A 60,000-nucleotide genomic window follows, 5' to 3' on the forward strand; every position below is an offset into this window, starting at 1 on the left:
CCTTTCGGTCTTCTTTTCCTTCCTTCTATCTATCCTTCCTTCCTTCCTTTCCTTCCTTCCTTCTTTTCTTTCCTTCCTTCCTTCCTTCATTCCTTCTTTTCTTTCTTTCCTTCCTTCCTTCCATCTGTCCTTTCTCTCTTCCTTCTTCCTTCCTTCCTTCCCTTCCTTCCTTCCTTCCTTCCTTCCTTCCCTTCCTTCCTTCCCTTTTTCCTTCCTTCTGTCCTTCCTATCTTCCTTCTGTCCTTCCTTCCTTCCTTCCTTCCTTTTGTCCTTCCTTCCTTCTTTTCTTTCCTTCCTTCCTTCTTTTCTTTCCTTCCTTCCTTCCTTCCTTCCCTCTTTCCTTCCTTCTGTCCTTCCTATCTTCCTTCTGTCCTTCCTTCATTTCTTTCTTTCCTTCCTTCCTTCCTTCCATCTGTCCTTCCTCCCTTTCTTCCTTCCTACCTCCCTTTCTTCCATCTTTCCTTCCTTCCTTCCTTTTGACCTTCCTCTCTTTTCTTCTCATATTTCCTTCCTTCCTTCTGTCTTTCTTTCCTTCCTTCCTTCATTTCTTTCTTTCCTTCCTTCCATCTGTCCTTCCTCCCTTTCTTCCTTCCTACCTCCCTTTCTTCCATCTTTCCTTCCTTCCTTCCTTTTGACCTTCCTCTCTTCTTCCTTCTTCCTTCCTTCTTTTCTTTCCTTCCTTCCTTCCTTCCTTCCATCTTTTTAATGATCCGGCCCACATCAGTTCAAATTAGGCTGTATGTGGCCCTTGAATGAAGATGAGTTTGACCCCTCTGCCATATTGGTTTCATTAATGGTTAGTTGCTTCTAAAAAGTTGAGATAGCTTAAAGTTAGTCAGCAAATTTCTTTACATAAATTAATAATGTATAAATAAGAAATATGCTTTTTCACGTTCTTGCAGGGAGTTTTATGATAAGCTTGAATGCTGAATAAATATGGAGCTAGAGCCAGGAGCCTGTTAGCTTAGCGTACCATGCAGACTGGAGCCTGGAGGTTGAGAGGAGGAGGTGGAGGAGGAGGAGGAGGAGGAGGAGGAGGAGGAGGAGGAGGAAGAGGAGGAGGAGTCACTGCACCTGGGGAAAGAAAAACTTCCTCATTTTTACATTTTCAGTTTGTGTACATTAACCTCAAGCTCATGCAGGGTTTCCCCTCACCTCAAATACATGCATATTATAGCAGGAATTAGCAGGATTCGAGGGCAAGTTTGCTTTTATTTTCACTTGAGAGAAAAATTAAACAAACTGATGACTCAACAAACATTATATAACATGCTAACTAGTAATATTTAAAGCTTTATTTAGGCTCTTCATGCTAGGATTTATGCTAAGCTAAGCTAACCGTGCCCTAGCTCAAGTAAAACTGACAAAATGCAAGACGCTGTTAATTATTGGGTTTAAAACATGAACTGTAGAGCATCGTATAATTATATGATTGCATTATATTGCATTCATTTTATATAGATTTTTAGCAAAAGCTTACAAAAAATACCTAACCAATATATGTTATGAAGGCTACAAAATGCTGCCTTTGTGTGTGTGTGTAAGAGTATTAAGAGGAAGAGAGAGCCAACAACAGAATCTGTGAATCAATACGTGTTTTTGTGTGTGTATATTTTCTTCCCGTTCAATAATGGCTCTTATGTTACTTTCATGAATGCATGGCAGTATCTTTGTCTCTCTCCTCCTTCTACTCAGACATACTTGTTATTTGTGTTCGGCCGTCATGATCTTCGCCCAAATTTAGCTTGTGAAAAGAATGCAATATAATGATGTGAATGTATGGTATGATGTATGCGAGGAGGAGGAGGAGGAAGAGGAAGAGGAGGGGGGATGGTGACCTGAGTATAAATTAGTAAGACTTCCCCAGCAGCAGAGTGGTCACTACCTCTGCTCCGAGTTTCTTATTGGCTAAAAAACTGATACAAGCACTTTCCTGGACTGACTTTTTACCTTATACACAATACAAGAGACACATTAATTTAATTAGAGAGAAAAAGGGAGGTAGGGAGCAGCATTGAAAGGTGTAACCTGTGCTCCATGAATTATTGTATCTTTTCATCTTATCTTGAATATATTCGCATGGAAGTCATCGCACTGATTCACGTTTTATTTCGATTTATTTCAAAAATTCTGTCGTGCAATTTGTGCAGCAATTTAACTATTTGTAGGGTCACACCAAGAAAGTGTGATTTAAAAGAATAATTTATTTGCTTTTCCTACCTCTTTGAGTTCATGACAACATAACCCTTTTCTACAGACCTCATTTGTTCAAAACTGTACAAGATGAAAAAATTAAATTCAACTTCATAAAATGTCTCCAGCAGGAATCTCTTATGTCAGCAGTGATTTGTGTTATTCTTAATCGACAACCTGTATCTATAGCAACCATAACACAACCTGTATCTATAGCAACCATAACACAATCTGTATATATAGCAACCATAACACAATCTGTATCTATAGCAACCATAACACAACCTGTATCTATAGCAACCATAGAACAACCTGTATCTATAACAACCATAGAACAACCTGTATCTATAGCAACCATAGAACAACCTGTATCTATAGCAACCATAGAACAACCTGTATCTATAGCAACCATAACACAACCTGTATCTATAACAACCATAGAACAACCTGTATCTATAGCAACCATAGAACAAACCTCGTATATATAACAACCATAGAACAACCTGTATCTATAACAAACCATAGAACAACCTGTATCTATAGCAACCATAGAACAACCTGTATCTATAACAACCATAGAACAACCTGTATCTATAGCAACCATAGAACAACCTGTATCTATAGCAACCATAACACAACCTGTATCTATAACAACCATAGAACAACCTGTATCTATAGCAACCATAGAACAACCTGTATCTATAACAACCATAGAACAACCTGTATCTATAGCAACCATAACCCAATCTGATGGTCTCTCTGTGCATTACATACCTCATACAAGTGGTAAAGATTGACCCAAAAAAAGTTAAATGGGTTCAATAGATTTAGTTTTTAACCAGATATCATGACACAAAGTGACCTACAAAGGATTAAAATTGACACAACATCTTATCTGCTGCTTTTTGTCTTTGGTTTCTTTCCTTAAATCTTTGACAAAGTCGTCTCAGCTCAAAGTCCACTTACAAGATTTTGGACTTTAAAACGTATTGCACAAACTTTTTAGTATTCTGAGCACAACTCACTAGGATTTCTCGCCCATATTGTGACTCGTTGTTCTCATGAGTTCTCTTTAGTGCGTCTCTATTTATGGGTCTTTAGGTGCATGAAGTGGTGTCTGGCTTGTTTTCCATTTCCCTCCTTTATTTTTGGGGTGGATTTGAACAAGGGAGCAATATGTGTAGTGAATGCGGGAGGGGAAGGAAGTTAGGAGGGGGGGGTGTAATTCCTGCAACTGTCGACCATCTCTTGTTTTTCAACTTGACCCTTGCCCGACCTTTTTTTTTTTCGAAGTCGGCCATCTGTCTCCTAAAAAACATCCTTGCTTCAACCTCCCGCCTCCCTACACCATCCCCCCATCTGTCTCCCTGTCTCTGCTTATGCTAATAAAGCCAAGTGAGCCTTTTTTTCTTCTGCCAAAGCTCTCACAGAAATCTTTCAGAATTCAAAATGTACATAAAAATAACAACGTTCCTACATGTAATACAGTAATTACAAAAAAGAAAAATCTAAATCAATCACCAGAGCTAAATCAATTAAAGCCTTGCAGGGATTACATGAGATTTTTTTTCACAGCCATATTGTCTGACTGGTCAATAATTATGTTAGCCACTCGAAGCTTGCAAATCATGACACAAATAAGACAAAATTTGCAGCTCGACTTAATTGTTTTTCTCTTCTCACTCAATATAATTTTCATCTTTTATTCATCTGTAAGGGGTTGAAAGCGCTCTTGTGTCTCACTGTTATTACCCTCTGCTTGTTTGTGAAATGCCAGAGGAGCTTCAGTGGGCGGGAACCATTGATTCATTGATCTGAAACCATGCAAACTGCCAGCAGAGAGAGAGAGAGAGAGAGAGAGAGAGAGAGAGAGAGAGAGAGGAGAGAGAGAGATGAGAGAGAGAGAGAGAGAGAGAGAGAGAGAGAGAGAGAGAGAGAGAGAGAGAGAGAGAGAGAGAAGAGGGGGTTAAAATAAGAGAGGGGAGAGCCCTTAAAAACATGTTCTCATATCTATGTTTGTTTCTTTGTCTTTTACCATTGATGCACACACACACACACACACACACACACACACACACACACACACACACACACACACACACACACACACACACACACACACACACACACTCACACACACACACACTCAAATATCCTGTGTAGTGCTGCAAAGACAATGGTTATTATTACAATCATTACAACTTACAACTACCACATGTGGTGTTAAAGGGGGAACTATGCCGATATTCAACCGGCATTGTCTCAACACAATGTGGGTAGTATATGCAAATGAACAATGTTTAACTTCCTGCTCACTGGCCCGGCTAAAGTCGTGACAGAAAAACACGTAATCCAGCGTACTTCAGAGATCTGCCTTACAATATAAACTACTTTTACTTATTTCCTGTAGTGGTGCCTTCAAGAACTGTCTCTAAAAATAAGGAAAAACAGACACTAAAATATCATATCACTAAATATCTGCATATTTGAAAGCATAGTTCAAGCTTCAATTCTACAAATCCAGTTCTATCATTTCAAGGCACATACAATTGAACAACCACCTTAACCAATCATGCTCCTAACAGGGTGTTAAAGAGTCTGTATCTCCTGGTGCACGTTGCCTGTTTAACCCTCCTGTTGTCTTCCTATCAACCAATGCAACTTTTGGCATATATCGTCACCCAATTCTGTGTTTGACCTCATTCAAATGAGATCATACCTCATTTTTTAGTTTAAAAAAAAAGCAGAAATTATGAATTATTTTAACTACATTTAAGATCAGAGGAAAATATGTAGATGGATTATCACAAACTGGTATATGTCACGAAATTTAGTCAGGATACAGTTTTGAAACTGAAATTTTTATATGATATTATTATATTATTCACACGTGTTGTATTCCTGGGTCAAAATTGACCCATTGTCTGGTTTGACTGTTTTTATAAAGCAGTAATGTAGTAATGGAAAGAATGCAGTATAGAAGCATCATTGTGACTTTCAGGCAATTAATTGAAATAAATCCATATTTTTTATATACATTTTTTTTTTTTTAAACGTTTCAAACTTGACCCAAAGACAACAGGATGTTTAAGGGTTAATCAGGTTTATCTGTAGACTTGGAGAATATTTTTTTTAACTTTCCGGCCAAAGGAAATGCTTCATATTTTTCTATTGGCTCACAGAACTGAGCAGGAGAACCGTGATGGACGAGTACAGCTGGACACGGCTAAGCAATCACAATGTAAAATGACAAGTGGAGCTCATCTTTGATATGGCGGTTGTTTGAGGGGGGGATATTTTTCCTGACAGAAGGGGCTTTTTACTTATTCATTTCTTTCTGTTTGTGTAGGAGCACAGTGTCGAGAACGGTGGAGGCAGCCAGGTGCTGTCGGAGTGTGAAGACTTCAAACAGGAGCAGTCTCGGATCAGCCGGCTGGAGAGACAGGCCCAAGACTTCCTCAATGCTGTGTTCCACAGAAAAGGTAAGACCCCCCCCCCCCCCCCCCCGCCTCCCAAGACACACACACACACACACACACACACACACGACACACTCCTCGTCCGTCGTTTCATTACTCATTACCACATTCCCTCTGGTCATGAAAATTTGGAATTATTTCCAGAGACGCATTTCAGACAGGTTGAGACAGAAAATGTGGTTTATTCCCAGAGGAAATCAGTGGATATAAGGGAATTTCATAGAATTGTACCTGTTGGGGAATATAATACCAGAGTGTACTATACTATATGCATTTCAGGATTTTATAGCCCAACTTGAAGTGAAACTAGACTATTAAGCATTTCTTACAGATTTGTGTCCTTTTTGCTTAAAAAGCTCTTTTGTAAGGAAAGTAATGGATAAATCATGTAACTCTCCACAATAAAACCCTTCCATTTGTTGCATTTCGTTGCAATACTCAATATAAATCTTTTAAGACTGCTAGAATTGCTGATTGCCTAAAATGATCCAAAAAAATGTAGTTCAATATCAAGATGCAAGATCAAAGAAATCAGCTGTCCGAAGTTGTACTTCATCCAGTCAAAGTAGAGAAAATGTTCTCATCTGAAGAGTAAATCTCTTTTTTATATTTCATTCATATCATAATGTGAGCCTATATTAACTGAGAATCTCATAGCACTTACTAGCACATTGTAACCCTGGTTTTGAAAGTCTGTCAGACAGTGAAGTGTACAGCTGTGTGTCGTCTGCATAGTGTGATCATTTGTGCAGTTTGCGAATGGATAAAAAAGGGGGCCAAGAATCGATCCCTGAGGGGACGCCACATTGAACTTTTTCATAGTTTTTACAACTGGGACAAAGACATTTCTGCCCTCCAGGTAGACCCTAAACCGGTTAAGATCTGGGCCAGAGAGGCCGACCCACTTTTCCGACCCAATGAGAGGCCATGTGGGAAACTTTGTAGAGGGGTTATTTTATTTGATAGTGTAAAGGCGGAAGATGAAACTACATACATTAACCTTCCTGTCGTCCTCCCGGGTCAAATTGACCCCGTCTGTTTTGACTGTTCCTTCTTTCCTTTCCTCCTTCTTTCTTTCCTTTCCTTCCTCCCTTCCTTCTTTCCTCTGTCCTTCTTTCCTTCCTTCCTCTTTTCCTTTCTCCCTCCCTCCCTCCTTTCTTCTTTCCTTATTTTCTCTGCCCTTCCTTCCTTCCTTTCCTGCCTCCCTTCCTTATTTCCTTTCCTTCTTCCCTCCTTTCCTCCCTTCCTTCCTCCCTCCTTTCCTTCCTTCTTCCTTCCTCCCTTCCTTCCTTGACTTGAGGACAACAGGAGGGTTAATATCAGACTGTTTCATAGTTATAATGCAGATCTGACCAGGACTGAGCCTTTTTTCATGTCCTAGTATGAATAAGGTGTCCAGTTCACTTTAGAGCACCTGTTTAATTTGTCACATGAGAACTGAAGCCTCTGCGTTTAGAGCCAAATATAAAACATCAGCTTGGTTGAACTTAAAACAACTTTGAGCAACTTTGAGGCTGAATTCTTTCCAGGCAATGCATGCAACATTTCCATAAACCATTACATTGTTTATTTTGGAGTGGAGGAGTTTTTGCATATTGCTTTTCACTGGGTAGCATCTTTTCATTGGCCTCCTCCGTCCTCGAGGGATTTGTTTTTGTGCTCCAGCTACACTGGCACTTAAACCAGAATATATTATCTCTATCTTTCTTTGTTGAACTGTCTGCGACTGTTGACTTTTCCTGAAAATGTTAAAGAGTCGGTTTCACGACCCTGAGTATATTCAATAAATATTAAATCTTTTATTACATCAATGTCAAAAATTTGAGCAATAACACTTGATACTGCAGTGCAAACGAACATAGCTGAATGCTTAGAGTATTGCATGAAAGCTGGCTTCTGCTTTTCTATTATCTGGCAGGTGTTAAGGTCGGAGTCAGTGTAGTGTAGGAGTCATAGTTCAGACTTTTGTGCCGCACACAAAGAATTATTGCTTGTAAGGAGCATGTTTTGCACAGCTCACTCTTTCTTCCATGCAGAGTATAGCTAGATTTCCATACACCCTTTTTCTGCTATTTTAATTTGCACATACAATATGAGTGGAAATAAAAAATAATAAAGGTGAAATATCACATACAAAGTCTTTACCCTTGGATAAGATGGAAAAAGCAAAATGAGACAAAGTGAAATGGAAACAGATTATTGCGAATATATAAAGACATTCAGGAAAACGTGAATTTGACTTAAATATTATTTGTGTAGCAGGATTCAATACATGTATGTATAACTGACACAAGGCCGTTATAAAAAAAACACTTCCATAAGCAAGAAGCTGTGATGTTAGCTGTCCTCTCCGTTGCCACTGTCCATTTCACTCTCCATCACCAGGAGTTGTTTCAGTTTTCATCACCTTAGGTTTGATTGTTGCTCTATTAATTACATCATTGCATTGCATTTTGACATGTCCCAGTAAATATTACATGGACAGTAATACAGCAATATGACCCAATATTAGACACAGTGTCAAAAATATAATAAATAGATTGATTCATGTCTTCTTCAGAGAGCTAACTTTCAGCCAAATCGGAAAATTCCCTTTTTTTTGTGTAGCTTGGCCAGCACTAATATCTCTGCACATATATTTTACTGTGTGTTGCGTTAAGCGGCAGATAAAAGGCTGCTGCTTGGAGAGAAAATTAATTAAGCTGAATGGACAAGAAATGTCCAATAAATGCAGCATGTTAAAAAAAAAAATCATTTAAATAATCGTGATTTCAATTTTGACCCAAATAATCGTGATTATGATTTTTTCCATAATCGAGCAGCCCTACCTCAAGTTTGATTGTTGCTCTATTGATTATATCATTGCATTGCATTTTGACATGTCCCAGTAAATATTACATGGACAATAATACAGCAATATGACATGTTGGTTTAATGTCAACCCAAAAGTAGACACAGTGTCAAAAATATAATAGAAATACTGAAGCTGTCTCCTTAATGCATTGGTTCATGTCTTCTTCAGAGAGCTACCTTTCAGCCGAATCGGAAAATCCCCTTTTTTTTGTGTGTAAAATTATGCATCCCTGAATGTATTTACATGCATATTATTATCATGGTTTTGAGTCTTTTCCCAAGTTTGATGTTCAGCATATGATATTTGCATTGAAAATGAAAAAACCTGGTTATTCATGTCTCTGTTTACATGATCAACATATCGAGGGTTTTCTCGATTGTGTGAAAGACAGGTGCTGTAAGCCTGCAGGTGCGTCTTCATCTCTGAACATTTCACTCACTTTATTTCTGTACAGCTTCACATACCGAAACAATTGAGAGTTAACACGATTTGTTTTTCCTGGCTGTTTGAACTGCATTTATTATTCTGCTAGATTTCACTTCTCCTTTTGATCACCGGTAATGAAACAGAAGAACACATTTCCGTATCTGCATAACTAAAGTCAGAGTCTTTCTCTCTTTGAGTTTGTTGATAATAACAATATAAATCGCCATCATATTGTGTTCATTAATAACACCCATCCGAAAATGACAAAGAATGATCGGAAACCTGAATAAACCAGTATCAAGGTTTCCATCAGATCACTCCAAGTGTGTCAGAACCAGGATTATCCAAGTTTTCCAAAACCAAGATATGGTGTTGACATTTGAAACACCTAAACAGGATACTCCTAAAACCTAATGCAAGTGTATGTGCGTTCAGTGTTTACAAAATAAGCTCTGTATAGTCTTTTAGTTCTTTTTCCACAACAGGAAGCTAATGAACCGTAACCTGAACCTGGACTTGTAAGATCACTATAAGGTCTAGGTTAAAGGTTCAGCTTTGTGTTTCAGATTTATAATCATTGGAAAGGAGACACACTCACTGCTTGGTAGGCAAGTGTAGATCAGTTTAACAATATTACATGTTGTGACTTTTATATTAATAGAATAACCCCAGCTGCAGCAAAAGGTCGACAGTACCTGGAGCCCAGATTTAGTACCACCTCCTTAACTGTGCCAAGGTTTAGGTTCATAAACTAACCAATGAAAAGGAGACATTGTATGGCGTCACTAAGACAAAACATTGTCATTTTGGCTGCGTTCACACTGCAAGCCAATCTAGATCGGAACCAGATGGCTCTTATGAAGTCTGAACGGTCATAAATCACATGAAATCTGATTTTTGCAAACCAGATGGAAACCACCTTTTGGAGGTAGTTTCAAATCGCATTTGGACAGATGTGTCTGAGTCTGAACAGCTCCAAACACTCAAATCGGATTTGACTGTCCGTGACGTCTCTCTACGTCTCTACGCTACGCCACTCTATGCGACACCAGACCTGCGCTTATTCCAGTTGTTGTTGCTAGCTGATATCAATGGAAGCAATGCAGGACGTCGAAAACATCAGTCCTTGGACAGAGGACGAAACCAAATTCTTAATCTTTGGGGAGATGGCTCCGTTCAAGCAAAGCTCGAGGGTTTGTTGTTGCTGTCGAAATTATATGACATCACACAATATACGCTAGATGACGCCTCCGCTCCGACGACGTTGCCACAGCAACCTGTCCGATTGGTCATTAATGTGGCCCAGTCTGAACAGAGCCAAATCCGATTTGAACACTTGCTAAAAACAGTGTGGACAGTCAGGCCTAAAAATCGGATTTGAGAAGGAATCAGATTTGCCTGCAGTCTGAACGCAGCCTTACTAGCTGCTTGGGGCGGCTGTGGCTCAGGAAGTAGAGCGGTCTTCCACCAATTGGAAAATTGGCAGTTCGATTCCCGGCTCCTCCAGTCCTCGGGGGCCAAATTGCTCCCGTTGCTGCGCCAACGGTGTGTAAATGTGAATGAACGGTTAGTTTTATCCTGTTGGCACCCTGCCTTGTGTCTTCTGCCATCAGTGTATGAATGTGTGTGAATGGGTGAATGAGACATGTAGTGTAAAAGCTCTTTGAGTGCTCGTAACGACTAGTGAAGCGCTCTATAAGTACAGTCCATTTACCATTTGGTAGGCAAGTTCAGTTTAACAATATTACATGTTGTGAGGGGGAGTAAAGTGGAAACCAAAGCAGAATCTGTGACAGTAAGCTGCACTTTTAAGTTAAAGGTCAAGTTCCCACAGAGTAAAAAGATCAATTTGAAAACCAGTTTGCTTTAACTGTTTAAATTACGTGAAAACTCAAATAGGTTCTCCAGTATTATCAGCCCTTCATTGATGAATGCTGTCATGCAGAAAGATGCCGTAGTTAATGTGATATATAGATGTGATGGTTGTTTTGATCAAAGATAGACTAATGTTGTATTACCCATGAAATACATCCTTATTTTAAACCGTTATTTGGACTTTAAACCTATTAGATAAGAGAAATTGGGGCTCTGCATTTCCTATTCACCCTTGATGGATGACTGCATTTGTTCTCTGTCACTCTAGTCCTTGTATTTACATGAACTCACAGTTTTTTGTTGCAGGTATCAGCATCTTTTCAATGTCTGCCAAAATTTGCTGAGTTTTAATAACCCTCCAAAAAATCAGTGTGTATCATGTTCTGCCCCCCCCCCCGGGCTGGCAGGTATTTTGTGACAGACGAGAGCCGAGCCTGGAATACAGTCGCTGTTGAGTTGCATGTTTTTTTTCCTGGAGGGAGGGAGCGAGGGAGGAAGCAGATGTCTGTCCAATCAATGCTCGTCCCTAAGCAATCTGGCTTCACTCACACAGGCAGGGCTGCCTGTAGAGCGGCTATATATAGACAGATAAACAGTCACACAGGCATGGGCATGATGGGACACACAAACAAACACTCACCCAGACGTTCATACATTAACAAACAGGTCAGCACACAGTCAGACACACATACTCTCGAAAACAAGTGCACATTCACCTACAGGCAGGAATAAGGCCGAAGAACACGTTGTTATGTTGCAACACTGCTCCGTTATATTTGCCAGTAGCTAATACTTTACTGCACTGTGCTTGTGGTTTGTTTTTATGATGACACAGTATGTTTTGGCCTGTAGCCAGGTTACTAATACAAGCTTGTATCGTCTGTTTGATCTGCAGTTTTACTGGCATTTAGCTTTAGTCCATGAGGATAAAAAACATAGAAAACAGTTGGTCAGTTTGAATCGATGAACTGGAAAGTGAAATCTGTTTTATGTCACAGTCACAGCGATGAAAAACGAACCTATTGTCTGACTTTAGGGGTTTGGATTTTGCATCGCTTTAGACAAACATTGCATAGCCTTTGAAACTTCTTCCTAATTGTTTGTCTCCTGTTATTATATATATACTATTTTTTTTCCTTGCTTTTAATATTCCACAATACAATATCAGTTGTCAAACATCGCCAGTCCGTCATGTTACCTCCTCTTTTATCAATTATTCATATATTCAACCCCTTACACACTGTTCATATACTGACTCATAATTAGTCTCTGCACCAATTCACATTCATTAATTCCCCCATGAGTCATTAATAAATGTTTGATTAATCTTGTGGGAGGGAAAAAGACATTCACAATCACTATTTTATAGTCCAGGTGAACGTTTTAAAGATAAATACATGTCTGAATGCTGGTTTTTGTCATAAATACAGGCCAAACTTGTACATTTGCATATAGACAAATGTATATCAGCTGCACAAAAATTTAAAAAAAAAGATGCATTTTATGTCAATTTTTGTATATTGTGGGTCACATTAGGAAAAGTCCAGCTAAAAGAAATATGTATAGGGTGTTTTTACAGCTCTCAAATACACAAAATACCACATGCACCATGTAGTACGGTATGTAAGCAAATACCAGTAGCATAATGCGATGGCGCCTTAGCCTCAGACACATTCACAAATCCATTGTGACGTTACATTGATTGGCAAGCCCTGTATAGGACACGGATGTATAACATGTACTATATGTCCGAACACACTGGAGCATGCAAGCATACAAGCGTCATGCAATCATGAACAAACTCAGGAAGTCTCCTCTCTCAGGGTGGACGGCAGAATTCCTCAACCACTCAAGGAAATGTTTCTCCCCCAAAAAAAAAAAAAACACACAAAAAAAAAAGCGAGCCTGCCAAATCACCCTGGCTTTGTTCTAGCGAGGCGAGACCACTCCTGTTACCTTAGCGCCGGCCGGCCTGTAGTGTTACGCAACAGCCGTTTCCCTGCAAACACAGCACGCACACACACACACACACGGTTGCTGCATGCTGGAGTTTCCCTCAGGAGATTTTCCAAGGTGGAAGTACAAAACCAGCACCTGTTAAAATGGACTTGTTTAATTAGGGCACAAGCTGTAGAGTTTTGCAATAGGAGGGGGGGAAGAAAAGCTGCAAAATGTGAGTCTGCTATCTAAACTACTTCAACTTATCGTCAGGACAGAACAGGTCCTCCCAAACTACAGTTTAAGCTCTTTTATTGCCATGTCAACAAGATCTTTTCAGTGGCAGGGATTACACAGTGTCCTGTTAAGGTGGAGCCACTTGAACAGAAATCACATAACATTAACAAAGGATTAAACAAATCTACATACATACAGGTCTGCAGCTCTACAGCAGCTTGTAATAGTCAGAAAGTCACAAAAACATGATACAGATATTAATGTAACTATTTAAATATTGGTTTTATTGCATTGAGTTCAAGGTGTTTTGGCGTTTTCAGCTGAAATGTGAAGTTTTGGGAGAGAAGATTTGCTTTTTATGATGAAATAGCAAATCTGAAAGGCAGAAATCTTCATTATTGTACTTAAAAAGTGGCACAGACAAATGAATTCCACTTGATTTTGTTGATCAGTAAAGTAGAGTTAGGTTTAAACACTACATCACTGCTGCAAGTTTGACAAAAGACTTGTTTCATCTTCCAAAAAGTACAATGCTCTGTTACTACAATACAGCTGTGACATGAGATTTAATTGTTTTGAAACATGCTTTGTGTCATGTTTTTTCTCATATTGATAAAAAGGAATTCATAGTTTGATGTGGAAGGAAAAATGTGGGCTTATTAATGTCTCATTTAAAAACACTTTATATAACAACACTGTACCAGACAGGCTTTGACACCATTTCGAGTTGTTTTTCGAGTTGTTTTTTATTCATATCTGACATTTCCATTGTTCATCTGCATAGCGGTTTGTGATCATCTCTGTAAAAGACTTTATTTTCACACTATTTAATATGATGATCAGATCAGAGATGCAAAATCTGAGCAATTCTGCAACGCATTCAATAGCAGCTTCAAGTACAATACCCATTGTTTCAAACTTTGCTGTGAGTCTCAATAAAAAGTGTTACTAAAATATCAAACTGCCAGAAAAGTCTGGTGTAAATCTGCCTCTGCAGGCTCGAGCTCTCATCAAGAAGTCAGCTTTAGTCATCCAGACTTGGAAGAGCCTCGGGCTGCTGCTGGCTCGAGAGAAATCAAAAGTTCAGATGGAGAAGTACGATAGATCAGTGGTTTTACAGTATTTTTCACACATTTACTTTGTTGCCCTTATTGCTGCTTATCTGGAGTACACAAGCGATGAGACGGCTATGGGTATGATAAGACGTGAAACCTCCAGAAGTGGTACGAATTGGTTTAGAAAACAAGTTATTTAACAAAAAAAGTAAAGAAAACTGAAGAAATAGAGAGTTAAAGACAGAGGAGGACGGAGGCAGTGCTGTAAAATAGTGATATTGTGGTGCTTTGTTCAATAGACAGGATTAGATGCTGTATATATACAGTACAGTACAGAATATATGTGATTTTTTTTGGATTATTTCATCATAGCTTCAGGATTAGATTTTTGGGCTAATGTATTGTTTGGAGGATTTAAGGGTTCCTACTCGGTACTCACGATGTACGCAAGTATCCCAATAATACAGCTGCTGGCTTTAAAGAGATAAGTACATTGACTTATCTGGGACGATGCCAGATTAATGCATTAATAATAACACACGAGTGTTTGTCATTGTTTTGTTCAATGAGATCAATGTCCGATGTTTGATGTGGGTTTGTTTTGTCGCAGCAGGGGACAAGGAATAGTTTGGGTTTGTGACATTTGTGCTCAAATATTCAAGTCCTGGTGCTCAGTGCACATTTCTATCCTTATATTCTGTATTTCACAGTAGTAGTTTAGAAATGGGACAGGAGCAAAATCCTGATTAATGATTATATCAGAAATCTGACGTGATACAATGTGATACAATATGAGTCAATACAATAAAATCTCTTCTAATACAATATGATTTCATACCAATTTAATCTGTAATAAAATAAATCAATCATAGTATTGATTCTTTACTCATTTTTAGAGGAGCTGTATAATATTATGTGTTGTTATGAAGCCTGTGCTGCCTGTCACCATGTGTGTTTGTCTGTGTCGACACATTTTGGTGAACACAGTGATTCAAGAATAATGCACGGGTGGATTTTTATACATATATTGCTCTAAAAATACAAGATATTTCTAGAAGTAAGGAAGCCTCTTTGGACATTTAAAGGAAACAGTGTAGAAACAGCAGCCGATGAATGGCAGGCAATAATCTGCAGCACACACACTGATATCATGGTGCTTTCATGGGGGGTCAATAGGCAGGATTAAGTGTGCTTCTGGGTGATTTTTGGATTATTTCAGCAAAGCATCAGGATTACATTGCCAGCATGAAATGGGATAAATAAACTGTTGAACGTAGCTTTGGCTGAGCAGATTCCTGGAGGACGGGGACGCTGACTGGACGCTGACATGTTTGCTCCTCTGTTTTGTTTCTCCTCAGACCTCCCAAGTTTCTCAGACCCTCACATTCCTCTAGTGGCTCGTGAGATCATGCAGCGAATGATCCGCCAGTTCGCTGCGGAATATACCTCAAAAACTACTCAGGACGACCCGCCCCTGCCCAACGGCACCATGAAGGACCAAAGCCTGCCGAGAGCGGCGTCTCTGGCCCCGGCCCCTTGCTCCCCACCCGGGCCCCCGCCAAGCTCCCCTCCATCATCTGCCTCCTCCTCCCCATCCCCGAGCTCGGGACCGGGCCTCAGCCCCACCTCTGCTGCCTCGGCCGCTGCTGCTGCCTCAGCACACGCCTGCACCCAAAGCAGCAACGGTACGGGATCCAGTAACGGTGGAGGAGGAACGACCGCTGCCTCTACACAGAATCCCGTCCTCAGCAAGCTTCTCATGGCCGACCAGGATGGACCGCTGGACCTCACCGTTAAAAAGGAACAGGCTGACCCAGAGCCGACCCAGCAGGGTAAGAGCTACAACACACACTGACACTCTTTCTCTTTTTGCATGATGTGTCAAACATTGTAAAAATCAATTAATACCACATGCACAAAAGGTTTCTTGTGCACCTGCTCTAGTATCCTGCTCTGTTGTGACTCCAGGTGGATAGCTTCATTTTGCTACTTTGCAATGAATTTAAAGGTACAACCAACAAGAGACACAGATTAAAAGAGTGTGTGGACTCTGCTTTGTTCAGTCTGTGTCTTCCTGTTAAGGTAGATATCTGTCTGTTAAGGTAGATATCTGTCTGTTAAGGTCAGGCGGGGAGGTCCGTACCTCTGAAATGAGGCCAACGCGGAAGTAACTTAAAACTGCATTCTATCAAAAGGCCACCGGGGGGCGACCGTTTTGGTGTCAAAAGGACTTCCGTCTCTATACAAGTCAATGGAGAATTCACCAATTTCTCACTTGATTTCTAACCTCAGTAAACGTTTTCAAAATGTGTTTATGGTCTCAATCGCTAGTTTAACGCCTTCTTCAATGCAGTATGATGTTCATTTGGGACATTTTGGCCTCCCTGATTTTATATTTGACGATAAAGCAGGGTATGCATTAGGGCGTGGCTACGTCGTGATTGACAGGTTGATTGGTTCACAGGTTTAGGAGGGCGCCTCATGCTCCTCCTGATGCCCATATAAGTAGAATCCGTGTTTTTATTTTTCCCGGCATGCACCTGCCGGTGCATGTTCAAGATGGCGCTGCTGAGATCCGATACTATTGGCCTCCGAGCAGCAGTCCACAAACCAATGGGTGACGTCACGGATGTTACGTCCATTTCTTATATACAGTCTATGGTTAAGGTAGATATCTGTCTGTTAAGGTAGATACATGTCTAATATCAAACAGCAGAAGCAGATGAATTATCATGAAAACATTCCTGCTCTGTCTGCACTGAAACTGATTATTTTAGTGGACGTCTGGGCTCGACTTAGTGGAGACATCTGGCATTGACAGTCCGTCGCTGTATGTTATTACCAGCATGATTTAAAAAATGAATAATGATAACAGCCTTGGAGGTAGTGCAGGTTGGTTTGTTAAATTATTATATTCATGTTTTGAACATGAGGTCATGAACAAATATAATGTTTTAATCATGTTTAGTCTTCCTGCATTTTGCAGAGAAAAAAAATCAATTAAAATTATGAAATGCTTGAAAAACATTTTTTTAATTATTTGGCCATATAGCCCACACAGTGCTATTAACACACATGTACACATTAATCAAGAGAATACAGGAACATTTCATCAATTTCAGCTCATGTAATTAAAGTAGCTGTATGTTTGGTAGCATATGTTTGCTTAATATCATTATTTCTCTATTCTTGATTCATGTTTTTAACATTTTTTTTTTCTATTGACACAGTAAAACAGCAGATGATTAAACACAGTGCTGATTGTCATGTTGACAAAATGTTTCATTACCTTGACGTTGTTATCACAGAGACAAAACACACACACATGCAGATTCATATATAAAAAAAACACTGATAACGCTCATGAACAGATCGCTGAAAAGCCGTCGTCTTTTTTTGTCCTGAGCCTGCAGCAGGATACTGAACTCTGAAACTCTGAAACGCAGCTCAGAGCCTCAATCTCCGTTTAATCAAACCAAACCAGCGGGAGGTCTTCGTTTCGATCACCGAACAGGCTGCAGGGGTTAAAGCGACAGATCACTGTTTCACCCTTGGACAGCAGTGTGACTGTTCACCCACTTTAATACCAGCTTTTTGGAATCTGCTTACTGTAAGCCTCCTTAATTTTTTTACAAAAAAAGATTTAGGCATTTACAGTACATCCACCTCATGCCTGCACGTTATCTCTTTCTCACACACGCACGAGGAGGCGAAACACCTTTTAGACAAATTCTGACAGATTATCCTTAAAGCTGGATCATTTATACACAAGCATGCGCTCATTTAAATTTGACACAGTAAGTGTAATACCTGGAAATAATTACATTCTTAATGCTCCACTATTGAATGTAACAAGAATACATTAACTGCATGTAATGTGAGAGGGTGCACCGCCACGCTTTTTGGCCTTTTTTAGCTCATAGGTTTGGTTTGTCATATCAATCCTATTCCCAGCAGAGGGTAGTTGTTCTGAGTAAATAACATAGACTGTATATAAAATGGACGTAAAATCCGTGACGTCACCCATTGGTTTGTGGACTGCTGCTCGGAAGCCAATAGTTTCGGATCTGGGCAGCGCCATCTTGAAAATTTCCGGTGCATGCCGGGTAAAAAAACAAACACGGATTCTACTTATATGGGCGTCTGGCGGGGCATGAGGCGCCCTCCTGAACCAATCAACAAAAATGTCCCAAATGAACATCATACTGCATTGAAGAAGGCTTTAAACTAGCGATTGAGACCATAAACACATTTTGAAAATGTTTACTGAGGTTAGAAATCAAGTGAGAAGTTGGTGAATTCTCCATTGACTTGTATAGAGACGGAAGTCCTTTTGACACCAAAACGGTCGCCCCCTGGTGGCCTTTTGATAGAATGCAGTTTTAAGTTACTTCCGCGTTGGCCTCATTTCAGAGGACCAGAACTCCCCGCTTGGTACATAAGCTCTGATTAACCAACACTACCTGCTCAGCACTGAACAGTAGGCAGATAAAGTTAGAAGCTAGCTGCTGAAGAAAGTGGAACATTTAGCATCTTTAGACCATATTAAACCTGCATTCATCAGGTTGGACACAAACAGGACTCCAAATTAATGATAATGTCGCTTATGTGTCGTCCAAATGTGTGATTTGGCATCTAAAGAAGAGGATAATATAGGGAAGCGTGTCCATGTTTCCATAGTTTAATAATAAAATAAAGAATTTAAATTGTCTTTCAAGCATTTTCATAGATGAAACATGGTATGTGCATTAGGGAATAATATATGGGAACATAAGGAATGATCAGAGTTTGTACTGTAACATATTATATCTATGAGAAATAAAGGAATGCCAAAGCTCTCTAACTCTTTAATACTGTAATATAAAGGCATTTTATTATTACTGCCATGGTGTTATGTGAAAATAATCAGGCTAATGTAGATGTGGATGCTAAATAACATGTTCATTAGCAGAGAGAAGGACCTCATTAGTGTGACTTGTTATGGGTTTTATGATTCAGGTTCATTTTGGAGCCGCTGACTGTGAACACACCCGGTGCCATAGTTATAAACTCTTCTCTGTGTGTGTGTGTGTGTGTGTGCTTTATATTAACCCTCCTGTTGTAGGAAGGTCAAGGAAGGAAGGGAGGAAGGGATGAGGAAGGGAGGGAGGAAGGAAGGGAGGAAGGAAAGGAGGAAAGAAGAAAGGAAGGACAGGAGGAAGGGATGAGGAAGGGAGGAAGGAAGGAAGGAAGGAAGGAAAGGAGTAAGGAAGGAAGGAAGGAAGGAGGGAGGAAGAAGGAAGGAAAGAAAGGAGGAAGGAAGGGAAGAATAAGGAAGTAAAGGAAGGAAGGGAGGAAGAAGGAAGGGAGGGAGGGAGGGAGGAAGGAAGGAAGGAAGGAAGGAAGGAATGAGGGAGGAAGGGAGGAAGTAAGGAAAGGAGTAAGGAGCGAGGAAAAGAGGAAGGAAGTAAGGAGAGAAGGAAGGAAGGAATGAGGGAGGAAGGGAGGAAAGGAGTAAGGAGGGAGGAAAGGAGGAAGGAGGGAGGGAGGAAAGAAAGAAGGAAGCAAGGAAGGATGGAAGGAAGTGAGGAAAGAAGTATGGAAGGAGGAGGGAGCAAAGAAAGAGGGAAGGAGGGGAAAAACGAAGGACAAATTAAAGAAAGAAGGAGGGAGGAAGGAAAGAAGGAACAGTCAAAAGAGACGGGGTCAATTTGACCTGGGAGGCTGACAGGAGGGTTAAACACACAGTCTGTTTACAGTGACTCTGTTTTTCTTTTTTTTTTTTATATCACCTCATGTTTTCTATTCTGTCCGATTAAATGACAAAAAGCCCCTCTGAAGATTAGCGACACAGTAACGCGTCCAGCGCCTATATAAGGGATGTGAGGGTTAGAAGGGGTCGAAAGGTCAGCTGCACTTTAGGGATTACACCAGCAAAACACGCAGAGAGACAGAGAGAGGGAGGAAGGGAGGGTGTTTATGGATATATCTGTGTACATTTGCATTCATGTGGGAACTGTAGGGATTTAAATTTTTAAAGTTTTTGCAATTTAACCCTCCTGTTGTCCTCGAGTCAAGGAAGGAAGGAAGGAAAGGAGGGAGGAAGGAAGGAAGAGGAAGAAGAAAGGAAAGGAGGGAGGAAGGAAGGAAGGGGAGGAAGAAGGAAGGAAAGGAGGGAGGAAGGAAGGAATGGGAGGAAGGAAGGGGAGGAAGAAGGAAGGAAAGGAGGGAGGAAGGAAGGATTGGGAGGAAGAAGGAAGGAAAGGAGGGAGGAAGGAAGGTATGGAAAGATGGAAGGAAAGGAGAGAGGAAGGAAGGAAGGGAAGAAGAAGGAAGGAAAGGAGGGAGGGAGAGAGGAAGGAAGGAAAGGAGAGAGGGAGGGAGGAAGGAAGGAAGGAAAGGAGGGAGGGAGGAAGGAGGGAAGAAAGGAAGGAAGGAAGGGAGGAAGAAGGAAGGAAAGGAGGGAAGAAGGAAAAGAAGGAAGGGCGGAAGGAAAGGAAGGAAGGACGGAGGAAAGAAGGACAGAGGAAAGAAGGAAGGTGGGGGGAGGAAGGACAGACGGAAGGAAGGAAGGGAGGAAAGAAGGAACAGTCAATTTTACCCGGGAGGACGACACAAAGGTTAAAAACTTAATTTTGTAATTTTTTTGGTAAACAGAAGCATCGTCTGTTTATCATCTTTCTTGTGTCCTAAAAAGCTGAAAATAACTTCTTAATAAAACTAAAATGCCCTTTTTAAAAAAAAAATATCAACACAAGCTTCATTTAATACCTGGATTTTGCATTAGCTCAAGCATAATGATATACTGTCTCTCCTCTCTGTGTGAGTGGCGACCTGACTTTAATGAAACATATTCACAGATTTCACACGCAGCATGGAGCCGGATTCCTCAGACTTTAATACCAAGGTGTTGCAGAGTGCACCTGTTCTGAATCCTGCAGAATATCTCGTCTTTTTTTTGGGTCATCTAACCAAATAGAAATGTGCAGAAACAGAAGACGTTTTCATATGCTTACAGCGGTTACAGGAACTATTCATTTATATATTAGATGCTGATTGATTTTATTAATAAAATGCATTAATAGATTGACAGCAGTGGTTTCTGGCTGGAGGTACATTTTTTTGTAAGAGTGTTATGCATTTAAAACACAGCGTCCATTTGCAAGTCTGAGTGAGAAGAGAGTTCGCAGCCTCATATATAACCCACACAAACATGCATTATTCTCTGTTATATGCGTCTGTTTTGATTTTTCCAGCTTATTCCTTTTCCCTCTCCGCTAATGAGGAGATGTTGTTGTTTTAAAATATATTTTAAAAAAGCAGCGGCGACTCCGAGGAAAATCGATTAACATACAGTATACAATGTTGTACAATGTTGACAAAAACTGAGCGATTTCTCCGATTCACGCGGGCATGTGCAATAGGTTGCCACGGTAACGCCGTTCCTGCACAGGTTAATCAAATCGTGATTTGCAATCCAAAACATTAGCATTGTTGTATAGTGAGGCATTAAACACACAACTGGTGGAGCGATAGGAGACCAGATGGACTGAGGAGAAGAAAATTGTTGTTTAATGAATATGTTTGTTTGTTAGATGAATATGCTGAAAAGGAAAAATAAATAATATCGGAAAATATTGACATAAGACATAATGGACAGATATTATCCGTTGGTCTCCAAACATCGACTTTTGATGCTGTTCATCATTGAAAGCATCTTAAGTGTTTTGTTTATGCAGCTGAAAATTGACTGTAATCATTCAAACGTCAAAATGCTGACAGAAAAGTGACTTTTTCTAAAGATGCTATATGATGCCGTTCTACCGAAATGGTGCAAAATCAGGGTTGGAAAAATCTTGGGGGAAAAATATTTGTATGTATGCAATATATATAATATCTAAGGTATACATTGCTAGTTATTGTACAGTTAATTATCATATTGTATTTTCAGAAAGTTTTGGAATATTTTTTCTCACTACTGAAACACAATATATAGTATATAATAAAAAGGGTTATATTGACTTGTTACATTTTTTTGTTTATATTTTTCTTATAAATGTCATTTTTTGCAATTTTAATTTTAAAGTTTTCAGATTTAAAACAACATCAATTTAAATTTTTAAGAATATTTTGAGTGTAACTTTTTGAAAATTTGAATCCGATTTTTCTTTGTAAAGACTATAAACTTGATCATACTGATTTCAAACTTCAGGATCCATTAGTTTTAAGACAAATTAAACCAAACACTACCATAAAATCTCAATTAATAACTCGATATCCTTTATTTTTGACAAAACATCCCATTTTCAGTAGTGACATCACTGCTGAAAATGTTATTTTATTAGAAATGATGAATAGTAACTAATCAATGTTGCAGATATACAGCCTGCATGTAAAGCAGACAAACTTACTGCTATCTCAAATATTATTTTGGGTTGCGATTCACAATCATTACCTTTCTCCAGCGTTATTGGTCGTTTTGCGTTGGACAACAGCAGCTTGATCAGAATTAGCTCGTGCAGAGTTTTTTCGGAATTGTTGCACCCAAAGGAATATAAAGTTGGCTATCATAGAGAGAGGGGGGGGGGTGTGATAGAAATAAATACGGGGATAGCTCTGTGTATTTTCAGACAGTCTCTCCTGGAAGATATTCATAATGTTTTGCTTTCATTTGTAGTTAGAGTGAGTTCAGGGTGAGAATGGCTGATCATAGGTTACGGAAACTTTAAGATATGATCAAGACACATTCCTCCTTTATCCAGCATCTGAAAGGCTATTCGACCATCTAACTAACAGCTCTGATGGACTACGCTGAAAGTTTGAGGCCAGATAACCAAATGAGGCGATCTTAAGATTTAATCTTTAAAAAAAAAAAGGGTGCTCACCTTCTTCTCACAAGAAGGAAGGAAAGGAGGGAGGGAGGAATAAGGAAGGAAAGGGAGGAAGGGAGGAAGAAGGAAGGAAAGGAGGGAGGAAGGAAGGAAGGAAGGGAGGAAGAAGGAAGGAAGGAAAGGAGGAAGGAAGGAAGGGAGGAAGAAGGAAGGAAAGGGAGGAAGAAGGAAGGAAAGGAGGAAGGAAGGAAGGAAGGAAAGGAGGAAGGGAGGAAGGAAGGAAGGAAAGGAGTAAGGAGGGAGGGAGGGGGAAGGAAAGGAGGAAAGAAGGAAGGAAGGATGGAAGGAGGAGGGAGCAAAGAAAGAGGGAAGGAGGAGAAGAACGAAGAAAAAATAAAGAATGAGAGAGGAAGGAAGGAAAGAAGGAACAGTCAAAAGAGACGGGGTCAATTTGACCCGGGAGGACACTATTCATAGTGTTTTGCTTTCATTTGTAGTTAGAGTGAGTTCAAACCGTTTCTCACCTCCACACAGCTGATCAATCATAGGTTTCGGAAACTTTAAGATATGATAAAGACACATCCCCCTTTATCCAGCATCTGAAAGGCTATTCAACCATCTAACTAACAGCTCTGATGGACTACTCTGAAAGTTTGAGGCCAGATAACCAAATGAGGCGATCTTAAGATTTAATCTTTAAAAAAAGAAAAAAGGGTGCTCACCTTCTTTTCTCACATGCTGTGAAAACCCAACTGGTCAAGGCAGATGGCCGCCCACCTAACGCCTGCTTCTGTCTGTCTGAGGCTTCTTCCCGTTAGAGGGGAGCGTTTCCTCGCTGCTGTCGCTACGAGCTGCTCACACAGTCTAGACCTGCTGTGTGTGGAAAACGCCCCGAGATAATATCTGTTGTGATTCGGTGCTATATAAATAAAATGGAATTGAACAGTATAGAGTGCCGTATACTATACTATACTATACTATACTATACTATACTATACTATACTATACACAGTGCTGAACAGGCGTATAGTATGATGATGAAACTTCAGTACAATATAGATGGGTCAGTGACAAATAAGGGTTGGCAAGATGAGCAATTCAAAAATATGTTAAAAATAGTTTTAAAGCAGCATCAGGTTTTTTAAAATGTATATTTTTTAAATTTGTGTTGGTTTTATATCATTTGAAATGACATTTACACCATTTTTAACCAAAAGTAAGACTGAATGCTCCTTAAAATGTCAAATGGTGTAACCACAAAATAATGATAAATATTCAGTATTTTATCCTACAGTGTATTTAAGTGGACTTATTTAATAATTACTTCATTTAAAAACATCAAATGAAAAGAAACAGTTTTGGAGTATTTCTATATTTAAATTTTAAAGCATTTTATCAATATTGAGAAAACATTATGTAAAAACACATGCTAAAAGTAGATTTTCCTGAAAATGTCAAATGGTGTAACCACAAAAAATGTAATATGTAGAACAATTGTATTCCATTACCTTTATTTAATATAAAAGTTATAATGTAAGATCATGCCAAACTAGTTGATATGGTGTTTTATTGACAATTGACTGTTTTTAAGCAAGTTGAATTATTTGGTACAAAGTTTTTATGGTTACACCACTTAGACATTTTTGCCATAATCCTCTAATATATTCTCTCAAAATGGATTAAAAGCAGAAATTTGATGCTGGGTCCACAAAAAAAGGATGTGTGCAAGTTATTCATACGTTTATTTTCACATTTTAACCCTTTTAAATTTGACTAAACCACATGGACACATAAACCTCACTGACCCTTATGCATCAGAAGTATCTCGGTATGTGATTAATGTGTTTCGATGTGTTTTTTCTGACTCTGAAACACCCAGTAAAGCTATTTGAAGCTCAACCGGTTTCCTGAATGTTTTTTATCCTCAGATGGCGTCCTGGACCTCTCTACCAAGAAGAACCACAGCGCAGGCAGCCTCAAAGCCTTCCCCGGCCTCTCCTCTACGCCCGGGGTCAAAGGGTAAGACAACAGGATTAGTCACACTGGCCTCCGCTAGCAGGGGCCGACGCGGTCATGTGCCTAAAACAACATCGGAGAGGTTAAAGCGTTCACTGCTGTCGTGTTCCTGCTCTGTACTTCATGTCAGTCCGGCGATGGAGTCTGTATTTTGGAGACTTGAGGGTGATGATGTCATAGATTGAGATTCAGATCGGTAATCCAGACGCCGAGTTGGTTTTAGCCAACAAACATTGATTTTCGCAGGCTGAGACGATAACTGTCACGTGCAGATTTAATCAGCTGTTGTTAATTAATTCTGTAAAATTGGCTAAAAATAAAACTCTAAACTAACAATGGTCCAACCCCCCCCGCCCCCCCCCCCGCCCCCGAGGGTTCACTAGATGAATCTGAGAGGTTGTACGATAATTAACAAGATATAAAAACACATTTCTGCAAGATTAATTATGTTTATATATTTCATGAAATGTTCTAATCTTTGTTCTTTGCTTTTTTGAGTTTTACCTCTCTAGGAAATACTCACAAATGATCTCCAGCTGATACTGCTTCACTTTAAAGTGTCTCAGGCCAAAAAAGCTCACTTAAACAATCTTTACAGTACACAAAGGCAGTAAAGATTAACCATTGTGCATTGGAAAACTGATGCACAAATATGATACAGCTTCCAAAAAACCAACTAAGTTTTAAATCAGATTTTTTTAAATAATTTAAACAAGTAAAAAAAAAACCACTAAATCCAATTAGTGGCTGAAATGAATGGTATCAAATTAGCTTCGGACTGCGGCGCATAATTACAAATTTATCTGTTTAATTTTTTTGTAATGGATTGTGGACTCTAGATAAGTTTTTAATTATCTGAAAAAGAGAAACACACACACACACACATTTACCACATAGTATTTCCCTCTTCTAGGAGAACAATCACACTGCTATCGATGCAGAGAAGCGATAGATCACATCAGAACATTTTCAGGTGTAGCTACAGTGAGATAGTGTCGTTTGCAAAGTGTTACGTAAGACTGAATATTACCAATAACTGGTGGATGGTTGACAGTCATTGAAAAGTATCGATCATCATGCTGTAGCTGTTAATATGAACTATTTTAGCTTATTAAATGAGTAATTTTACTTTAAAACAGGGGGGTGAAACTCATTTTAGTTATATACCTCAATTTGATCTAAAGTGGGCCAGACCAGTAAAACCATTGCATAATACATAATACCATTGCTTCAAAATGAGCAATTTCAACGATATTACGTCACAGTTTCTTTCCGATTATTTTTGCACATTTGACAAAATTTTGCACAATGTTAAATAATATGACAATAATAATGTATTCTTAGTTTCTTCAGATAATTGTATTCATGGTCAGGATGATTAAAAACGTCTGAATCAGTAGAAAAAAATACTTTTATGCAATTTTCATACCTTGCAAAGTTATCCAGCAGGCCAGATTGAACCCCTTGAAAGTAGGGTGACCACCCGTCCCGCGTAGCGCGTGCACGCACAGCGTTTGAAGCCCAATTCATGCGTCCCGCAAATTGAGACCGTGTCACGCATAATCATTAATCAATGCTTTCTAAAAAAAAAAAAAAAAGGTAGTCGCTCTATATCCTCGAGCCCCAGGCAGCCAAACGAACATTGACAGTTCAGCACGCTACTGTTGTCACAGTTGAACTGCTGACTAGATTCTAGTTCTAGGTTGTTGTCAACTTTTTCGTTGTCATGACAGCGCACGCACCTGTATATTGGAAAGGAACTTTTAGACGCGCGCTTTCCTAATTCGAAAAATGGAGTCTGAGGTACCGCCATCAACTAAAAAGAGAAGGTGTGGGTACAATAAAGACTGGCAAAATGAATATTTGTGGCTGAAAGGTGTTGAGGGGGATACCGAGAGGGCTTTCTGTGACCTTTGCAAGACGTCCTTCTCAATCGGACATGGAGGGGAAAATGATGTGAAACGACACAGACAGACGGAGACTCACAAAAAACGGGTCCAGCAGAAAGAGACATCCAAATATGGATGCTTTCCTCCGACCTAAAACCGATTACAGTGGACAACAATATTTTTGTATAGCCTACTTATATATATTATATTGTATACTTGTTCTTCTTTTATATATATATATATAGTATATTTAGACATGATATGGTGATATAATTCCTGTTAATCCTATAATTTCATATTAGAATATATTTAAAGTGAATAAGTTGCAATGGAAAATAAATAAAATTACATAGCTAAAGTAAATTATAAGTGGAAGTGCATCTGTCAATTCATTGAATGTTCAAAATATTAGGAATCTTTATTTAGAAGAAAATACACATTGGTTGGCCTATTCATGAGCATACATCAGCAATTACACATGTTTAGGGGAATAGGGCATTATTAATATACCGTGTAAGGTTGTTTGTGCTAGAAATGGGTACACCACTATCAGTGAGTCTGCTTGTGGGGTGGGGCCACCGCCGCGACAGGCAGTGTCCCACATTGTCCCTCAGAAAAATACCCCTTGTCCATCCTTGGGCTTATTAGCAGGTGGTCACCCTACTTGAAAGGCCCAGTTCTGGTCCGCAGGCCGTACGGTTGGCACCCCTGCTTTAATATACTACATGACGCTGTTGGAAGTTGCCCCATCAGTCTGTAATTAGTGTTTAATTATCTACTTATTGAGCGTTGCATGTTGTTAATATCGTCACAATTCGACTATCCTGACTTAGATCTGCAGTCATTAGTTCTCACTCATCTAAGTACGACATATGTAGCTGTCAGCTGCACAGAATTCATCCCAGATACAAAACAACCACGGAGCAGCTTGCAAGATATTCCCGAATCTAATGTGGTAAATGGGAGGAAAAAGCATGTAAAAACACCAGCGAGATCCTTGTACATTTTAGTCATTAAAGATGCATGAAGTGAAGACGAGTTGAACCTCCGAACAGACGGACAATGCAGTACGTTTGTAAGCATTCGGCTCACCTCTGCTCGTGCCTCACTGCCAAACGCAATATGTTCCTCCAAACACGGTGAAGTGTCATTTGTATCCTTTAAAAAAAAAACACACACAATATGTGAAGCAGATATTTACGTTTGCACAGCACGCAGCTTATTCCCAGTAGATAATGCTTCTTTTTCTTTCTGTGGACTTTATGCTAATTAAGTTTGACTCTCTGTGAGTGTTTATTCCAAACCACTAAAAGTATGTTGAACCCATCACCATTAAGCTTTTATAAACTTTGCACAGGTTTAATTACAACTGTGTTTTATCAGTTCCAGACGATATTAAGATGTTCAGGGTCTAAATCCTTTTCTTTGTCTCTTCAATGTGCTTCACCTTGTTCGTGTTTTCTCCCGTAACATTTCTATTAATCTAATAATATACTGTTTACATATATTAAGATGCAGAAGCAGCAGCAAGGTTAGAAAAACAACCTGTTGGTAAATACCAGGTTGATTTAGAAAAAAAAAAAATCGAACTTTGTGGGAACAAGCAAAGCGAAGGTCTGCAGGTCTTTGAAAGTGCTGCGACCTCGCTGGGTTTCTCAACGTTTCGCTGTTTCAAACTTTCGATTTACGCAAAACTGTCCTGCAGCGAGCCCTGCCAACGTACTCCCACCTTTCATCTCTTACTTATCGGTTTCGCTAAGATGATCGATACCTGAGCATCTATTCCATCGCTGCAGCTGTTGATATTTGTGCACAGGTATTTATAATTCAGACTCCGCCCTCGTCTAACCTCCATAACCCTCCACCCAAGAGTAAGAGTTCAACGGCAGTGTGTGTCGAACACATGACGGAGGCTTTCACTGCTTCTCTATGTTTGTCTTCGTGTCAGTACCTTTTATTGATGAAGCTCAGTGTTGCAGCCCGATCATTTATTGATGAACGTATACTTTGCCTTGAAGTCATGTTTGAATCACTAGTTATCATACTTGCTTCTTGCATCAAGAGGGAATAAACAATCAACGCTAATTGCAGCTGCCATTTCCAGGAATACTTTTGATCTGTAGGTCAAAGATGGATTAGGAGAGGTTCGATACTCTACTCCGAGCAGCCCCCGAACGCTCAGTGTGGTGGAGGATGTGGGCGCAGAAAAAAAACCTGCAGCCACCATGTGGACCAAGCTTCTCTTTAATCTAGCAGTGAATACACCTCCAACCGCCTGCTGAACTGAGATTTGAGAAGTGTTGCATTGACATTTCAGTTAACAAGAGTCTCATGTGAACTCGGCATGAGTGGTTTGTCCTCGTTGAAAGCCAATTCTGCCTTGGTACAAAGCTTTGCTGCTTTAGTTTGGGGTTAAAAAAACCTTTTCTACTGATACATAACATTTCTTTTTTTTAATTCTAATGTAACATATTGCCTATTCTAACACACTCCACAAGAAAAAGTCCAGCAGGTAAACACATATTCCAAAATTGGAAACCTTAAGCCCCTCAGGACAGATCTCCTGCCTTCAGGCCATAAGGCCCCCAAACCTCACTGGGGACCCTCTAATGATCGGATCATGTAATATTAACTATAGAAGGAGGTGGAGCCTGTAGTTCAACCCCCACTGACACTCATTCATCTTTTACAGACATTCCCCAAAGCACACAGCAGGTTCATGTGTGTATCACAGGTTACCATCCAGGCCAAAAGAGAACCAAATAGAAATGTGCATTTTTAGATCTTCAATTAAATGCATTACTATAATTCACTATTTTGTATTTTATAAATTAGTATAGTAGGCATGCAGAAGCTACAAACCCTATTAGAATAAAATGTGTTTGTTTTAAATGTCCCATGATGGTTTCAGTTGTTTGTTTTGAAGGGTTTTTCCCAACTAAAAAGAATACAAGAATTCCCTAAATGCTCCTTGTAGTTTTACATAAAAAAAAAAATCATCATTCAAAGAAATAAGCGTTGGCTGCGGAATAAAACCTTTCTTTAAAAAAACCCCACGTCAGCCTCAAAAGACACCTGCTGTTGTTTAAGGGAAACAGATCATTCATCCAGTTGCTGAAACACTCTTTCAATTGGTCTCATTGGGGATCTCTGTGTTATGCATATTTCTTTCTTCCCTTTTTTTTTTTCTTTCACCAATGAATGCTTCACAGCGAATCCTCAGATCGACCATTACTGTCTGGCGCTGCCTCCTTGATGACTGCGTGTTTACTGTAACAGAACTCTCTATTAGAACGTAGACTCTCCCGAAGCCTCTCGTTAACCTTGTATTGTTTCCAACGAGACCGAGACCGCCCACTGTGATAATCTGTCTTAAAGCTCCTGCTGAGGACTCCCCGCATCGCACAGTCGGTCGCACCGCGGCTCACCAGAATGTCTCCAGTGGAGAGATGCTGTATTTCCATTAAGTTTAGTCTCCCACATGCCATCCGCTGACTTGATAAGCTGTTTCCTGTTATTATGAACCTGAAGGCCTAATTTATGCAAGGCTGCTCAATGCTTTTGATAAGATATATTATGTTAGGGTTAGGGTTCGTAGACACTGTCATATTTTGTCATGCATGTAATTGGCTTTAGTTTAGTTTATGGAGTTTCCACTATACAGTTCTAGCACTACTCGGCTCGACTCGACTTGACTCAGTTCCAGGAACGACATTTTCCAAAATAGTACCTACTCAATGTGGGCGGGGTTGTCCTGGCACGGCTGTGCGAAACTGCTGTGACTTTGTTTTAAATGCGACACAAACACATAAACAATGGAGGAAATGGAGGTGAAGGTGTACTTGCTGCTGTATGAGGCTTTCTGTCTCACACAAAGCAAGAAAATTGAGCCGTGTGGCTGTAACGCTGTTGCCGGTATTTAAAAATGCCGGGTTTGATTCTTGTGTGGGACGGCTCATGACTCTTCCAGCGACGACTCTTCTGACCAATCAGTGGCCGGCAGTCTGTTGACGTCACGTTTAGTATCGGCTTGGCTCGCTTGGAACCTCACCAGAGCAGATACTAAAAAAGTACCAGGTACCCGGTACTTTCCCTAGTGGAAACGCAATAAAAACCGGAGTAGAGTAGAGTCAAGTAGTGCTGGAACTGTATAGTGGAAAAGCCCCATTAGTTTAGTTTAGTTCAGTTTAGTTTAGTTGAGCTGGGCAACTGTTAAACTTCCTGGGAGCTACAAAAGAAAAACAATACAGTTATATGAACTTAGTAATAATATATGTTCAAAGCATACAGAAAAAAACACACTTAGAAAGAGGAAAAATAAATAAAAAACCACAAGTTTATAGTTTTCACTGAACTTCCTTACTGATATTTTGGACTATAACTTTTAACGTCATTGTTTAAATCCCAGTCTTGTTCATATAATGTAACTTAACAAACCAGCTGAAGGATAGCGTCCGGTTACCACGGAGACGAAGCATAAATTGAAAACGTCATCCGACTCTTTAGTTTCTGTCGAGCAACTCTTATCAAAAGGAGTCAAGCGACATACCATAAATCAGCCTTAAGGGAGGTCTTTTTTTTCTCTTTTTTTTTTAAAGAGCCTCTCCACTGTTGCTATAGTAACTTAGCAGTAGGGAACATTGGCTGCAGCAGTTCAAGTGGAGGCTCTTTGCATGTAAGCACATGTTTGAGCAGCAGACGCAGTTTTCAGAACATTTGAAAGATTGAAATGTGAGCTGCTTCACTGATGAACTGCTGGGATGAGAGGAGACATACTGATGCTGGTTTATAAGTTCAATGTAACAAGAAGCTCAATTTAAGGTGTAAATAATTATTGTAAACAAGACAGGAAAGACAGTTTGCAAGCAAGCTCTATTTTGGACCATCTTTCTTTCACTTTCTTATGGTGTCTTGTGACCTCTTATATTTATTTTAAGGCAAAGCAGCTTTATTTATATAATGCATTTCATACACAGGAGCAACTCAATGTGCTTTACATAAAAAAACTAAATATCAGGGGATGAAAACATTAAATTAGAAACATTAAAAAATACAATAAATTTAAATAAAAAAAACCCAATTATAATAAAAAGAGAACAAAGTACAAAAAAAAGAAAAAGAAAGAGAAATAAAACAAAAAGCTAGATTAAAATAGAGAATAAAAGCAGATTGCAGCATAAAATAATGATTTGCTTTAAAAGTAGCAAAAATGTAAAGTGCTTAAAAAAAAAAGAAAAAAAAAGAGCTCAATCATAAGCACATTAAAAGAGACGTGTTTTTAACCTGGAATTAAAAAATATTCATTTGGGGCTGATTACCCTACTGGGTTTATATTCACATATACTGTATAACATGTCATTAATGTACGATATATATAAATTCAGTTTAGTTTAGTTTGCACAAGTTAAAATTTACACACAAAAAATGACAGATAATGACAAATAATATAGAGTGCAGGGAGAGGCATAAAAACTCAATTGGGCTTATTTTTAAATCCTCCACCTTAAAAAAAAAGCTAAAATTACACAATATTACAGAAAATAATATGACTACATCGAACAAAACAAATAATTATATATAAAATAACGTAATTGTAATACATTGTTGAGCTATGGTACAATCTGACTGTCTTTTTAGTGCCTATTGTTCAGAATCTATTATTTTGGATGACCTCAGTTTTTTAAATTTATTATATTTTGGAGGTGAATTAAATGTTACAACAGTGAATAGTGTTTATTGTCTGGTAGATAGATAGATGGATGGATGGATGGATAGACAGATAGATAGATAGATAGATAGATGGATGGATGGATGGATGGATAGATAGATAGATAGATAGATAGATAGATAGATAGATGGATGGATGGATGGATGGATGGATAGATAGATAGATAGATAGATAGATAGATAGATAGATAGATAGATAGATAGATAGATAGATACAGTAGATAGATAGATAGATAGATAGATAGATAGATAGATACAGTAGATAGATAGATAGATAGATAGATAGATAGATAGATAGATAGATAGATAGATAGATAGATAGATAGATAGATAGATACAGTAGATAGATAGATAGATAGATAGATAGATAGATAGATAGATAGATAGATAGATAGATAGATAGATAGATAGATAGATAGATAGATAGACGGAGGGAGGGACGGACGGACAGACAGACAGACAGACAGACAGACAGACAGACAGACAGACAGACAGACAGACAGACAGACAGATAGATAGATAGATAGATAGGTGAATGCTGCATGTGGATTTGAACATTTTGCTCGATCGATATAGTTCCCAAAAATCCTTGCGTGGTCTCGGCTCAACCAGAACATGAAAGTGTGATTTAAAAAATACATCATAATTGCTTCTCATGTGTCCTTGCCCTCACACGTCTCCTCTTCACCCTCTCCTTGTTGATACATTATTGATTAGCTCAGCAAACCCTGCTGTTACATGCACTGAATTGTATTGCATTATATCTTTCTGTTTACCCTTTTTTTTCTCTCTCTATTGGTCGTCACACAATGCCATTTTAAACACTCCAGTCACATTGCACTGAAAAAAACTGAAGTTGGTTTTAACCAGAGTAAAGACACGACTGCCAATACAGAGGGAACATTTTCAGCGCTAGTATCTGTATAATTAATGCTTTTGGTATGCACATACATTGTGAATGTATGTGTATACATTTGAGATTTAATTACGGTATGAAAGATTAAAACATAATGACTCTAACATCCTTGTGCCACCTCAGTTATAGTCATTGCACAACAACTAATTGGTGCTTAATAATGAAGGGCTGGGAGAAACAACTCATTTGCAAGTGTTTTGTCTAATTGTAAGCCTCGTTATGTTCTGTTTTCCATTAAAAAAAAAAGGAAGAAATGTTGTAGACTTTTATTTTATTATTTGCAAGATTTGTTACATTTTACTTAACAGGTCTGTGTGGGCATTAAAAAGCATAATTATTGCCTGGATAAGTGACAAAATGTTAATTCCCTCAATTCCCACAATAACACTAATAAGTAATATTCATCGCACATTGCAGATGTTTTAATATACTCACTGCTGAGATTTCTGCTTTCGTGCATGCAGAATTTTGTCTATTGGGCTTAAAACGTAGAAAAATGTAAAACATGGAAAATTGAGCGCGCTTGGGTGGTCGAGTGGTTAAAGCACGTGCCATATAATCACAGCGTCCCTGCTTCCAACCCCGCAAGGGACCTTTGCTGCAGGTCATTCCCCACTCTCTCTTTCCTTGTTTCCTATTAGCCTTTATGCTACTTCTGCACAATAAACAAACAAACATAAAATACACACCAAAATTATTTAATTTGAAACTACAGCAACATTAGCGCCTTGGTAGATGAGTGGTTAAGGCATATGCCACATAAAGGCAGCATCCCTGGTTCAATTCTGGCAAGGGACCTTTGCTGCAGGTCATTCCCCTTTTTCTCTCTCTCCCTGTTTCCTGTCTCTGCTGCATACTGTCTAATAAAGGCAAAGAAAAGCCCCAAATAAAAGAAACTAGAGCAACATGTCTTTCCAGAACCAACATCCCAGTTTCTCTGGACAACCCTTACTTCTAAAAGTGATCACAGGAAAAAAGCAATAATCAATCGGACCAATTGAACAGCCATCAATCGTTGGCATGAATTGGGTCAAACTAGGCTTTGCATTCATTGCGAGGCCATGCCGAATCTTGACTGTGCGACACTATCTCCCCTTGAGATAGTAGTAGGCAGTGAGTCTGCTCCTTTTGGGGGGAAACCGGAGGCATTCTGATAGTGTTGCTATAGCAGTCGAGGTCAGATATGCGTTTTCCTATCTCTCTGAACGGAGTAGAGGTTGGATATGGTGAACCCTGTAGGAAGGAGGACAAAGGCACTGAGTTGCATCTAGGAACCTGGTCTTATCTGTGGTTCATCCTGTGGCGTTATCTGTGTGGTTTAAGACGATTCCCGGAGGACCGAAACTGGGAAAGGAGCATCAGAAGAGAACGTGTACTGATTATTCATTCACTTCTCCTTGATCGAGCTAATAAACCATTTCAATGCAAGACATCCTGGACTCCTGTCTACAAATAATAAACCAATGATTCATAATTTAATCACAAACTCTGCATTAAACCCTGTTCTCAAGAATCAGTGTTGTTTAATTGTGAGATCTCAGACACTGTTTTATGATTTTAATGTATTTCCTTTTCTTTCTCCATCCAGACGTTCCCTCAAAGTGGAACAAGCCCTGCCAGAGGTGGATGAGGACGACGGCCTGCTGCAGAGAAGCTTGCAGGACGGACTGAGAGAGAACTACATCACCTCAAGCTCTTTCAAGCCACCGATGGCCCGCTCGCTTCGCATCAAGGAAGAGCTCCTCAGCCAGAAGCACCGCCTCCTGAGTCAGCCTGCTGCTCTTTCATTGGCTAATCTGGAGTCAGCCGGCTTGCTCAATCACGTGCAGTCCCACTCCTTGCTCGGCCAGAAGGGCTCTTCCTCTTTCTGGGGGAGCAAGGCCCACCTCGACAGCCTGATGAAATTTAAGCAGGCCAGCGGAGCTCTGAGTGGGGCCCTCAGCGAGCTCAAAGACCTGCCTACGTTCCTGGAGAATCACAACCACCACGGAGCCTTCTCCTTCAAGAGTTCCCTCCATCATCACCACCACAATCAGGTCTCCAAGGCCCAACACCACCACCACGACGGCAAGAGAGACCAGGGCCATTCACCTCCTGTTGACCTAAAGATACCCCAGGTTCGGGGCATGGATCTCTCCTGGGACTCTCATGCCTCTGAACTATATGGCTACGGCGCCATGGGGGTCGGAGGTGGTGGCCATGGGGAGAACAGCTTGAGCCGGAAGCTGAGAGCCATCCTACCCAAGCAGAACCGCCGGGGAGGAAGCCTCGGGAGCCTGTTGGACGGAGCGGCCGACTACTGGAGCGCCGACTTGGACCACTCCAGTTCTGGGCCGGCGTACTCCACCTCTGATGCGGAAGGGGACCCGAACTCCAAGCAGCCTAGGAAGAAGAGGGGCCGTTACCGTCAGTACAACACCGAGATCCTGGAGGAGGCCATTACGGTCGTGATGAACGGGAAGATGAGCGTGTCCAAGGCCCAGAACATGTACGGGATCCCGCACAGCACCCTGGAGTACAAGGTAAAGGAGCGCTTGGGAACCCTGAAGAACCCCCCAAAGAAGAAGATCAAGCTGATGATGAAGATGGAAGCAGGAGGCCCGGATTTTCCCGCGGAGTCAGAGAACACACCCACCGCAACCTCACGAGACGACGGCCCGCCGCTAGCAGCCGCCGAGCTCAAGGACGATGTAAAAGAAGAGATTGATGATGACAATTTCAAACCAATCGACTAAACGACTAACACATGTAAACCTCAGTCAAATGACAACACAAAGTAATTTGAAAAAAAAACAAACAAAAAACGGATCGGGCTTTATTTGTGCCAATTTACTTTGCAGTATCTGGGTGAGCACAAACGCAGGGATAAATATGAGGATTCTTAAAAACAAAAAACACACAAAAACTGGAGAGAAACAACATCAAACGGATGGTTTTTAAAACTAGCGTCACTTGAACGACGCCGAACACGCATTTGTTTAGCTTTTATATCCAGGGGCTTAACAAATGCAGCTAAAGACAAAGGTTAAGTGACAATTAATGAAATTTCCTTAAGCATGCTGATAATCCCCCAGCCCCCAACCCCCCCCCCCCCAAAAAAAACCCCAACCCCTCCCTCTTTTCTGAACTTGAAACACTGAACCTTTTGGCTGCTTATAAATGCAGTTTTGGGTTCGGACCATTCCAATTTGGGGGGAAAAATGAGGGGTAAGGGTTGAAAATTAACTCCTTATGAAAGAGAAAAACTGACAAATTAAAGCCCCCCGTAACTGCTCCCCTCGTTCATGGAGTACTAGCTGAAAAAAAAAAAAAATTGGTAAGTGAACTGATGATTTGACATTTGAAGCCAACTGTAAAGGTTTTAATCATGCCATCGATATTCCTCACCGGGGTTCTGAATCAAAACCCATTTTTTGCCAGGTAGCCATGACGCTTTAACTGCAAATCTTTTTTCCTTTTTCCCTCCTTTTTAAAGATTTTCTGCTAATTTCCGTGTGGACGAAAGCAACATTAACCCGTCCTTTTTTTTTTGAACGAGAAAAAAAAAGACACACAAAAGTCATTCAGGGATGCATGTTTGTGAGTTTCGTGGATACTACTGACTTCTATATAATTTGACCTCTTTTTTTCCTCTTATCTTTATCTCTCTTTTTTTCGTTTGATTTTGCTTTCTTTTGCACTACACTTTTGGGTCTGGCGCTTACGGACCTGGTTACCTCGGCATTGTTGCCCTTGCATCATGCACTTATTATGGTCTGTCTCTGAAGCCCAGTCGCAACCTCGCAACGGGTCAAAGGTGCAAATCGCCTTTTCGCACGCTGATCCATAATCAGATCCAGGAAGCTCTTTAACCCTCTTTTTTGCCAAGGGATAAGTTGAGGGGTAATCTCATTATGGATCAGCTGGGTTTTTTTAAGGCGGGATGCTACCTCATGGACCTCCATCAGTGTCTCACTGCTGATCCTGGAAAGCCAGAGCCCCCCCCCCCCCATGGAGATCTGTACTGGATGAAGGCCTTTTTAGGATCAGAATGTGAAACTCTGCTGCTATCCAGTTGATTATCTAGCTCATATATACAAAGCTTTAGCTAGTTTTAGCTAATGAGTTTTAGCTAGTACTAGCTAACAACAACAACACATTGCTGATGTTTTTTTTTCTTTTCTTTTCTTTTTGTTTTCTTTTGCTTTTCTAATCAAACTAAGCAGAAGCGGCTTAGCTGATGAATTTTTAAAAAATGTTAAAAAATCTTCTCCCTCACACTTCAAAGACAGTTTTAAAGGCAGTTTACTACGACAATGTGCATTTATAGAGGGAGTGTTCATTTTAGGTGGGTGGCGGGTGGGCAATATGCAGTGGGGAGGGGTAGTTGATAGAGGTGAGGGGAAAGGCAGATTTAATATATTATAAATTATTATGACTGATGACGTTAAAAGCCAATCCGTGATTCTGGAAGATTTCCTTTTTTTCTCCTCGTTTTTAACTCAGGGTAACTGAGACAGATGATGTGGGGTTTTCAAATGTGGCTGTTTTCCTGTAATGGACCTATAGTTGACAGACAGGAGGACGAGACACGCCCCTCACTAATGCTTCGTCTGCGGGAGGGGCTATGTGAGTAAATATAGCAGCGCCATAGCCGACAGACCTGTAAAGAATCATGAAGAAGACAAAAGAACAGAAAAACACCAACGTTGGTTTTTTTTGGTGGGGTTGCATCAAACTTATGGCGCTAGACTTCGAAAATAGCACTTTTCAAAAATAAGAGAAAACAAGAGAGAAAGGAAGCTGTCTGAGGTTATGCATGTAGTGTAGCTCTTCTTTGGGGGATATGGAGCAGGGAGCGATGAGGAGGGCAAGAGAGATGGAGAAAAAAAAAAAAAGCTTTAGTGTGTTAAGACTTTCAGAAGGCTGCAGCTTGGACCCAAACTACTTTTCTTTCCACTCGATTACCTCCTCAATTTAAAAAAAAAAAAACTTTAAAAAAAAAAAGGAAAAAAATGGTCAACAGCTTGAACAAGTTAAGTTGTGTGTAGTGTCGTCTTGTCGTTTTCCCCTCCCCCTCGTCACTGAAGCACCAGGGATAGATGAACTATCACCACGTTTTACCAGGCGGGGAACGAATATCCCTCAGAGGACACAAGTGTAAAGAAAAAAAAAAAAAAAGCTCTTTTAGTATTTTCCATTCAGGAAAAGATTGAACGAGATGACAAAAGCTTTTTTTGCGTGTCATGTTTTTTTTTTTTTCTTTCTTTTTTCTGCTCTGTGGTAAATGTTGCTCTTCGCTCCTAACACTGCCTGGTGCTCACCCAGTCTGTGAGATTTTTAACATGAGAACTGTACCTCTCTGTTCAGATGAAATGATGATGATTCACTCCTTTTGAAATGTATTGTACATTTTATTTATTTGATTTTTGTTTTAGGTTTTTTCTCTTTTTTTTTTTTTTTGGTTTTTTCTTTGATTATTCTCTTCAAAATGGCATGCACCACTTTGTTTTTGGCTGATTTTGGGGGGTCGGGCCAATTGAATATATCATGTTGAGAGGATTTCAACACAATTAATCCTGAGCCAGAGATGCTAAAACTCTTTAAAGTTATGAATGGGTCATTATTTAATTATTATTAGAATTGTTTACTACCTGTTGCATACAATCTTATTTTCCCCACTATTGCTATTGATTATCCACCTTAAGCTTTGTAGCTCCCTTGGCTTAATTGGCACATATGCATGGCCAATGGGAAAAAGCTCTAGAAAAAACCCCTTAAACAACAATATTGCCGTTGGGGGTTCATCACCATGCATGAAATGCGTCCAACACTTAAACAATGCTGAGCATTTGAAGTGTCTAATAGGTTTTTCTTGTGCATCAGGTTGGACCAAGCGAAGGACAATGCACTGATCTGATAGTTAAAACGGGATCGAAGATAGCATAGCACTTCTTTTAAACAGGCCTCTGATAAAAAGGCATGATAGCTGCTCGCTTAAGTTTGATAAAACACGATTTACAGTACAGGATTACCTAATTAAACCCCCCCCCCCCCCCCCCTAAAAGAACAGAACAAAACAAACCCATGGCACTCTGCCTGTTAGCCTGTTTGATGTGATGCATGTAAAGCATGGATTTGTGCTTTAAAAAAAAACAAGATATAGCCTTTGTGTAGAATTACTGTGATTGGCACTTAATGCACAGGTTTGCATGGAAACTCCAACAGCACTTATAACTCAACTCCCCTAAGAGGGGCGATTCCTTGAGGGCCAAACGATCTCTGTGTATAACTTACACAAATCTCTAAATTATTACCAATAATGTTCTCGTATCGTATTCTTGACCCTTACTGTACATTTGGCTGTTGCTGTAAATTTGCCATTGCTTTCTAAAACATGTGAGTAAATTTTTAAAAAGTCCCATTTTCAGCCTGATGTAATCTACTGAGGTGCATGCCATTTAAGGTATATTTATTTCATTTGATTTTTCTTGGGTTCTATTGATTGTTTATAGTCATGTGGTTAACGGTTCCCCCTGTCCGAAAAAGTCCTCCTTCTTGCAACTGAGTCTCACTGCTGTTTTCAAAGAAACCTCATACTATATTATATACTTAAGATACAGTATATATATCTATTTATATATATATATATATGTTAACAAATACTCACATAATGAATGTAGTGAACTGAAATGAATTTCTCAAACTTAGAAAACCAGAACAGTGATCTGCAAACTGTCAGTTCATTTTTAACAGACTGTTGTTTTTTTTCTATTATTATTATTATAATTTTTTTCTTTTTTTTTTTTTTAGTTTCACTTTACGCTGCTTGCATTGGAAACGCAGTCGTTTTCCGACGCGGGCGTGCGACAGTAGCCTTCAGTACTGTAAATGTCTCAGGATCGAGCCAATAGGATGGGCAGCAATATTTGTCAGTCGGAAAATGGCGCAGACTTAACTACCTGTACTAGATGTAATTTATGGACTTATATATATATATATAAACAATATATCGACTTGGTCAGCAGAGTCCAAGTTCTATACCTCAATCTCAGAATAATGACTCCTTTCCGTGCCTCGTACTTTTATGTATCCCTTACCTGGGAGCCTAGCGAAGGGATAGCCGATACTCTGGGAAATATAGTATCCACCGCTGTTTCTTTTCTTTTATGATCTTTTTTTTTTTTTTTGGGGGTTTTGTTTTTTTCTTTGTTTCGCCTCCCTCTTGCAAAGGGCGGAGGGGAGACGCTTCAAGTGTCTGACTGACCAATATTTGCCACCCTACCTCTTTTTCTTCAGGTATTTTTTTTTTCCTTTTTCTTTACAACAACAAAAACCTTTTATAGAAATATAAAAAAAATGAGCAACAGATTGAACAAGACAACAAAAAGACCCACAGGGATTATACGTTTGATTTCTGTGCAAACTTCTCATTTCCTTCCTCTAAAAAAAAAAGTCAAAACGTTTTGGGATACAGTCGTCTAGTTTCAGCCTGGAGGCGATAAGTCAGACCGGTCCCACCCTCGTCTGATAAAAGGTTTTTTCTTTTCTTTTCTGGTTTTATTGTATGTTTTTTTTTTTTTTTTTAGGTGTAACATGACTCCAGGTTGAAACTCGACAGGTTGACGTTGTTGTTTTTATTTGGTTTTTTTTCTTTCATTTTTATTTCTCACACCCAGAGAAATCAGAGACCCAGAGGGGAGATTGGGGGACAGGTGGACAAGTTAACCTTCCTTTATCTGCTGTCTTGTAAAAGAAAAAAAATATTCTATCCAAAACCTTATACACTGCATTCCAAAAAAAACAAAAAAACACCCCACACACAGGAAAATGTACCTTTATATGATGAAAATAGCTATATACTTATGAATATATATGTATTTATTTTACTGTTTTTTGCATCTTCAGGTAAGCCAATCGATTACTACTTTTTTGCTTTTCTGGTTGGTTTTTATTTTTTCATTTCTCGAGTGAAAGACTTGTCAAAAACGTGATAAAAGACGACAAAAAAAAAAAAAAAAAAAAAAAGTCGAACAGCAACTATTGTAACCTCACTTAGTAGACGCTCCATTGACGTGCCATTTTGTTTCAGGATGGTGTGTGATGCTGCGAGCTACCAGGAAAGAAAGAACCATAATGTATATGATTGCCATGCTCCTCTCTCCGCCGAGAGGTTTCTTCTGTTTCTTTTTCTGTCACGCTGCATATCTGGTTGTCATTTATACCTCAGGTCCAACCACTTCAAAGCAGCTGATTGTACATTAGAAACACACACATGCACACACACACACACACACACTGGAACACACACACAAACACACAAAGAAGAATCAGGATTTTTAGTACGGCTTGTTTCCGGATTTTTAGATGTAACCGACAGACGCAGTTTTTGAATAATTGTCGTTTCTTGTTGTCGTCGTTCGTGCTGTTGTTATTCTGATGGCATGTTCTTTTCCTCCCTTTGTTTTTTCTTATGAAAAAAGAAAAAAAAGAAGAAATGACATGATTTCTTTAAATGCCAGAAGCCAGGTTTTTCTGTGAATACAATGCTGTATTCTCTCTAGCACATACAGCCGTGGAAGAGCAGAACGCGCACACACACACACACACACACACACACACATACATATAGACACACACACTCTCCCTCCTCATCAGGTAGCCATACTTTGTGTGGGTGGGTTATATGTATAATTATGAAGCTGGGAGTCTGCTGTGTCTCTTTTAGAAGCAGGTGGGTGTGTTTTGTCCACAGCCTGCAGAACATCAGCCCTGCTTACTGATTTTGATCTGGCACACTGGGACACTGCAGGCATCGCCTCTGTGAAAATCACTTTGTTTTGTTTCATGCTTTCAACAAAGACTCAATTTCTTTTTCTTTTCTTCTTTTCCTTTTCTTTTAAATCAATCTGCCAATCTCTTCTTCTTTCTTTTTTTTTATCTCCCTTGAAGGCAAAATCCCCTCCCCTTCAATTTTGCCTTGTAGCATGTCACCAGTCTATGATGTTCGGTGCATTCCTGCAGTTATTTGGTTATAATTGAAGTCTGTTTTTTTTTTTCTTCCCATCTGTCCTTCAACCTGCCTCGCTTGTTGTTAGTGATTTCCCGCAATTCCCAGAATTCTTTAAGACAACAACCAGAGTAAGAGCATGAACTTCTGCTATTCAACAGTGTGACAGCTGTCTGTGATAGTCGTGCTGCGTTCGGGTTTGGTCGGAAATGAGTTACCTTGGACGCTTTATGGTTCAGTGTTTGTTTGGCTGCTTAGGGAACATAAACTTTGAGAGTTATAAAAGTACAATTACTGCACAAGAAATTGAGAAATGCTTTGAAATCTTCAGTTTAGTGTTTGTTGTTTAGAGTACAGCGTGAGAGGGTGAGAAGGAAATTGAAAAGAGAGGAATCCTGCCTACGGGTTTTTTATGGCTTCATTGCATTCTGGTCCGTCGTGTTGGCTGTTCAGATCTCTGAAATCTCCACCTGGAAACACAAACAACACTACAAGCTAAAAAAAAAATTGGATTAATAGGAAATATGCAAAGAACATCTCCAATAGCTTAATACGTTGTCCTCAGGTTCCCAACCCAAAACGTCTTAAATTCAGAGACGACATGGGGACAATTAATAATCAGCACCTCAACTGATAGTCACAATCCTCCTTGTATCTCATAAGCTTTGCCGTGTTGTTCTTCCCCCCCCCCTCCGTCACCCCGACATTTGTCAAAGCGGCGCTAACAGACTCTCTCAAAATGTGCATCTCCGTGGCAGAGTGCGATGCCAAGTGTTGTAAATGTCAAAGCATTTGTGAAGACGTGACAAGCAGCAGTCGCTCGGTAGCGTCCTGGCATAGAAAAGCTGAGATAAGTACACATCTTTAAAGGCCAGACACGCCTCTGGAATGATGCTGATCTGCAGCAATCAACAAAAACAAGACACCTTCACTCCATATTTGTTATACTTTGCAAATACAACAAATTTGGCAAAATGTCAATTCTAAAAAACCTAGAGTGTAGAAATTGGGAGCTAAAAATTCTTGAATTGACCCTTTAATATTGTATTTAATTGCAATTTGATGTATAAAACGTGAACCTTTACAGCCAGATTTTGAATATTTGGAGCTGAATGCATTTTCAAATCAAACCCCTTCAATTTCTAACCCCAGCTTAGCTTCCCTGATGATTTCCAAATGTCCATTATCAATATCATCGATCCCCCTAAATGCACTTAACTTCTTCATACATTCTGAAGGCACCACAAAGGAATAATGTTTAAACTTTTTAAATGTGTTGTTCTTCAATCAGTGGAATCAGGAGTGCCTTTTTTTTGAAGACTCTAATCACAATTTTAAAATCAAACGTGTGTCCGGGTTTGGTTTCTTAATCACGTAATAATCCTAACCGCCCCGAGTGAAATCATCGGAGAGGTTGCTTCAAGAACAACAATCTACCGTCGAAGCAAAATGTCATGTTAGATTCAGGTCGAATTCGTCGGCTTAAATTCCCAGCCCCCCCCCTCCTCCTCCTCCTCCCTCCTCCCCTTTATGATTATGTTGCACTGTGAAAGGCTCACACAAGGCAGACATTTTCTCACACTGGCTGTTCTTGTTCTCGCCTCCGACGAGCCCGCAGGTATGTTGTCGTGAGTCTCGTCCCTCCGCCTGCTTCTACAGACGACAGACAGACAGATAGACACGGCTGGGTTTGAGGAGATGGATGGATGGGAGTGCGAGGATGAAATCTAAGTGAAGTAGAGAAGAATAAAGGCCGCTGAAGGTCAGCATCCCCACCCCCACGCCGCAGTTAAACAACAGGCTTTTAATGAAACGCTACTGAAATTCACTTCGCAGACGAACGTCATTTCAGTGCACGGCGTCTACGATTAAAAAGCCGGGAGCACAGTCGATCTGAAACTCCACTTACTGGTAGTGGAAGGGGATTATTAGGGGTCTCTCTCTCTCTCTCATGACAAAATAACAGACCTGTTGTAAAGGAACATTTTTAAGCCAGTGCTGTGGGGAAGGAAAAAATCTGGTCGAAAATGCTCTGTGATAAGAGTGCATTTCATGAGGTGCCACTGTGTGTGTTGCCATGACAATCTTGCAGCGTTGTTCCCATGGTGGAGGTGTGTCTGGCCCTTAAGAGCCACCTACTAAGGACCAGCTGGTCTGTGTTGCTCTGAAGTCAAATCCAGCTCTGCAAACACTGAGTCATCGTTATATATATATATTTTTTTTTTTAACATTTCGGCCTAAATCTGACAACGTCTCGATGCAGAAGCTACCGACGCTAATCTATTAACGCTGCTTGTGATGTAGTGCTCTCCTCGTGTCCTTTTCCAGCAAATTATCACCAGATTCTTTCGTCGTCTATCGAGCATTTATTTGTCCTTCTTTCTGCTTTTTTCTCCCGAGTCGGGTCTCTCTGTTGTTTCTGCTACCTCAGTCTGTCAAAAGGACCTGCCTGTAGGGAGGGTTAGGGTTAGGGTGCTTTAGGAGTCAGACAGTTCTTCATAGTTGGTTTTAAAACTTATTAAATGTAGTCTGTTTTTTTTGCCATTGAAGTATCATTAAAAGCATTTCATACCATTCTCAGGCCTTATATATAAACCGTGCAGATCTGGACAGCTGGTTTGGAAGGGCATTGATGAAAGTTGAATATCGGACTAATAAAGGCGCTGTATGAGTGCAGTCCATTTAAATGCAGCATAGACTTGGCTTTGGCTGATTTGTCAGGCGTCTCACATCGATGTTTCTTGCAGACAGTCTCCTCTTGATTGTCTGCTGAGCTCTGCGGTCGCCTCGCCTCGTTTTTTTCCCCTCTCAGAAATAAGTGTCAGATCTTGATTGTACTGTCACTCAAAAGTGTGAAATGGCCGTAGATGCACCGTGATGTTTGTGCGGGCGCCGTAGTTGGCCGCCGAGCAAGGCCACTCATCCCATTCTACACCTCCGTAAACTTTTGTTTGATTTTATTGTCACTCTCTCTGATGAAAAAGCTGTAAACCCCCTCTTCCTCCCCTTCTTCCCTTCACCTTCGCCCCCTAACTCTGTCACCCCTCTCAGCATCTTTGGTCATTGGAGCGTGAGCGCCACGGGGCTGACAGCACCGTGTTTATCCCAGGAGAGATGGGGTGTTTCTGGGCAGCCCCGGGTCCTTCACCTCTCTTCAAGCCTTTTCATAAACTTCACTGCCACCTCTTGTGATTCACAACACAGAGGCCACTGAACATGGTCTTCCCTCACCCTTTTTTTCTTCTCTCTTTCTCTTTTATCTTTTCACAGAGGCTTTGCCACGCTTTCCTCCGATGAGGAACTTGCAGATTTAGATTTTCTTTCAAAAATAGGGCTTGAGGTTCTTTCAGCAACAAGGAGGGTCATTATCCTCTGCAATATTGAGAACTAGAACTTTTCTAGAAACACACACACACACACACACACACACACACACACACACACACACATATACATCATACATACATACAGTTGTTTAATATTTCAGCCGAGGGGAAAATTTCATGAACTCTCTCCACATAAGAGACTCAATATTTTAAAAGTTTGGCCGTTAATGTTGTATGATGTCTCTGATCTCTTTGTTTTTGATGTTTCAGGTTAACAGGCTCGGGTTTGACTTTTGTGTTTTAAAAAAAGGAAAAACAAGAAGAAGAAAAAAAAATGGGCTAATGAGCGGGGGGTTGTGTTTTGTTGAAATTTGCCAGTTGCATTGCTGTGATCCTCTTGTAGCTTCTTTTTTTTTTGTTTTTTTTTTGCAGTCTTTCGAAGTTATGGCGTCTTCTGCATTTGAACTTTGGTGTCTTACCTTTCTCTGTTACCTTTCAGTTGTGAAGTCTACACTACATGCAGATAACCATACCAGCCAGTGTATTTATAGTCGAGCTGAGGAGCAACACTGGCTCATGAGCACGATCGATAGTTAGGTCAGACAGACCGGCACTCGGTGAGCGGATATCGAAGTTCAGTCCTCAGCCAGGAAGTTTGGCAAGTGAGATGAATATTCTGTCAAACAGTACAGAAGATTAAATGTCATGCAGATGATTCCTACTGCCAAAACAAAAACTATTCAGAAAATCTTTTGTGGAACACCTCACGCTAAACTGGCTGAAGTTGAGTCATAACAGCCAGAACATTATCACTTAAAAGGGTCTTTGAAAAGCCTTTTATATTATTTTTGACTGATTCTGTACATTATTTTCAGCCAAATACTTTTTCAGTGCTTTATAAACAGCAAGGATTGTAAATATGAATAACTCTTGCAGGGGAGGCTCATGTGGAGCTCACTTAACAGTCCACCTCGTTGGTCCTCTGGAGATCTAACTTACAAGACTTGGGACTGTTGCCTTCCTGAATGTTAAGAGTAAGGAAAGCTGCTCGTGAAAATGAAACTAAAAAAACTAAAAAAAAAACGAGCGCTTTGACTGAATCTGCATTTGGGAAAGTAACACTGAGTGTTCTTTCTTTCAGTCTTTGATAATGTTTTCCATCTTGGTGTTTCTTGGTGTGCAAAAATGTAAAGAAGAAGAAGAAGAAGAAAAAAAAAAACTTACAACACAGAATACCTCAGAAAAGAAATCCATTTAACCTTGACAACCTCCACGTCTTTATTATCAGATCCTGTCCATGAACACATCTTCTGGGCACTTTCATCATTATGTCCTTTTATTTCTGTTTCCCCCACCTCTTGCTTCATTTGCCATGCAGTGTGTAGCGCCCAGTGGAGGTTTCCATAGCTTTTTATATCGCTTTGGTTTTCACATCCTTTACATGTCTTCTGTCTTTTGATTTGTGAGCATTCTTGGTCTTTAAAACCTTTCGCAGCCCACCTTGCACTCGTCAGTAAAAAAGATGAAAAGGAGGTCAGTTTTTTTATTTAAAAAAAAAAAAAAAAGGCAATTTGACAGAACGCAACGTCTTAACTGCTCGGGAACATTCGCTGATCGTATACTCCTTGAATGCCTACGAAAGATGGAGTCTCATCCAAACGAAACAAAAATCCTCCCGTCTTTTGATTTTTTTAAAAGTGGGTTTGCGGAAAGAAATGAAGGCCAATACGTGGAAAACTTGAAACCACACAGTCCCCCCCATGTTGTTCCTTTTGCATACCTCTTTATCTACTTATCTACTCTTTATCGTTGTTAAGAACTGAATGTAAAAAAAACGCAAACACAACTAACCTCTAATTTAACTATACATATTTAAGAATAAGAAATACTCTATATGTGCACATAGATATACCTATACAAGCCCCACACACACACAAACACAAATGCATATGTATATACAAATCTCTAATGTCATATACTTTTATCTTGAAAAAGGAAGAGGATGAGCCTTTTCCATTGATGATTCAGGGAAACTAAAACAGAAGTCCAGTGCAGTATGTTAGGTAAAATCACTCGCACTCTGTTGCTTTTGGTGTTCGTTTCTTACTCTGTTCTTGCTTGTTATTTCCCCATGATGTAGCAAAGGGCAAAATGGGCAGGGTGACTTGAGTTTTTTTTGTTAACAGAAGAAGAAGAAGTAGTGGAACTAGGATCTAGTGTAGTTATAGTCTTTTCAAGCCTGATTCTGTGAAAACGGGGGGAGGGGACGGGCGGGCCGGGTCTTTTTTAAGTGGACGCTGTAAAGACAGTATATTTATGAAGATAACTTGGACATGAGTCACATTGGGGGGGGGTTGTAGGGGAGGAGGGTGGGTCTTCAGGACAGTTGTATATAGAACTGCTTTACCCATCAACCCTCGCCTGTCTTTTTCACAGGCGAGTCGGAGCTTGTACATTGAAGGCACTGAAGAGGACGGTTTGTGTGTTTTTATGTCTAGAAAGGTAAAGACTGTTTTAAATGAAGGCAGTAGAGGGGGGTGATGATCCTGTTTAGGGTTTCTGCAAAACCTAACAGTGAAGTCGTTAGTAAACGCGTCTCCCTCGAGCTTTGCAGGGAACGACAGGCGGTTTCGTGAACGTTGACCCTCTCGATATTTTTGCATGCTGGTGTAAATACCCCTGTATCAGTCCTTTGGTTTGAAGAGGCTGGTTAATCCAAAAGCGCTTTTTTTGGATGTTGTCCACAGGACAGATTCTGATGTTTTGAATATGAAATATTGCCCCTGAGAAAAAATTCCCTTTCCTGAGAAGAAGGAGCACCTAAGGTGTTTGTTTGTCACTGCAACAGCTTTCGTAGTGGTTTTTGGCTAAAGCTCTTTTGCAATCATTTTTTTCCTTGTGTAAAGTAACAAAAAAAAGTGTGTATGAGTGTGAATCTGTGTGGCTGTGTAAGAAATAATGTGAAAAGCTTGCTCTTTTTTGATTTTCTTCAGTTGTTCCTCAACCATATTTTAGCCTCAGAGCAGTTTTTAGGAAAATGTATCTACCCTGTGCTCTTATAGTAACTCAATGGAACAGTGTACCAGTTTGACACATTGCGCCTCTGAACGTATCCTGGCTGTCTGCAGGAAATTACGCCTCTTACTGGGCGTCTTACAGACCCAAATTACATGACCCAGACACCCTCAGGGACCCTCAGAAACACTGCTCTCACTCTTATTCAGGTACTTAAGCTATACCGAGGCCTAGCAGTGATCAAGCTCAACTACGGCTTATTTACATTAGCCTGTTCCAATGAAGACACAAATTATCGCCAAAATCTTAAATGATCAGAAGCAGTTTTTCTTGCCCTCAGAATTAGTTATTTTGTGTTCGATTGATAGGTTTCCTTCTCTTTTTCTATCCTTTATCCGTCTCTTCTGTGTTTTTTTTTTAGATCTCTGGATATAGTATCTTATGAATGTCAATCTTCTTCTCAGTTCACGACTGCTGAGTCTTTTGTTAGCACTTCGTTCTCTCTTAAGCTGCCGTGGCTTTTACTCCGTCTACTGTGTCATCGACGGAGGCATCTTGGCATTTTAGTGGCTACAAAGCACCAAACGTAACGATGACTTACACCAAGCTCAACCACGAAAACAAACATTTCATACAAGCGCACAAAACAGTGGTATGGCTTCTTAACAGCCGCCACAAATCCTTCATACAGTATGTTCACTTAAATGCCGGAGAACGCCGCAATTACAGGAAGCCATGGTCAGGTATCCATCTAGTTTAAGTGCTAACTTACATTTTTGTCTCTCCGCCGCCAATGGAGTTACACACAACACAGAGGAATGTGACAGATCTGCCTTCAGTTCTTCTTAAGCTTCAGGGAAAACCTAGTCAGCCTCTCACAGAGCATGTGAACCCGGAAAAATGGCGGAGCTCAGTCGGACATTGTGTTGCGATCAAACCTGCAGAACTGTAGGGCTGTGAAGGAACAAGGCGGGTCAAACTGGAGCAGAAGATGAAATAGTTCTCATTTGGGCTTTTTTTAGACAACCACTCCTCTCTGCTGTGGTTGGTTGAAACCTCTGCTGTATGTCGCTGAGTGTTTCTGTCGCTGCACACAGCTTGGTTGATGCCGTGGATTTCTATAGAGTCTGTTTTTCATTGGCCTGATCTGGATGACAAGAGCGTATTCTGAATTTCGCCTAAATTTTGTACCTCTTACAACAATCAAATCAGTGATGTTTGGTGAGAGCTATGTGAAGAGTCTTTAAAATTAAGTTTCAATAAGTATTTCATGTTGTAAGAACTCTTAAGATTACTTTCTACATTCCTGATGTTGGTTTTACTAGTAACCGGATTTTATTGTGATAGATAAATATAGCTCTAATGGGTTGGAAAACGGCTTGAGATATTTGGATAGACGCAGGAAGTGTCGTCCAGGGGTTCGGACTCCAGTTTGGGTAAAACACAACAAACCTCCTCTTTTCTTCAGTCATGATTTTTGTCCTGCTGAGGTTTCTAACGTTTTCGTAATCTCACCTCGGTTCTTAACGGGTGGCTGGACGCCCCGCCGCAGGGCCTGCTGGGCTTTTTCCTCTTTTCCGCTGAGATTTTGTTTTTGGGTTTGACGATATACCTCATTCCTTCAGTCCAGCGGGCCCTAGGGGGCGCTGTGCCAATGCTCAGGACGCCAAAGCCCCGTTTCACGGTTTGGTCCACCTGGACTGCAACTCTCATAAACATATTCACACACGCACAGACACCTACATACTTACACACAGGTTCTCCAAATACCCCAATGGACCTCATTTTTTCAATATCTACTGTTTACAGTTTAACAAAAAATTGTATAATTTAAAAAATATTTTTCTCATATTGTAGTTTTATTTATGTACAATAATTTTTTTGTTTTTGTTCTTATTTTGTACCTTGTGAGTTGGACTTTATTCTTCTAGGCTTATATTATCGATATCCGTGTAAATGAGCACTTAACAAGAATCACAATAATTGGTTTTAGCTTGATTGACTGCACTATTTTATTTTTCTCTCTCTCCCTGTTTTGAATGCAAAATCCGATTTTCTGATTGGGCTCATGAATAATAAATTGTCTCATAATGTCTGTGATTTTTTTGAAGAAAAGATGAAAGATGATTTGATTTCCTACAGTTGTTTTTTTTTTTGTTTTTTTTTACTTCATTTTGCATTGAACGTCAGGCGACGCTGATTAGATCTGTCTTTGTGCATGTGTAAAATATTTTACTGGTTATGTTATATTCGATTTGGTAAAAAAAAAGAAAATTGCCATTTTTGCCACACATTTCAGCTGTAATGTTGTGTAAGGTAGTATTCACTGGATGCTAGAACCTTCTTTTCAAAACCACTATTCTTCTAATAAATTTTGTTGTGAAAATAAAATCGGTGTCGTCTGAGTTCATTTATTCACACGTGAATCATTTCCTGTCTTAATTATATGGAGACCTTAAAATTGCAGATGAGCGTAGACTGATTGACAGGGGGGCGAGGCGCAGGGTTGACCTCTGACCCCTCCTCTTCCTAGGTTAACAGGCTACATAAGCAAAAGGTCTGAAAAGGTTAATTGCCGCCCTTCTGAAGGAATGACAAGGAAGTAAACACAGCATCGCTCTCAGACTCTGTTACTACAGGTGGAAACAGAAAAACAGTCTATTTTTTATTATCTGTTGATTATTTTTCTTGATTACACAATTAGATGTTTAGTCCATAAAAATGTAAATTACTGTTTCCCCAAAGCCAAAGGTGACATCAACAAATATTGTTTACCTGACCAAGAGTCCAAAATGACTCAAAACATTCATTTGATAATCCAAAAAGTAACGGATTGATTATTGGACTAATTGTTGCAACTCTAAAATAGTCATTTACAAGTTGAATTCATGCACAGTATTTACATAAGTCCTCTATCTTTGGTATCGGATACAGTTGGGTTTCATAGTCTGATATTGTTGCATCCCCCCCTCAGACAAGATTGAGACAACTATGTCTTTACATGGAGACTTTTCCACCAAGTAATATCTTCAACATAACTTAAACTTAACTTTGACCACCCTCAATCAATCAATCAATCAATCTTTATTTATATAGCGCCAAATCACAACAAAAGTCATCAAGGCACTTTCCACATACAGCAGGTCTAAACCGAACTCATCAGGGTTAATTTTAAAGAGACCCAACATTCCCACATGAGCAAGCACTTGGCGATAGTGGCAAGAAGACACCTCAAACACTCACACTAAACATCCCCAAAAAAAACATTTAATGTCCGAAGCTGACCTCTGAACCCACTCATCCACCTTGATCACAGGCCTACCGACTTGGTACCAAACCTTATCAAACTATCTGGGAAGCCAGTTTGGTGATATGATACCAATATCAAGAAGTTTCTTTTAACCTTTGTGTCGTCCTCCCGGGTCAAATTGACCCCGTCTCTTTTGACTGTTCCTTCTTCCCTTCCTCCCTCCCTCCTTCTTTCCTTCCTCCCTCCCTCCTTCTTTCCTTCCTTCCTTTCCTTCCTCCCTTCCTTCCGTCTGTCCTTCCTCCCTCCTTCCTCCTTTCCTTCTTTCCTCTGTCCTTCTTTCATTACTTCCTCCCTTCCTTTCTCCCTCCCTTCCTTCCTTCCCTCCTTTCTCCCTCCCTCCCTTCCTTCTTTCCTCCCTCCCTCTTACCTTATTTCCTCAGTCCTCCCTTCCTTCCTTCCCTCCTTTCTCCCTCCCTTCCTTCCTTCCCTCCTTTCTTCCTCCCTCCCTTCCTTCTTTCCTCCCTCCCTCTTACCTTATTTCCTCAGTCCTTCCTTCCTTCCTTCTTCCTCCCTTCCTTCTTTCCTTCATCCCTTCCTTCCGTCCTTCCTTTCCTCCCTTCCTTCCTCCTCCTTTCCTTCCTTCCCTCCTTTCCTTCCTTCCATCTTCCTTTCTTCCTTCCTTCTTCCTTTCTCCCTTCCTTCCTTCCTTCCTCCCTCCTTTCCTTCTTCCCTTCCTCCCTTCCTCCATCCCTTCCTTATTCCTCCCTTCCTTCCTTCTTCCTCCTTTCCTTCCTTCCTTCTTCCTTCCTTCCTTCTTCCTCCCTTCCTTCCTTGACTCGAGGACAACAGGAGGGTTAAACTGTGTGAATCTCATGTGTCTCCTAGTGGTCTTTCCGAACAATGAAACAAGTCCTCAATGTAGTGACTAATAAAAAACATCTAATAAAGCATCATGAAACTTTCACAATGATACCAAAACAAGTATTATGTTGTTTGCAGTCAACAACAAACACCTCATAACCCAGCTTCAAGTCAAACCTTCATGATGTTCAATGCCAACAACAAACTATTGGAACAGCAGCTATTGCACCATCGGAGCAGGACTTCTGGCCGTTCTACCCACCGACACACTCCAAGTCTGTATAATTCATGAGGTTGACAAGTTTATAGTTTACTTGTGTACTTTTGTGTTATTTAGCCAAATACCCTTGGTGCTTTTGGGAGTCATTCAACCAATGAGATCATCTCAACCTACAGACTATCTTTGCCTCTGAGGTACTAAAACTCCAACTGAACATTTCTTTACCTCCTCCACCTTTCCTCCCACTCTGATACACTTTTGTCTGTATTTACTTTTCTATCTCTGCTGCTTTCTGTGTTTTTACATTCAGGGCATCTTGAAAATTCATAAAAGGCAAAATAAGTGTCAAACATTGAGGCTCACTTTCTTTCCTGTCTTCTTTTACTTCTTTCCTTCCTCACTTTCTTCCATCTTTCTTTCCCGTCTTCTTTTCCTTTCTTCCGTCTTTCTTTCCATCCTTCTCTACTTCCTTCCTTCCTTCCTTCCTTCTTGTCTTATTTTCCTTTCTTCCGTCCATCCTTCCTTCCTTCCTTCGTTACTTCCTTCCTTCCTTCCTTCCTTCTTGTCTTATTTTCCTTCCTTCCTTCCCTTTTTCCTTACAGTCTTTTTTCTTTCTTCCGTCCTTCCTTCCATTTGCCTGTTGTTCCTTCCTTCCATCTTTTCTTCCTTCCTTCCTTCTTTCCTTCCTTCCATCTGTCCTTTCTCCCTTTATTCCTTCCTTCCTCCCTCCCTTTCTTCCATCTTTCTTTCCTGTCTTCTTTTCCTTCCTTCCCTCTGTCCTTCCTTTCTTCTTTTCCTTTGTTCCTTTCCTTCCATCCTTTTCATCAAATTGCGCCGTATATGTGACCCTTGAATGAAGATGAATTTGCCTTAAAGTGTCAAATAGAGTCTTCGCTTCGGGAATCTTTTACAGGACTATTTTACAGAAGTCTTGAAGGAGACGTAACCTGCACATTTCCATATTTCTATATAATCTGGCGGTTTATTAGTATATCTTTGCATGATTTTTGCAGTCTGGAAGATGCTACAGGGCCCTGAAATGTGCAATAACTGCATTTGCACTGTAGCCTATTTTTTTCTTTTCAGTTTAAGAAACAGTTCTGAAAAAGGCCATTTTAGCTCCTGTCTCTTTAAGAACCGCCTCTCGATGAGCCCACTCTGTTCTGATTGGTCAGCTTCAGGGAAGTTTCCTCTGGGCAACATAAACAACCAGTAGTCGTAGGATTTTGCTTCTGTACTCGTGCTTTACTCAAAATGGAAGCGTCCACAAACACATCTGTACGTGTTTGAGCCTGAATCATCTCCGAAATATACGATTGGACAACGTGAACCACCCCTCTGATGTCGGCATGAGTAGAAAGTAAAGGTAAGTAGGTTCCAAGCGAGCCGAGCTGATACTAAAATGTGACGTCAACAGACTGCCGACCACTGATTGGTCAAAGAGTGTCGTCACTGGAAGAGTCATGTGCGCGACGGCCCACACAAGAATCAAAACCCGTCGTTTTTAAATACCGGCAACAATAGTTACAGCGGTTTGTTTCATGCCAGTTAGCAATAGCATACATGGCTGTTGTGGGCCCCACCGTGGTCCGTCGACGAGGTGCAGTCCTCCATTGTTTATGGGTTTGTGTCGTGTATAAAACAATGTCACGGCAGTTTCGTGCAGCCATGCTATGACGACCCCGCTCACGTTGAGGAGGTACTCTGAAGTAATGGAAAACAACGTGCCTGGTACCAAAACCGAGTAGAGTAGAGTCAAGTCGGGTAGTGCTAGAACTGTATAATGGAAAAACCCCATAAGTGGATTTAAATAGCAGGGATACTTTTTACATCCCTTCCATCTAATACAACAACTGTGTATAAATGACAGAAAATCACAAAAAAGCATTTTTATGTCCCCTTTAAATTTGTTTTCTCTGTTTTTTGGGGGATTTTGGATGTTGGGGTTTGGTTTATGGGTTGCTAAACAGCTATAAATAGAATAAAATAGTCGTTATAGTCATTGTACAAGTGCAATGAAATTGAAATGCAGTCCTTAAAAGTGCAAGAAAAACCATATTAATGAATAATTGCTTCTAAAAAGAAAAGAAAACAGAAAATTTGAATTAAAATGAATAAATAAATAAATAAAAGTGGGATTATTTTGACAGTGACTGGTGCAAACAGGAAGCCGATCAATCCAGTCCTGCGCCATCAGAGCTGCAGCAAACAGTAACTAAGCAGCTAATTGTCTCACAATGAGCAACTGACGATTTTAGCAACAACAAAAAGAATTAAATTAACTTAGATGGATCATTGTCTGCTGATTAATCCATCCATCCATTTCCTGCTGCTTATCTAGGTCCAGGACGGGTAAAATTAATCAATTATATGAACTGGAGTTATAGCTTTATATACTGCTGAGAACTACTGATATAATAAATCATTCTAGGCCATATCATCCCCACTGATTTTCCATCAAGCTTTCATACTTTTTTTGGGGCAGTATGATAATGAAACAGGTATTAAATTGCTTCCCATGTATTACAAAAGTCTTAAATTTAACTCGGTGAACCCTGCAGCAGCTATGTACTTACCTCCCCTCCTTCCCTCCTTACCCTCCCCTCCCTTTCTTTCTGTCTAAGTCTCTCTTACACTGTGGTTTTTCTCTCTGCTGTGTTAGAGCCTGAGGTAAAAAGGCCTCAGCGATGGATGGAGGCAGGAAAAGACAAATAACTTTTCAGGGCAAAGGAAGTAGGTCATCCTCCTATCAAATATTTATTTCTCACACTGTGCCTAAGGCTCCAAAAGGACTCCCTCTTTAGATACTGTATGTATGAGCATGTGTGTGTGTGTGTGTGTGTGTGTGTGTGTGTGTGTGTGTGTGTGTGTGTGTGTGGCTTCATACCTCACTTATTTGCACATCGGGCCTATATGGCTGCTCGTGGTCTGTGTCTGATTGGATTTGAGATGCTGAATATCTGGAGGTTCCACTCTCACTTCAGGAGGTCTGACTTCATTTTTTTCTCTTCTCATTCAGTATTTTTCTTTATTAAACAGATACTGAAATAGCTTTTTTTTTACCACCGTGTCTGCAATGTGGGCTCCTTCAGTATGCTTTTTTTTTTTTTTTTTTTTTTTTTGGTCCATTTTCTGGCACATGACGAATTGGTCGCTCTGAATTAGGGGAAAAGAAATCAGGACAAAAATGAGGGCAAAAAAATCCTGAATAAAAATACCTGCAGCTGGTTGCTCTGTAGGTCTTTTGTCTTAAGATAGAAAGTGTAAGGTGAGGTCTAAATTCTGCATTAAAGACATTTAATAAAACCTTTTATTCAGAGAATGATGGCAGAAAGCAGCTCATCGTGAGTGACGTCATATTTTCAAGCCTAAAAAATGTTGACATCGTACATTTCTGCAAACCCGCAGATATGCTGAATCTCTACGTTTCATTACCTTTAATACTCATCATGTCAGCATCTCTACAATACTCATATCAACGTTTAAGGTGATGTAGTTCAGATGACGTCTATGGGTCAATGACGTATAAGGATTTATTTAAAAATAATAAATATGGGAATATCTATTGCAGTAATTCAAACATTAAGAATGTTGAGTTCACATAAATTCATATTAAAATAGTAAATTAGGTGTTTTATGTGTTTTTCCATCTCGATGAATTAGAACTGAATAAAAAAGTCATGTGGTGCGACCATGATCTATCTTAAAATAAATGAATTTAAGTGTTTAGAAAGAAATTATTTGCATGTCTTTTAAGTTTTTGTAAATAATAATCTAATATTTATGTTCTATAATGTCACAGTTGCCTTCTTAAATGTATGTACGACTTATTTTTCCTGTAAATTGCTTAAAAATGATTAAAAAAGTGTAAAAATACAATTCAGTTAATCATACTGTATCAGTGATTAATATTAAAAGTGATATTTTACTCTGAATTTAATACAGTTATTGGTTTTATTGGTCGCACCACATGATATTTTGTGACTTTAAATAACAGAAAAATTACTAATAACTTGTGGTTTTTGAAAAGTTAAAGTGATTACATATAAAGGAAAGGTAGGACATATATATGGTATTTTTTTAAATCAATTTAAACCTTTTTCTAACTGAAAAAAATGCAGTTAGACTGAAAATGTCATAGTCACGTCATTGACCCAAATATGAGCTGATGTTCTTATTAAGAGGAGGAAAGGTTGGTTTTTTTTTGTTTCTTAAGCCCTCACCTCAAGCTATCCAGATGTTTTATTTTGTGCCTTATCTACTGTAACTAGACCTTTTACCACCATGTCGTCACATCATAACACATCTTTATTCAACTGATAAAAGCCGACAATGAAGCGCAGAGATTAAACATATCTGTGGTCTGCAGAAACGTTAAGTACAATGCCAACATTTTATTCTGCCGCCAAGCCAGTTGGTCACGGTTCAACGTTTGTATTTTGTAGAATAAATGACAAACCTTCTTTGTTTTCTTATTTTTTCTTTGTTTTTTTATACAGAAAAAATACAGAATTGTGATCATAAATCCGAAGTATGAACTGCGACCTCAGTCATATCACACAACCAGAGGATTTAAAATTACACTATTGAATAATTTACGCTAGAACAAGCACATTTTATGCTTGATAAATCATTTAACCCTTACATACTGTTTGGGTCAAATTTAACATGTTTTGACATTTGACAGATGTAAAAACACCACAAATGTTGTTTTTTTCCACCTAAATTGGCACAAATTTGACCCGAATGTATTGACATGTGTTTTAGTTAAATGAATAGTTAATTGTTTTAACAAGATAGTAGTTATGAGGATTTATTTTTTTGATGTAGCAATGAAGACTAAAGTTCTTGAAATTATCACTTTCAATAAAATAACATTTAAATCATTATTGCTATGTTATAGTTTCATGTCTTAGGTAAAATAACGAAAACTTAAAAATACAAAAAAGAAACATAAAAATGACATTAAATTGACTAAAGAAACCTAAAAAATGCAAAAAACAGACATAAAAATGACTAAAAACAACCTACAGTTAGTTTGAGTGACAGCTGCCATCTGGTTACCGTAGCAACCATGAGATGGAATGACTAAAGAGACTCTAAACTACCAAAAAGAGACATTTCAATCATTATTGCTATGTTATATTTTCATGTCTTAGGTAAAATAGGACATGATATTGTGTGATAGGAGATGTTTAGTGGTGTAAAAGCTAATAAATACACTCTCTCTGCTCTCTGAGACATTAATCAAAGGTTTAATCACATTTATTGATCAGTCAGATCGACTATTGATGCTTTCAGTGGCTCAACATTTGGTATAGACACTTTTCATGAGGGGATTCTTAGAGCGAGGGTGCAGAATATGCAATAATCAATTATCTAAATTGCTGTTGGCTAATTTTCAGTCTAACATACAGACAGGAAATAGATAATAAATGGACATTTCTTAGCTTTACTGCCGCCTGCTGTTTCCAGTCTTTCCACTGTGACGAAAAAACATACAGAAATAAAAACAACCTTCATCATAAAAAAACATTAATGTCTCTCATTGCGATCTCAAATAAATTGCATAACAGTAATGTGCACTGAAGAAAATGTACAAGCAGAAACATTTGATATAATAAAAATATTCTCCTCATTCCAGCCCTTTTTTACTCCTGAGACATGAACACGTCTCCCTCGTCTCCCCCCTCTCTCTGTTTTTCATGTACACACCGACTGCTGTGAGAATGTCAGAGGCCCCATCAGTAGCCCCCCCCCCTGCTGTGGTGTGTGGTGGCTGGGCCCAGCAAGGCTCCCCATTACTGATTAATGGAACCGCATCAGCTCCATTCAATTAAGACTCAGCGCCAGCCCCATGCGGTCGTCTCCCCAGGCCTGTCTGAGCCGCGTTTAGCTGCGACACACCGAGGACGACGGCTCCTAACAAGCTCTGAAACAGGAAACCGATGGAGGCTGAACCACCTAAACTCTCTTTATGCTTAACCCACTTCTTTAAGATCTACTTGATTTTTTTCCTTTTCATCGCTGTTTTCTGAAGCACTTTGAATTGCCTTTGTGCTTTAAATGCCCCTAACAATTAAACTTGTCATTTACCCTTTAACACATATTTATATATATATTTATATATGTATGAGATGAATTATTAATATAAGGCTCTAATGGCTAGTTGTACATGTATACTGGATCAATCCTTATAATTATTTAAGCTTGTTTTGTTTCTTAAATGTGAGAATTTTTTTTTAAATAACTGTAAATGGTATATATTTGGATTTTAAAGTGTTTAAAGTAATTGGAAGATGTCACCTTTGGCTTTCTGAAATCATAAATCACACATAAAGTAAACAATTAAGAAAGAATAAGCTGATGATGAAAAAAAAACAATCATACTTGTTTCCTTAATTGGGTTCAAAGCTTTACATTCCTATTATTTAAAAAAAAAAAAAATTAAAAACATATATAAATACCTGAGGTTAGAAATGTCACTTTTTAAAAATTGTCTTTCTGCAGAAAAACATTAAAGTTAACTTTAATTTACTGGAATAAAAGAATCAACATCCATTTAGTCACCTGGAGATCTGATTTAATTAATTAACTTTTTTTTTTTTGGGAAGGTTGTGACTTTCCTAAAAGCCAATATTCCTCAAGTGATAATTACATTAGCTGCTTAAACTCACTGATTTAGACCAATAAATTCATCTCCTGTTTGTCAGAGAATAATACAATCTGTTTATTTTAGATTAGGCCTCTGGATTTTCTTACAATGTCTCTTTTTAAAACATTTCTTAACAATATCAGACATAAAAATGACTAAAAACAACCTACAGTTAGTTTGAGTGACAGCTGCATTCTAGTTACCGTAGCAACTATGAGATGGAATGACTCAAGAGATTCCAAACTACCAAAAAAGAAACATAAAAATGA

The 60,000-nt window shown here is 39.5% G+C and overlaps 1 protein-coding gene across 1 annotated transcript; it reads left to right on the forward strand.

Moving 5' to 3' along the window:
* The first annotated feature begins 5,395 nt into the window (after positions 1-5,395).
* lcor (ligand dependent nuclear receptor corepressor) lies at positions 5,396-36,171 on the forward strand. Its single transcript, XM_062426347.1, has 5 exons — positions 5,396-5,434; positions 5,543-5,675; positions 15,416-15,889; positions 24,796-24,886; positions 35,004-36,171. The coding sequence occupies exons 1-5, from the start codon at positions 5,396-5,398 to the stop codon at positions 36,148-36,150; spliced, it is 1,884 nt and encodes a 627-aa protein (XP_062282331.1). The 3' UTR covers positions 36,151-36,171.
* Positions 36,172-60,000: the final 23,829 nt, after the last annotated feature.

This window comes from Scomber scombrus, chromosome 2 (genome assembly GCF_963691925.1).
Source record: "Scomber scombrus chromosome 2, fScoSco1.1, whole genome shotgun sequence".
Classification (NCBI taxonomy): Eukaryota; Metazoa; Chordata; class Actinopteri; order Scombriformes; family Scombridae; genus Scomber; species Scomber scombrus.

What these genes read in the sequence shown, in the direction of transcription:
- lcor (XM_062426347.1), top strand. Translation starts at nt 5,396, where the DNA reads ATGGACGAGTACAGCTGGACACGGCTAAGCAATCACAAT. An exon ending in CACGGCTAAGCAATCACAAT is followed by an intron (nt 5,435 to 5,542) that starts GTAAAATGACAA and finishes CTGTTTGTGTAG; the next exon opens with GAGCACAGTGTCGAGAACGG. An exon ending in TCTACGCCCGGGGTCAAAGG is followed by an intron (nt 24,887 to 35,003) that starts GTAAGACAACAG and finishes TTCTCCATCCAG; the next exon opens with ACGTTCCCTCAAAGTGGAAC.